This window comes from Neofelis nebulosa, chromosome 12, assembly GCF_028018385.1.
Source record: "Neofelis nebulosa isolate mNeoNeb1 chromosome 12, mNeoNeb1.pri, whole genome shotgun sequence".
In the NCBI taxonomy this organism is placed as follows: domain Eukaryota; kingdom Metazoa; phylum Chordata; class Mammalia; order Carnivora; family Felidae; genus Neofelis; species Neofelis nebulosa.
Genome location: NC_080793.1, coordinates 89,686,620 through 89,758,708, shown reverse-complemented (window position 1 = coordinate 89,758,708; position 72,089 = coordinate 89,686,620). Strand labels below are relative to the sequence as shown.

Below are 72,089 nucleotides of genomic sequence, written 5' to 3'. Positions count from 1 at the left end.
GAGCTATTATCAGGATGATCCCTCCAGTCATAAAATTGGCTCTGCAGTTTACAGATTCCATACCTGCCAAGTCTGACGATGAGTCTGGTACACAAAATAGATTACAATCGATGCGTATATATTTTCCTTCATTTATTTGTTCCTTCTCTAACAGTTCAAAGGCACGTTCACTGAACGCACTACCAAAATCATTTTCACCTTTCCCGATTGACCCCCCGTCCCGTGTGATGCGGTCATGGGAGGGTTTCCACGTGCTGCAGTCACACGAGCCTGAGCTGACTGGTGTCAGTGTCCTGTGGTAATTGATGTCGAGTCACCTCCTCCCCTTCCTGGCATATCTAAGTGGAGCCTCCCCCCACCTTTTTTCAATAAGATGTACAGTCAGTTTTTAATAGGTCACAGAAAAGTTTTTTTTTTTTTTCTTTTTAATTGGCTGATGTTCTGATCATTCCAGCTGGTCTCCTCCTCATACAATTTCCTCCTCGCCTTCATGTTGCACAGGGACAGCTGAATTGTCATTCTGGACCGCAGATCTGATTGCACTGCGCTCGGAAACCTCTGGAGACTCCCCGAGCCCCACTTCTTCCTGCCAAGGCCAGGCCTGCTTATCAATGGGGTCCCGTGTCTTCCCGCAGATCCCCGAATCTTGTTGTCTTTCCCTCTGTTCCCCAATTTTCCATCCCTTACCGAGGATCTACCCTCTACCCTTGCTCTTCTGAGATCAGTCTTCCTATAGTTTTGCGAAAACAGAGACTTCTTTCCCATCAGCTTCTCTTTTCACCTGCTTTGTACATGCTGGTTTTTTTTCTTCACTTTCAGCTCGCCCTTTGGTGTCTTTTCACCTTATTCTGCAGTCACGAAATTCAGGACCATTGCTTCCTCAGACCAGTGCCTTTACAGGCCCTCAGTTTCTCAAAGAACTACTGACATAAGGAAGAGTGATTGTAACTCACGTCCTTGATGGTGTGGGGCTAGATATCCAAGGGGACTTGTGATGTGGCCCAACAAAGCTTGAAACCGGATGTAAACTTGCCTGTGTCGAGATCTCAAGTGAAGAAACATGACCTTCCCATGGTCTCCAAAAGCCAATCTGGCTCTTCTTCCTGGAAATTCACCGATTTCCTGCCTCTGAGAGTCAAACTTACCTTTATGAAAACCCAAACCTCTTCCCATGGGCATTGCTCTAAGCCAAGAATATACATCTTGCTTCAACAATGACCGTCCACTTGACACATTAATTCTCCATCCTTGCCATCCTGCAGTCTGAGACTTTCACTCTCAAACTGTCCCAGGGCCACCAGCGAGGCTCAGTTGGTTAAGAATCCGAGTCTTGATTTCTGCTCAGGTCATGATCTCACCACTGGTGAGATCGAGCCCCACATGGGGTTCTACGCTGACAGTGCAGAGCCTGCTTGGGATTCTCTTTCTCCCTCTCTCACTGCCCCTCCCCAACTCACACACGCTCTCTCAAAATAAATAAATAAACATTTAAAAACTAAATTAAATAAATCAATGATGTTGTCCCAGAGCTGTGCTTTTGCAGGGCAACTGAGGGCTGAACTGCCCAGGCCTAGCAGGTAAGTCCAAGGAAGGCCCTGGCCTTTTGGGTCCCCTTTGAGTTCTTTCCTACAGAGATCGTGCCCTTCCATTCTTCCCTCAGTGTTATGGCTTTCTGTGGATCATTCTGGAAAGAATACCGACGCCCACACACACACACACACAGACATGCGCACTGCACACACATGCCCACAGAGCTGTGTGCAGAATGCACACACATACACAGGCATGCACATTACACACACTCGTTCTTTCAGCAAACAGTTGCTGAACCGGATGTGAAGAATACCATAATGAGCAAAAAAGCGGTCATTGCCCTGATGGAGCTTACGGTCAAGAGAGGGCGATGACAAGTCACTACAAAATAAAATCTCTCTCTATACTCTGTGACAATTGAAATGAAGGCTTCGAACTCAGAAAATGCCCAACAGAGGCACTTACAAGGGGATGACAGCAGCTTGAGAACTGCTCTTGTTAATGAAGGAGAGGAGGGAAGGGCATTTCAGGGAAAGGGAACAGCACATGTAAAGTCCCCATGGTACGAGGAAGCATTTATTAAGCTCTCAGAATTGGTTCTGAAGGAAAGACCTGGGAGACAAATCAAGACTCTATACCCTACGGACCAATAAATGAAAATATGCTTACCTGTGATGTAGAGTCAAAAAAAAATCCCCTTCATACACAAAATCCTGTTTATTTTTATCTTAACAGGACGAGATTTGAAAAAGTGCACACTTTTTTTTCCATTTGAAAAACTCTCGTTCAATGTTTGAGTGCCTGCAAGTCCCCGAGTTATCGCTCCGCTGTTTTTCTTTGATCACATGAACTTCAACTGCACTTGGCTTTCTGGCAAACACATAACAGATTGATGGCCTGCGTTAGCTTTAACCTTCTCAAATTCTGGGAAAGAGCACATCCTAAAATATACGTGTGGATGGCCGATGAACTGAAATGTCACTTGCAGACTCAGTTCAGTGAACAACCTTTAGAAACAAGTAAATGAAAAGTACAATTGCTCTAAGTTTTATGGCTTTCAAAGGCTCTCTGTTTTATCCAGTACGATTCTGAGTGGGTCCAACAGAAAAATGTGAGACATTTGCAGTATCTTCCCCCCACCCCCCGGAACAAACACTTCATAGTTATTTTTAAACTGTGGATTTAGTAATTCTTTAAAAAATTTTGTAAAAGTGATGAACATCGAAGGAAAATAATCCAAGGAAAAGAGGCAATGTGGGCTGGAAGCAGGGGTTTGATCTAGAAGGTCAAAGACACTGAGGGTTAATAGCACCGAGACTTGCCAATCAACAGAGATGGCTGTTCAGGGAGAAAGCAGAGGTTTTCTCTGATTTTCCCCAAACCCAAATCCAGTTCCTGGCTAAAAGAATTAGACTCTATGCCTGGTTATATATTTGTAGCCATGACTGTGGCCATAATTCAATAATCTAAGGATGCCCGTGCCCCCAGTCGGTCCCTCGGAATACCCTGTCCTCTCCCCTCCAGTGTGGTTCACCCCATGACCGGCCTGTGAACTTGTGCGGTAGCCCTAGGCTGGAGGAGACTCCCTGTCCCCCTCCCTGCCCTCTGGGCAGTCACACCAGGTCTGTCCCTGATTCTGACCTTGACCTTCAATTTCCTATGTTCTTTCTTGGTCCTCGATCCTTGTAACTTCATCTCCCAGATACCAACCCTCACTTCCTGCTTGGGCCACCCTGCCCTCTGCTTTTCTTCCGAGTCCGCAAGCCTCTTTGCCTTACTTTATCAGGTCTTTTGTCATACGGCAATGCTCATCACACCCTGCGGTTCACCTCTTCAGACCTGGCCTCTTGTCCACCCCCTTGGGTTCTGAGGACGTCCCAGAACCTGACAGTAGTCCCGTCTTCTAAATGGTGGTTTTTCCTCCCTCTGTAAGAAGTTCCCGATGGCTGAGACTGCTGCTGTCGCTTACTTGGGTCTCTCAGAGCTCCTAGACCCAACCCACTTTGGCAATGGACATATTTGACGGGTCTGTCCCATTGATGAGCAGTCTTGGAGAGCTGGCACTAACTACATTAGAATGCACACCTGTCTGCTCTCTTGCGCCATTTGTTGACGTGGGTACAACGGTCTCCAGCAACACGTTTCACTGCCAGTGACTATGCGATGCCTTATATGATTTTAAGCCTGTTCCCTCATCAAGTGCCTTCCTCATCAGATTTGAAGTGCAGGTGCCTGGGGCCCTGGGACACGGCAGACCGAGTTGTTTCCAGTCCCAGGCGAGTGGGGTTGGCCCACGTATTGATGTCTATGCTCCGGAAGATGGGAGACAACAGAGTCAGTGGCGGGAACCGGGTCCTGCAGACGAAAGTCCAGCCAGACTGCCCTCCTGAGACATCCCACAGGAGGCTGGCATGAGAGAAGGGGCAACGGAAGACAAACCAGGCAAATCAGAAGCCAGCAAGGAGGTTCTGAGGTGAGGCCAGGAGGCAAAGCCCTGAGACTAAGCTCCCCGACTGGCAGAAGTGGGACGTTGGGAGTCTCTGAGGCCCAGGACTTTCAGGGAGGGATAGAACTGTGTTAGGGTCTGGCACAACCTCCCCCAAATACCATCTACATAAGAGGCAACCACGGGAAGTTAGTAGTGACGGTGCCCGAGGGGGGACAAGTGCACCCCCACTTCGTGGCCTGAAGAACCCCTGTGGCCTGTGCAGGAGTGTCCCTTGTTCTGTTTTTATTATTTGTCCTCAACGTTCCCAGCCCCCCATTGTAATCACTCCGGTCCTAATTACCCTGCAAAGCATAGACACTTCTCATGCTCCTTCTGCCCACTTATATCTTTCCTTCCATGATTCCTAACATCGTGCGTGTGCTTCGTGTGCAAAATAGCATTGTGTTTTGCCATTGATTGCATTCTCTTTCATCCTTTTCCATCAACGTGGTGGTTTTTAACCTTATTTCTGGTACTGCATTACTTCTAACAGCTTTGTGACATTCTAGAGCATTCATGGATCCTTTGAAATTTCAAGTTTTCTAATAATGGATGCTTCGGCCCTTTGCTGTCACTAAGAACCACTGTGGTGATGAAGAACTTTTTAGCATGATGGAGACAGACTTTTAACCAACTTGGCGATACAGTATAGTGCAAGGAATCTATTCATTTTGAATCTATCATGTTGGATGTGACAAGTGGAACTGAGCTGTTCTGACAACATATTGCAATGTCTCATGCACAGTTAGCACTCGGTGAGTTGGAAAGTGCTTCGGTTTACATACATAACACCCTAAATCACAGCCTCAAAACTCATCTGATCGGGCACCCTTTATCCACGAGACATCATAAAGTGATCAAACATGCTCTCGCGAACCCCAACTGTCAACATCTTGCAGACCTCACAGCACAAAAGAGCATAAGGTGATTAGGCTTTAGAAGTTCGGATCCTAAGTGGATTTGTTTTGAACCTTAGAGGACACTTAACAGACACACTTCAGTTAGATAACATACGTGGTTTTGGAAAAAGAAAGGTACTTACTTCTCGAGGAATCATTAACGTCCAAGAACTTGGGAGTCTCCAGTTTAGGGATTCTAAGAATACAGACTCCTAAAAGGGGTGAGTATCAGGACCTCTGCGTTTTAGAAAGTGGAGTATCCTCAGGACTCAGAAGTAGCTCCGATCCTCCAGCATCACCTGCAGGGACTGACACAGGTCCCTGGGGGGTCCTCACATGGACAGACCCACCATGGTTCAGGGCTCTCCATTCTCTGCTGGAACCAAACGCTCTTAGGCCTGCATCACTCCCACGCTTGACGTTTGGTGGCCCAGAGACCGAATCCATTCCATGTTTTGTTTTGTTCTTGTTCTTCACAATGAACTTGCTGTCTGCATTTAAAACTAAAATTTTGGGGGCGCCTGGGTAGCTCAGTCAGTTGAGCGTCCGACTTCAGCTCAGGTCAGGATCTCGCAGTCTGTGAGTTCAAGCCCCACGTCAGGCTCTGTGCTGATGGCCGGGAGCCTGGAGCCTGCTTCAGATTCTCTGTCTCCTTCTCTCTCTGTCCCACCCCCACCCTCTCTCTCAAAAATAAACCTTAAAAAATAAATAAATAATAAAAATTAAATTTTTAATGAAAATGTAGATGGCTAACTTCCATAATTTGGCTATTGTAAATAATGCTGTTACAAACATTGGAGTGTGTTGTATCCCTTTGAATTAGTATTTTTTTATCCTTTGGGTAAATCCCTAGGAGTGCAATTGCTGAACCGTGGGGTAGCTCTCTTTTTAACATCTTGAGGAACCTCCATGCTGTTCTCTAGAGTGGCTGCACCAGTTTGCATTCCCACCAACGGTGCAGGAGGGTTCCCCTTTCTCCACATCCTCGCCAACACCTCTTCTTTCTTGTGTTGTTGATTTTAGCCATTCTGACAGGTCTGAGGTGGTATCTCATTGTGGTTCTGATTTGCATTTCCCTGACGATGAGTGATGTTGAGCGTCTTTTCATGTGTCTGTTTGCCATCTGGATGTCTTCTTTGGAAAAATGTCTATTCGTGTCTTTTGCCCATTTTTAATTGGATTATTCAATTCGGGGGTATTGAGTTTTATAAGTTCTTTATATTTTTTAGATACTGACCCCTTATGAGATACGTCATTTGCAAATATCTTCCCCTATTCCGCAAGGTGACTTTTAGTTTTGTTGATTGTTTCCTTCACGGTGCAGAAGCTTTTTATTTTGATGAGGTCCCAGTAGTTCATTTTTGTTTTTGTTTCCCTTGCCTCGGGAGACCTATCTAGAAAGATGTTGCTACAATCGGTGCTAAAGCAGTTACTGCCTATGTTCTCCTCTAGGGTTTTTATGGTTTGGGGTCTTTAATCCATTTTGAATTTATTTTTGTGTTTTGTGTAAGAAAGTGGTCCAGTTTCATTCTTTTGCATGTAACTGTCCAGTTCTCCCAACACCAGAGGGGAGGTGGGTGGGGGGATGGGTGAAGTAGGTGATGGGGATTAAGGAGTGCATTTGTTGTGATGAGCACCGGGTGTTGTACAGAAGTGTTGACTCACTATATTGCACCCCTGAAACCAATATCACACTGCATGTTAACTGATTGGAATTTAAATCAAAGCTTTTTTAAAATGTAGATTGGCAACTTCTTATTTAAAAAAGTTACAAACGGGGGCGCTTGGGTGGCTCAGTCGGTTAAGCGTCCGACTTTGGCTCAGTTCATGATCTTTCAGTTTGTGAGTTCAGGCCCCGCGTCAGGCTCTGTGCTGACAGCTCAGAGCCTGGAGCCTGCTTGGGATTCTGGGTCTCCCTCTCTCTCTCTGCCCCTCCCCCACTTGCTCTCTCTCTCTCTCTCTCTCTCTCTCTTTATCCAAAATAAATGGATGTTTAAAAAAAAATTTTTTAATACAAAATTAAAAATTAAGATCTGCCAAGCTTAGCAGCAAGCAGCTGGTTCAGAGTGGAAAACGGCTGCATCTGTAGGCCGAAGTATGAGATTCTCCACCCTGCCACATCCCTCCCCTCCCCCTCACTGTGCAGCCAATGCGGAGGTCGGGCACCTTGTGGTTGTTATATTTACCATCTGCATTCTCTCACTGCTGTTACCCGTCTCCCACCCGGGAGTAATATGAGTGTCTGACGTGGCGCCTATCTTAAATAAGAGGGTGTCCCATGAAGAAGGGGCCGTGGACAATGATTAAGTCAGGAGACTCAGGCTCGTGCATCAGGACCCACGGTAATGCACTCTGTGACCTCAGATGAGTTACTTCCCTCCTCCAGCATGGGTAATCCTTGGTAGAATAAAGGGATTGGGCTGTTCAGCATTTTCCAAACCAAACATTGCTGTTCCCAAGAAACTAATAGGTATCCCATAAATAAAAAAGACAAGAACAGTAAAATTTTTCTTCTAAAGTGCATTTTTAAATATATTGGCTTACGAAAACACAAAGTCTGCAAAATAAGCTTATTTTTCAGACTTTACTCTGCCAACTTTATCCTGCGACTTCCCGAATTTATAGCTGTAAGTTGGAACTCTGTAGGAATTAACACGTCTAAATCCACACCTTTGATCCCTCCGGTCCTGTGCCGACTCACATTTCCAGATGTTAAAACCATCAGTTCAGCCACTCAAGCAAAAACTTCTGTAACACATTTGGCTCATTATTTTCCCAGATGTATCCACCCTTTCAGCTAATCCTGTCTCAGTATCAGTTACCTAGCTGTGTAAAAAATGACCCAAAACTTAGTAGCTTAAAAAAAACAAACACTTTGTTATCTCGCAGTTCTGCTGGTCAGCGATTTGGGCTAGATACAAATGTACGGCTCTTCTCTTGGTCTTACTGAATGCACTCAAGTGGCAGCATTAGCTGGTGGGTTGGCCGGAGCCTGGTGGCCTGGAGGCCTCAGCTGTGACCACCTGTATCTGCTACAGAGGGTCTAATCGGCTGTGAAGCCGGCCAAGGCTTCTTCACGTGGTGGTCTAAGGGCAGCAAGAAAGGACAAATGCCATGGTGAAGGCACATTTCAAGTTCTTGTTTTGTACCACACTTTCTAGTGTCTTGTTGGTCAAAACATGTCAGCCAGCCAAGTCGAGTCATCGAGAGATCACGTAAGAGTGTAGACGAGAGGTGAGGCATCATTGGGGACCGTTGGGGTGACACTCTTTCTCCAAATCCAACGCAGATCCAAATCCTTCTGCACTTTCCACACCCATTGGCTCCCCCAGGACCCAAGTCACTCTTGTCTCTCACTAAGAAATCGCAGTAGACTCCTAACTTGTCTGTCTAGTTTTTCTTTCATAGGCTCCTCATAGGTTTCCCAAGGACTACAGATAGATTATTTAAAATGTAAACAAGGTGGTTTCATTCCTTGCCAAGAACCCTTCAGAGATTTATCGTTTAATCGAGAATGTGATACAGAGCCTTCCCTGGGCTAAAACACCCTTGTCGTATGGTTTCCATTTACCGTGTTATTTACATCTTCCTCTCCCTCTGTTGTTGTCACAGATGCCATTTTTCAATCTTGCAGAGAAATCAGACTCTTCCCGATGATGCATCTTTCCATGACCATTCACGCACACTATCCAGAATGTTCTTCCCTCAGCCTTTGCCTGACTTGGCTCCCTCTTGGATCTCATTAAAGTGGGATCCTTCATGGCACCTGGGTGGCTCAGTTGGTTGAGTATCCAACTCTTGATTTTGGGTCAAGTCATGATACCAGGGTGATGGGATTGAGCCCCATGTTGGGCTCTGCGCTGAGTGTGGAGCCTGCTTGAGATTCTCTCTCTCTTCCTCTGCCCCTCTCCCCCACTCATGCACTCTCTCTCTCTCTCTCAAATAAAAATAAATAAAGTGGGATCCTTTAATTATTCTCTTCCAAACCTTGTTTGTTCCTTTTGAAGCACTCTGAGGGTCATAATTTTTTGTTTGTGTATATGTATATTCCTTTTTCGCTTACTTGTTAGCTCTAGCTTATAGACACATGAGGTTGCTCACTGTTTTATTTGTCATGCTTAATACATAGTAGAAACTCAAGAAATCCCTATACATTGATCTCCCCAAATTCAAAACAGGATTATCCACATAGCTAAGAAGTGGAAATGACCCAAATGGCCATAAACTGATGAATGAATAAGTAAAATGTGGTATGCCTATACAGAGGAATATTAGTCTACAATAAAAAGGAATAAAGTGCTGATATAGGTTACAATATGGATGAACCTTGCAAACATTGTGCTCAATGAAAGATGTTAGACCAAAGGAAAACAAAACACCATGTATTGTATGATTCCATTTACTGAAATTTCCAGAACAAGCAAATTTCCAGAAACAGAAAGTAGATTAGTGTTTGCTGAATACTGGGTGATGCTAGTGGTGGGAGATACGGAATGATGGCTCTTTCATATGGAGCTTCTCTTTGGCGTGATGAAAATATTCCAAAATTATATAATTGTTATCAACGCACAACTCTGCTAATACACTAAAAACATTAAATGTGCACTTTATATGGGAGAATTTTATAATATGTGAATTATATCCCAACAAAATTGTTAAAAAATAATTCTCAGAGAGGGGCACCTGGGTGGCTCAGGCCATTAAGCGTCCACCTTCAGCTCAGGTCACGATCTCACAGTTCACGAGTTTGAGCCCCACAGCAGGGTCTGTGCTGACAGCTCAGAGCCTGGAGCCTGCTTGGGATTCTGTGTCTCCCGCTCTCTGTCCCTCCCCCACTCATTCTCTCTCTCTCTCTCTCTCTCTCTCTCTCTCTCTCTCAAAAATAAATACACATTAAAATTTTTTTTCTAAAAAATAATTCTTAGAGAATGAAATAAAACCAGGTGTAACCATATTCACATTGATCCTGATTGGAGGAGGGGGGTTGGTACAGCTGTTTCAAAATTTCTCTAATTTCTGTTTGTTATCTTTTTCATTTAAGAGGTGAAATGGTCTAGGGGCACCTGGGTGGCTCAGTCAGTTAAGTGTCCAACTCTTGATTTTGGGTCAGATTCGTGGGATCCAGCCCCGACTCCCAGTGCGGAGCCTGCTTGAGATTCTCTCTCTCCCTTCCTCTCTCTACCCCTCCCCTGCTCGTATGCTCTATACTTTCTCAAACTAAATAAGTAAACTTAAAAAATAAAGAAGTAAAACTGTAAAAACGATAAGCTTTATGAAGCCAGAAACAGGAGAAGTCAGCTTAAAACCTTCTCTGGTAAAGAAGCTTCAGTTAAAGAAAAGTTACAAAATCATGGAATTTTAAACTTTGAATTTACCCTAAAGAATATTTCATCATAAAATACTATGTCCTATCAGCTACACACACACACACACACACACACACACACGCACACTTCTAAATTCATTTTGGTTTTACAAGCACCAGGCAAGACCCAGTCAACTATTTCCAACTCCTGGCTTAGATGTGGAAATAAGCTTTCTCTATTATTGTGAAAATTTACCTTGGCTGTCAAAGAACTATCAATTATTTATTTTAACCTGCCTGAAACTTAAAATTATTTGAGCTTGCAAACTGAATGTACTTTAATTCCCTTATTAGTCAAATGAGAAAAATCAGCCAGTATGTTTAAAGAGACTTTCCTAAGATAATATAGCTGAAAACAAAACTCCAGTCTACAGATTTAATTTTCCTTACTCTTTCCCCTAAATTTTATCACCATAATTTGTCATTTCAGATTTATAATGTGTTGTTAACAATACCTTCCTTTGGAATGTGCTGTGCTGCCCCAGAAAACTTTTTGGGACAGCGGAAAAAGAATTATATATCATGGCAGTTCTCTCATTAATGTCACATTTTCGTTGAGGCCTGATATTGTTGAAGCTATTCTTAGACAACATCCAGAACCTTGCCGCTCAAGAAAGAGAGCCCCCAACCCACACGATTCCTCTTTCACCAGAAAATGCTTTTCCTAAGAGGTGTGGTAATTTTATTTCCCACCACCTATAGCCTTATATGCATTGTATCTTATGCTTAGGAATTTAAAAAACACATATATACCAAAAAAAAAAAAAACCCACTCTGAGATAAAAATCTGCTTCAGCCTATCACACTGTTTACCATGGGTTGTATGCTGAATAAATAGCCTTCGATTGAACAATCATGCTAAAAGTTTGTTATTATGCCTATGTGTCAGTTAAAGGTGCCGGTGAGATACCTTAGCCTTTCAAGTTGTGTTGGATCCCCGCAGTTCCCCAGTTTAACAAAGATCCTCTCTGCAGGACAACCTATCCCGGGGCATGAACCTTGCCTCCCTCCTTGGCACAGGGTCCCAACCACAAACGCCCACTGACATAGTAAGACCAACTTGAGTCCTTCCATTTCAAACAGCCCGCCTGAATCAGAGTTAGATGTATAGGGTACTACGTAACTCAGCAATGAGATCAGTTGTATAAGATACTATGTGACTTAGCAATGAGATCTATCAGTTAAATATTGAATTTGGAGTATGAATATGAAAATGCTTGGATGCAAAACTGAATTGAGGTTGACCTAAATAAGGAATTAATGAACTGGCTTTGGTTCACAGTTCTTACTGGAAGGAAGACAAGTGATGATTTATCAAATAATAATTGATATGCCAAGTGACTTACAAATAGCGTTCTATTTAATCTTCACATTAAATGTATGAGGTAAGAGTTGTTCCGTCTGTAAAACAGGCGAAAAAGAAGGTAGAAAAGTTGTAATAATTTATTGAGATCATGTCATTTGTGAGATATAGAATTACTTTTTTTAATGTTATTTACTTTTGAAAGAGAGAGAAAGACAGAGAGAGAGCGACAGAGAGAGAGAGAGAGAACAAGTGGGTGAGGGGCAGAGAGAGAGGGAGACACAGAATCCTAAGCAGGTTCCAGTCTCTGAGCCATCAGTACAGAGCCCGATGCGGGGCTTGAACTCACAAACCACAAGATCATGACCCGCTGAAGTCAGGCACTTAACCAACTAAGTCACTCAGGAGCCCCTAGAATTACTTTTTAAAATAAATCTGATCATGGGGCGCCTGGGTGGCGCAGTCGGTTAAGCGTCCGACTTCAGCCAGGTCACGATCTCACGGTCCGTGAGTTCGAGCCCCGCGTCGGGCTCCGGGCTGATGGCTCGGAGCCTGGAGCCTGTTTCCGATTCTGTGTCTCCCTCTCTCTCTGCCCCTCCCCCGTTCATGCTCTGTCTCTCTCTCTGTCCCAAAAATAAATAAAAAACGTTGAAAAAAAAAATAAATAAAATAAAATAAAATAAATCTGATCTTGTCATTTCTATAATACAAAATTATACTCTTAGAGTTCTTTAAACTTAGAGGAATACACAGAACTTTAGAAGTGGAGACCATTCCACAGTAATGTATTGAAGATAGAAGATAATATAGGTCTTTTTAGAATCAGAAAAGATTGGTAAGGGAAAGAAAATTGGTAAAGCGTATCTTTTTTCTGAAAGAAAATGTTTCTCCTGTCCTCAGTGCCAGGTATAGGGCTCAAAAGCAAGTAAGTGTATTATCCGCCCCTTTGCTTCTCAGAGAAGAATGAAAGCCTTTCAAAATTTAAGGCAAAGGACCAGAAATACTGATGTTACAAGATTTCTTGATTCCATAGTTTTGTTACTGACATTTTGATGCAGTTCGTGTGTTGACCTGACTGCTTCCACATTTATCAAAAGAATACAAAATTTTAATCAAAAGCATCTCAAAATTAAGGAAGTCTCATTAAAATATTCAATTAATTCACTTAATTCACTTCCTTGACACTATAGATAAAACCTATGTTCAACATAGTATATTCTATATCAATATCTACAGTTTTTTTTCACTAAATGTATTTTTAGTGGTTCCAATTCCTTAATAATACTGTAGGGAAAAAAAGTTGATCTACTGATCAAAGTTTACTAAGTCTATCTTATGTCAATGTGTATTTTGTTTTGTACACAGTTGTTAACTAAATGCGATTATTCAAGATCTTGAACATTTCAACTTTGTAAAAAATATTTTAATTATCTGTCCATATTTTACCAAATAAAACATCTTACCAAGTAAAGTTTTGCCTATTGTCAATATTTTTGTGCCGAGTATTTCTACCAATTGTATTTTTTTGTATTTTATTATTGCTGTTTTCAATATTTCCAAGCATATGATTCTTCAATAATATTTTTACTTATAACTACCAATTCGGGGTTTTGTTGATTACTTCAATCACAATATTTACTAAGAAATGGATAAAATTTTAGATATAATTATCGTGTATTCATGATAGACATCTCAAACTTTTTAAAAATGATTATCATTTGGTTTAATAAAAGAAAAAATACTCCTGGATTCATTTCAAGGAAAAAAAATTGTTACAGCTTTAATAATCACAAAATAGGAATGCTAATTTCCAGAAACATTACAAACACCAGCATTAGTTGGTCTATTGTGCAAGTTTAATCATTCAGTTAAATAAAATAAAATAGTAGATACCTAGGGCGCCCGGGTGGCTCAGTCGGTTAAGCGCCTGACTTTGGCTCAGGTCATGATCGCACGGTTCATAAGTTCATGGTTCATAAGTTCGTAAGTAACCCCAGATGGGGTTCTCTGCTGTCAGCATAGAGCCTGCTTGGGACCCTCTGCCCCCTTTTCTCTCTGCCCCTCCCTGCTGGTTCTCTCTCTTTCTCTCAAAATAAATGAATAAACTTAAAAGATAAAATAACAGATATCAATTTTGCTTGACTTAGTAGAAATATAAATCCCATATATTTTTTTCTAAATTATGTATGTATGTATTTATTTATTAAAAACATATTCTATTTTACCATTTACCATAACGGTTATCATTTTAACCATTTTTAATCGTACACTTTAGAAGCATCCAAATTTACAGTGCTAATGGCCACAACCCACTTCCAGGACTTTCTCATCACTGAAGACACTCTATACCCACTAAACAATAACTCATCATTTCCCCCTTCCCTCAGCCTCAGGCAACCTCTAGTCTACTTTCTGTCTCTATGCATCGGACTGTTCTGTGTACATCACAGAAGCAGATTCATATAATATTTGTTCTTTTGTGTTTGGCTCATTACACTTAGCGTAATAATATTTTTAGAGTTCATATCTATGGAGCATGTGCCAAACCCTATTCTTTTTTTAAGGCTGAATAATATTCCATTGAATGTATATACCACGTTTGTTGATCCATTCATCTGTTGATGGACATTTGTGTTGTTTTCACCTTTTGGCTGTTGCGAATAATGCTGCTGTGGATGTTGGTGTGCAAGCATCTGTTTAAGTCACTGCTTTCCAATGTGGACGTGGCGGATAGAAAATACCTCGACATGGAATTGCTAGATCATATCATCTAGCTTTTTGAGGAACCACCTAACTATTTTCCACAACAGCTATACCGTTTATAAATGTCCATGAATCTCCATTCTTCCATGCCTTTACCAACACTTGCTGTTTTCAGCTTTGTTGATAATAGCCATCCTACAGGGTGTGAAGTGCTATCTCACTGGAGTTTGCCTTACATTTCTCCAATGGTGAGTAATATTGAGCCTTTATCGTGTGCTTTTGGCTATTTGTGGATCTTCATTGGTGAAGTGTCTGTTCAAGTCCTTTGCCCATTTTTTTATTTGAGCTCTTTGTTTTTTTTTGTTTGTTTGTTTTGTTTTGTTCTTGAAATGTAGTATTTGGATATTCTGGATATTAACCCCATATCAAATACATAATTTGCAAATATTATCTCCCAATTTAGGGTTTTTTTTTTTGCTCTCTTGCTAATGTTTTTTAATACATGAAGTTTTCAATTTTGATAGTCTAATTTTTCTCTTGTTGCCCATCTTTTTGGTGCTATTACTTACAAGGTAACTACTAAAGCCAATGTCATGAAGATTTATAGTCTTAGCCTTTACATTTAGGTCTTTGATACATTTTTTAATGCTTATTTATTTTTGAGAGAGAGAGAGAGAGGGAGAGTGAGTGGTGGAGGGGCAAAGAGAGAAGGAAACACAGAATCTGAAGCAGGCTCCACTCTTGAGCTGTCAGCACAGAGCCAGACTTGGGGCTCGAACCCACGAATCCCAAGATCATGACCTGAGCTGAAGTCGGACGCTTAACCCACTGAGCCACCCAGGCACCCCTCTTTGATACTTTTTAAATTAATTTCTATATACAATATAAGGTAAGAGCCCAAACTCATTCTTTCTTCTGTGGATATCCAGTTTTCCCAGGATCATTTGTTTAAAAAGCTGTTTATTTTTCCCCATTAAAATGTTTTGGCACCTTGTTGAAAATGATTTGACCATATGTGTAAGAGTTTATTTCTGGGCTGTTTATCCTATCCCATTAATTTATATTTCCATCTTTATTCCAATACCATATTGTTTTGATTATTGGATTTATAGTAAATTTTAAAATCAGGAAGTTTGAGCCCTCCAGTTTTGCTCTTTTCAGGATGCTTTTGCTCTTCAGGTTTCCTTGATATTCCACATATTGGCTTTTATATTTGCTCATGTATTTACCTTTACCAGAGATCTTTATATCTTCATATGGGTTCTATTTACTATCAAGTCATTTCATTTCTTTTCTTTTAATTTTTTTAAGTTTGTTTATTTACTTTGACACACACACACACACACACACACACAGAGAGAGAGAGAGAGAGAGAGAGAGAGAGAGAGCATGCACAGAGTAGGGCAGAGAGAGAGGGAAAGAGAGCAAATCCCAAGCAGGCTCCACACTGTCAGTGCAGAGCCTGACCCAGGGCCTGAACCCATGAACCATGAGATCATGACCTGAGCCAAAATCAAGAGTCAGACACTTAACCAACTGAGCCACCCAGGTGCCCCTGAAGTCATTTCGTTTCAATCTGAAGGATTTCTTTGAGCATTTCTTATGGAAGTGGTCTATGGTAAGGAATTCTATCAGATTTTGTTTATCTGGAAATGTCTAAATTCTTTCATTTTTCCCTCAAAAAGGAAGGACAGTTTTGCTTATTATAAAATTCTCAGTTGGTAACATTTTTCTTTCAGCTATCTGAATATATCAACCCCCTGCCTTCAAATCTCCAAGGTTTCTGGTACGAAATTGACTGATAATCTTAAGGAATGTCCCCTGTATGTGATAATTCATTTTTTCTTCCTGCTTTCCAGATTCTCTCTTTGTCTTTGTTTTTCGATAATTTCATTACAGTGTGTTTCAAATTCTACTTGGAATTTGTTGAACTTGGATTTGCATTATTTATGTCTTTAATCCTATTTGGAAATTTTTTTATGTCATCTCCTCAAATATCTTTTCCATCCATTTCTCTCTCTTGTCTTTTTCTGGGACTCCCATAATTCTTATGCTGGTCTGCTTGAGAGTGTTACACATCATTAATTCTTTTTTTTTTTTTCTAATTTTTTTTCTCTCCTCAGACTCCATGATTTTAGTTGCCTTATCTTCAAGTTCACAGATTCTTTCTTCTGCATGCTCATACCTGATGCTGAATCTCTCTGAATTTTTCACTTGAGTTATTGTACATTTTTAGCTTCAGAATTTTTGTTTGGTTCCTTTCTACAGTTTCTATCTCTTTGCTGAAATTCTCATTTTGCTCTTATGCTCCTTTTCTTGGTTTCCTTAGTTACTTGTCCATGTTTTCCCTTAGTTTGAGTATATTTAGAACAGTTTTTTTAAGTCTTTCTCTAATAAGTCTGCTATCTGGATTCAGGAATGATTTGGAGGTTGCTTTATTTTAATTATTAAAGGTTATAGTACTCCATTTGTTTCAGATTAGTCTCAACTAATTTTCAAAAACTTTTCCTTGCCATTGTGATTGCTGAAGTCTGTTCCCTTATCTCATGTTTAGCTATACAATCACAGACTTTCTTGAATGCCTTAAGCTTGAAACAAAGAAAATACAAAATAAATAAATAAACCCCAAAAGTGAACAACCTCCTTCCCCTGCTATTCCGGGTCGACTTTGTGCTGGAGCATTCCTTCAACACTTATCTAGGTTTGCTGTGAACCCTCTTGGTTCAGCCATCAGCCAGGGAGAAAGCTTAATGTACTCTCAGATATTTTCCAAGCGTACATCTTGTCTGGGCATGCACCTGGCTTTCTAAATTCTCCCCATATATGCAGCTGCTTCTGAATATCCTAATTTCCAAGAGTCTAACCCCAGCTTCTCTGGGCCTTAGATGGTCCATTCTATATTTCTACCTGTAATCTCTTGCATCAAGCATCTGTATGTACAGACTTTCCACTACTTTTCCTGCTATGTTCCAAGTTATGCAAGACAGAAATGAATGCCTTCCATCAGACTTTCAGGTATCCTCAGATCCCAGCAGGTGTACACAATAACTTAAAAAAAAATTTTTTTTAATGTGTTGCACTTTCTCTAATTTGAGGGGAGAGCTGGCAACCAGGTCACTACTTGGTTAAGACCAAGACTCTCACCAGGTAAAGTCATGCAGGAGATGGGGTTAGGATGACTCTTGCTTGGTTTCTATAAGCCTTTTACTGTTTTCAGAACTCTTAGAAATTGACTCATATACAGCTTCTGGCGTGTGTGTGTGTGTGTGTGTGTGTGTTATGTGGAGAAATCAGTCCTTAGAACTTTCTAGCTTGTCATTTTGCTGATATCATTGCTATGATATGTTTATAGATAAAATATCTCTTGGAACATTTTTTCTTTTCCATTTGAATTCCCTCCTATTTGGACTCCAACTGCATGCATACTGGGAACTTTGGACAAGTCCAACAAGTCTCTTCTACGTTTTGCTATTCTTTACTTTCTTTGTGTCATACTTTGGACATTTTCTATTGGCCAGTTCAGTAATCTTATTCCGTCCAATCTGCTCTTAAGCCTATCCATTCTGTTCTTAATTCTACATACATATTTTTTCAGTTATAAGCTATTTTAGTATGATGTCTAATTCTTTGGAAAAAGTTATCCATATGTTCATTTTTAGGTCTTTCTCTATTTTCTTCAGCATATTAATCACAATGATTATAATGTATGGTTTGCAGAGGTTATTTTCTGGATCATCTGTCAGACTTTCTTTAGAGCTTTATTATTTTGCGCTTTTGTTCTTGTTGATTTTAGCCGTACCATATTACCTCTTTGCATGTCTTGTAATTTTTAATTGCATGTAGCATATTTTGGACAAAAGAAACTCTGAGGGTCCAGGTAGTATCTTCCATCACTTATCTCTCTCTTATCTCAGGCAGAAACAATAAGTGGTTGGTAACTGTCATCTAATTACAATTTCAGGTTGCTTAAGATTTAGTTTAGCTCTCCCTCATCCTTCCTCTAGGGTGGGGCCCTCAATAGCTGTTAACTGAAAAATTGGTAGGTCTTCCAAATACCATACACCTAAGTGGATATTCTGGAATTAAAAAGTACAGTATCTAAAATTAAAACACAGAAGAGGGGTTTAAGAGATCCACTTTTGTCCGCTGAGGATTTTAAAGCTTAGTTCTTTAGTCTTCCAGCCAACAGCTTCAGAATTTGACAACTAGAATTCTGATTTTTAGATTGGTTATATAGAGAGTTAGAAAGAGCATGACTCCCATCCTTAAAGTGAGAAAAAAGCTATGAAGCTGGAAGTTGACTCATTTTTATGAGACCACAAAAGAACTGAAGTCATAGCTACAGAGACGGGTGCCTGTGTGTAGAACAGCACCAGAACATTTGCTTACCTGAGACAGAAATGCCTAAAGGTTGGGAGCACCTGGGTGGCTTAGTCAGTGGAGTGACTTCAGCTCAGGTCACGATCTCGCTGTTCGTGAGTTCAAGCCCCGTGTCAGGCTCTGTGCTGACAGCTCAGAGCCTGGGGACTGCTTCAGATTCTGTGTCTCCCTCTCTCCTTGCCCCTCTCCTGCTCGTGTTCTCTCTCTCTCTCTCTCTCTCTAAAAAATAAATGAACACTAAAAAAATTTTAATAAAAAAAAAGAAGTGGTCAAAATCATATGAACAGGTAGAAAAGTCAAACAAGAAATTTTTAACAGGATTTTTAAGCATGGACTTTATTGAGAGCGTGAAACCCTTGGAAACCACTGACATAAAGGAGGGATTTCACCCTCTTGCAGGTTTTTCCTGTAGGAACCCCACCAGACAACCACAAGGAAGATGGGGAGAATCCCAAGAAAGGTAATGGCTGGCAGAGGGAACAGCAGCCATTGCCAAAACTCCACCCAGACCCATTCCCCCTTATATTCCCTAAAAACCAAAAGTCTTAATCTACAGAGGGAAGATCAGTTAAACCATAGTCTGGGGCCCTGGGGAAAGGGAATGGAGACCACCACTGAAATCTACCCAGATCCTTCTCCCCTATCTTTCAAGTGAATAAAAGCCTCAGTCTGCAGTGGGAACAGTGACGAAACTGCAGGCTGGGGCAGTAATGGAAACCCACTCAACATGAAGGAGGGGAAAATGAAGTTCTATTTCTGGAGGAGGGGTAGGAACACTACCTCGGTCTTAAGACCAATGTTTAGAGTGATTGCCCAAAACTGAGGTTCAATTAGAAAATCAGAAAATTCTTGGGGCGCCTGGGTGGCGCAGTCGGTTAAGCGTCCGACTTCAGCCAGGTCACGATCTCGCGGTCCGTGAGTTCGAGCCCCGCGTCAGGCTCTGGGCTGATGGCTCGGAGCCTGGAGCCTGTTTCCGATTCTGTGTCTCCCTCTCTCTGCCCCTCCCCCGTTCATGCTCTGTCTCTCTCTGTCCCAAAAATAAATTAAAAATGTTAAAAAAAAAAAAAAAAAAAAAAAAAAAAAGAAAATCAGAAAATTCTGCCATCACCCAAACTTCATCCCTGGCACCACGCTAACTAGCTTGGAATAAAAATATCAATGGAAAAAAAAAAACATATATCAATGGAGTATAGCAGAGAACTCCACAGTATTGGTCTTTAGGGAAATTCAAGTTAAAAACACAATGAGATACCACAATTAGAATTGCTAAAATGAGAACAATAAATGTTTAACATGAGTATAATTGCCATTCACAGTTGGCAAAGACTGTAAACAGCCAAGATGTCCTTGAGCAGATGGAAAGATAAACACCCTTTACACCTGTACAATGGAATTCTACGCAGAAATAAGAGACAGTGGGTTGTTGATTCACAAAATAGCATGGCTGAATCTTAAATGCATTTTTCTAAGTGTTAAAATCTCTCCCAATTTCTCTGTCCCCCAGCAGATGCTCTCTGATAAACGCACGAATTATATCCAAGTAAAACGTAGCTGTGTTCCTCAGTGCCGACTCACCGCTCTCTCTAGAACTTTCTTCTCATGTCTGTCTTATTGTCTGGCCCTCTTCACCTTCACCAGACTAGGGGGGGGGCTTGGGGCGGGGGGATGCTTGCTTCCTAAAGATTGTGAGGTTAGTGGAGATTTTGCTGCCTTTCAGAAGATTCTGGAATATGCCTTTTACTCTGTCACGTAGAAATCGGAAAGTGCTTTCTGGGGTCTCGTCAGAGTCTCCAATTTTGTGATTCTAGCTCCATGTGACTACCAACATTTTTGTTAGTTTTCTTTTTTCCCATTTGCAGCCCGGTGCTCTGCTTGGTCAAACTCTGCCAATAGGAAGAATAACAACTGCTTATCATCAGTTCACTGTGAAAGGTTTGCCCTCTTGGAAATTTTCATTCATTCAATCCTGCTGTTTCCCCATATACCAGATGCCTTCAAACACATAATGTTGTATAATTTATTCCAGTTTTCTTCATTGTTGTTAGTGAGGGCACTAGTCTGCCATGAATAAGTCTCTCACCCAGGGACATACATTTCTATCCTAATTATTGTCAAGAAGGGCTAAATTTTATATCAAAACACAGAATCTGTCTTTTGATTCCAATATTAAGATTCCACGTTTTTCCAGTGATCTGTAGCGACTGATCTCCTTGAAACACACTAAGGAAACTCTCCCTCGTTCTCAAATATTTTTGAGGTTATTCTTAACTTTGATCGGTCTTCATTGCAATGGGTCCCTAACGCTTTACCTCCTCGGCCTCCCGTGTTTCTCTCCCATTGCAGAACTTCTGTCCTGGCCACAGGCAAGGAGAGGGGTTTGAGAGCGTCATAAGCAACTCCTTCCGGACATGGTTTCAAAGCCACTGTCAAACCACACTCCTCGCCACCGTTTCATCCTCAGATTCCGGTTTTATAAGTATATTATTGCTACCTTTCTTATGACTTGTGAACAACAAAAGCATAGTTGCTTTCATTTTACAAGAAACGGGGGCGCCCGGGTGGCTCAGTCGTTTGAGCGTCCAACTCTTGATTTTGGCTCAGGTCATGGTCTCACAGTTAGTGGGTTTGAGCCCCCCATCGGGCTCTATACTGACAGCGGGGAGCCTGCTTGAGAGTCTCTGTCTCCCTCTCTCTCTGACACTCTTCCACTTACACTTTTTCTCTCTCTCTCCCTCTCTCAAAATAAACAAATAAACTTAAAAAAAAAAAAAAGAAATACATAGAAATTTTAAAATGTGAAAATTGCTCCCAAATGTATTGACTTTTCTGTTTATATTCTTTTACTCGCGTGAGTAGATTCAATGCATAGTGGATAACAGTGTGGAAAAAATTAAATGTCTACTTTAGCAAGTTATAGGCATATATACAGCTATATATACATGGAAAACAGAATGCACAACATGCACACTGAAATGTAAAGAAAATTTTTTAAAAAAATTAACAGTGAGAAAATTTTTGAAAAGTTGACTATTCAGCACTATAGTGCCTCAGGATCATTAACCAGCTTATTTATTCATACAACAAATATTTATCGAATGTTTTTTTTCAGAATCTCAGCTGACACTATACGATTCAGAAGCCCCAATTAATAGAGTTTACAGTTGATGGAAAAAGTGATTAGCAGTCCTTTATTAATGCATTTTGAAAATAACATAAACAGGGGCGCCTGGGTGGCTCAGTCGGTTGGGCGTCCGACTTCGGCTCAGGTCACAATCTCGCGGTCCGTGGGTTCGAGCCCCGCGTCAGACTCTGGGGTGATGGCTCAGAGCCTGGAGCCTGTTTCCGATTCTGTGTCTCCCTCTCTCTCTGCCCCTCCCCCGTTCATGCTCTGTCTCTCTCTGTCTCAAAAATAAATAAACGTTAAAAAAAAAAAAGAAAAGAACATAAACAAATTCTCTAAATTAGTTAAAGAATCATAAATTGGATTATCCGAGTCAGAAAAAAATAGGATAGTAGAAGTATGATGTGAGGTACTCACAACTCCAATGATCTCTATTAAAGCACTAGAGAATATAAGCCAAAAACAGTTTATCTATTTTGTGTATCCTATACATCGATTCATGGACAACTGCTTAGTGAAAAGCAAATATCATAAATAACAGAAAGCGGGATCAATAATGCCAATATCTAGTTGTCTACTCGACACTAACCTATTTTTTATGCAATGAAGTATAGAAAAAATATGTCTTTATATGTACTGTAAGAAACACCAAAAAATCTTTAGCAAGTGGGAAAATGAAATCTTTTGTGTGTTCATTATTTAACACTGCAGCAGGTGGGAGCCCTGCGGGTGAGGTGCTCGAATGTTTCCCCGGTCGGAAGAAATCGAGGCAGCGGCAGGGCGCTAATGAAGGAGTCGTGTTTCAGCCGCAGCAAACGTGAAGCAGATTTCAAACTGCGAGGGGGGCTGTGTGTCCCCGCAGGGCAATCAATGCGGAGTAATTCCCGTCCACCCTCACAGTCTTCGTATAACACCGGCACCACCTGACTGTCACCTGCTCCTGGCCCAGAAATGCCTGTGGTCACAAGTACCTGCGTGTGGTGGGTGACGGGAAAGCCCCACCTGCACTTTGTTTTTGTTTCTTTTTTTTAATGTTTATTTTTGAGAGAGAGAGAGAGAGAGAGAGAGAGAGAGAGAGAGATTAGAGCAGGGAAGAAGCAGACACAGGGGGGTACAGAGTGTCCAAAGCGTGCTCTGTGTTGACAGCAGACAGCCCGATGTGGGGCTTGAACTTACCAACTGTACATCATGACCTGAGCCAAAGTTGAAAGATGGGTTCAAGTTTCAGTTCTGCCGGAGACTAACGCTAGCATCTTGGACACTGTAGAGTCTGGGACCACTAAGTGGAACGTTGCAAACGTTGGAACAGGCACCTAGTTCAGCATCTGGGTGGGAACTTGATCTCAGCAGTCTAATTTGGCACTCTCTCTCTCTCTCTTTTTTAGAGAGAGGGACAACAGGAGATGAGAGAATCTTAAGCAGGCGGGGCTCGATCCCACAACCCTGGGATCATGACCTGAGCCGAAATCAAGAGTTAGAGGCTCAACCGACAGAGCTACCCAGGCACTCCTTGGCAGTCTCTCTTTTGCTAAAAAAAAAAAATCAAGAAATCTGAAATAATATAGAATGTCCTTGTCTACTTATTTAAAAAAATTTTTTTTCTAATTATAAAAGGAATTCATGGTTATTAGAAAATATTTGGGAAATAGAAAATGATTTAGGCAGATATACACATCCTTCAAAACCCCAACTCCGGTAAGTGAGGAGTTAATGTTTTAGTATGCTTACTTCCAAAGGGCTTCAAGTTCATTTCTTTACCATTTTAGCACAGCTTTCTACCTTGGATAGATTTGTAATCAACACCCCCTAAGTCTGAATGTGACAGCATTTGGAAAGTGGGAACGGTGATTTGATTTTGTTCAGGCGGGCCTCTCTGTTAGCTGGAGGAACTAAGGGGGCTACGGGGACCACCTGCCCCCACCTTGCCTTGCTGAGCGGCCTGGTCAAGGTCAGGCTCCCGGAGCACAGCGAGGATGCCTGCCGGTGGGCAGAGTCCACAGTGAGCACCGACGTGGGAGGGGCCACGGCACCCCTGCCCTCCTGGTTCTCCCGCTCACCACTGCTCCTGCCCCTGAGGGGGCTTTCCTCTCCAGCGTCTCGCGTCTCCACCGTCAACTTACATCCAAGGACTGTGCGGTGGGTCTTAGATGCAGTAGCACACATTCAGTGCAGCGTCTTTATCTTAGAGGATAACATAAAAATATATCGTCATGATTGGGGAAGGCAATGACTTCTTAGAGAAGGCGCACAAAAAATTGAAAAAAAATGGATCATTTGGACTTCATCAAAATTAAAAACCTTTGTGCTCTATCTACCAAATAATTAGTACTATGAAAAATAAAGACAAAGCACAGGATGGGAGAAAACATTTTCAAAGCATATATATCTCATAAGAGATTTATATCCAGAATATGTAAAGGTCTCATACAACTCAATAATAAGATAACTAACCCAATGGGGAAAATGGGTAAAGGATTTATATAGAAATTTCTCCAAAGAAAATATACAAGTGGTAACTAGCCCCCCCCACACACACACACAATGGTTAAAATCATTAGTCGTTAGGGAAATGCAAACCAAAATCATAATAAGATACACTTTAGACACACTAGGATAGCCAAAATAAAAAAGCCGCCAACAGCAGGTGTTGGTGAGGATGTGAAGAAATGGAGACTCTCATACATAGCAGATGGGAATACAAAATGATGCATCTGTTTTAGAAAACTGTTTGGCAGGGGCACCTGGGTGACTCAGTCAGTTAAGCACCCCAACTTGGGCTCAGGTCAGCAACTCCACTCGTAAACATAACCCCAAGAGAAGTGAGAACAGAGGTCTGACGAAAAACTTGCGGGTGAATGCTCAGCATTGTTCGTAAGAGCCAAAAAGTGGAAACAATCAAATGTCCACCAACTGTTGAAGGGATACAGAAAATACGGTATACCAAACAATGAAATACTCAGTGTAAGAAGTACTGATATATCCTCAACATGGATGAACCTACACTAAGTAGAAGATTCCAGTCACAAGAGACCACATAGGCTCTATGATCCCGTTACATTACGATTCCAGAAGAGGCAAATGTCTAGAGGCAGAAAGTGTTTTAGTAACATTGCTAATTAGTTACAGTAAGCACAGGTGGGTTGGAGCATAGAAGATACAGAGTATCTGCTAGTGAGTGTCAGTTTCCTTAGGAGAGTAATGAAAATGTCCTAAAATTAATTGTCATGATGGTTTTGTGCCCTGTTACTCTGCTTGAAGAACACTGTACACTTTAAATGGGTGAATTTTATGGTACGTGACTCTCATCTCAATAAAGCTGTTAAAAAGCCCCTACCCTTCACACACAATGGATATTACAGTTTTAATCTTGCTTTTCCCATCAGCAACTAATATTTAAAGGAGATGCTCTTTCCATCTGTCACTTTAGCAAATCAAGTCTCAAGAATTTTGTGATTCTTAGGAACAATTTATTATAGGGTTACTACACCACCCCGACACTATCAGCAATAACTTATCTTTTGGAGAACCATGGATTTATGGTTAAATCCATAAAAATTTAAGGAGATAAAACAAGATGAATGAAGGGAGATCAATAGTTTTACAATTATCAACAGAGATGCAGTATAATTATATTCTAGACATCCACACCCTTAATGAACTTCTGATAAAAAGGTATGGATTAATAGTACACATTAACTTAGGCTGGGTTGCAGAAGAAAATCTGCATTTATAACTGTGTCACTTTTGCGTGTTTTGCAGAATTCTATTCTAGACTGAATTGCACTATAAAAAGATACATCTGTAATCAACGACCATTGAGAGGAAACAGAAAGAAACCACCTCATCTACATAACAAGATCAATTACAAAAAAAAATCAGAAGATATCGCAAGAATGTTTTAAAGTAATGTACAAAACCTCCATGAGGAAAACTTGTTTGATACAAGGTAAGTCTTTTTTGTTCTATTTGATTTATTTTTAGTAATGATACCTATGGCTTTGAAATTTCAAGTGATATTTACTAACTTTAAAGAAGGATATGCAATTTCCATCTGTAACGAACATGACAGAAGTTAAGACCTACAGCTCTCAGGGCGCCTGCATGGCTCAGTCCGTTAAGCATCCCACTCTTGATTTCAGCTCAGGCCACGATCTCACAGTTCACAGGTTCATGAGACGAAACCCCAGAACCAGCTCTGTGCTGACAGTACAGAGCCTGCTTGGGATTCTCTGTCTCCCTCTCTCTCTGCCCCTCCCCTGTTCACACGCCCTCTTTCTCTCTTCCTCTCTACCTCTAAATAAACATTCTTTTAAAAAAGACATACAGTTCTCAAAGTACATTTTAATAAATATATTCCCTTCGTGGGCTGTGTCCACTGTGAGGGACTCACTGAACTTTAGACCCAAAGTGTATCAGAAGAGGCAGTACAACTTAAAGGGCATGCCTTATTTAATAGATGTTTTATGAAGAATATTTCTTTTCATCTCCATAGGAACTCTAAAAAGAAGATATGAACATTTCCACTAGGCAAGCAAGAAAGCTGGTTCCAAAATTTGACACGAGTTCCCTTACCAGAGCCCTGCTCCCAGGCAATGAATCCAGGTTTGCCTGTTGCAAAGTCCAAATCCTTCCCACTTGCCACGGCCCACTGATACATTAATCTAATAAATAGTCCAGTAAATAACAAAGGGGAATGGAGACCTTTAGCCTTTGCTTCTAGGCTCTTGAGATCCTGAAGAAGGTTTTCTGGTTTTGTTGGATTCTTACTCGTTTATCTCTCAGATTTGAATTATAAATGCATTCTTCTTATCTTCATTGGGAAACCATAGACAGCTTGTGAGCAGAATCACTAATTCTACACTGTATCTTTTTTTTTTTTTTAATTTTTTTTTTCAACGTTTTTTATTTAGTTTTTGGGACAGAGAGAGACAGAGCATGAACGGGGGAGGGGCAGAGAGAGAGGGAGACACAGAATCGGAAACAGGCTCCAGGCTCCGAGCCATCAGCCCAGAGCCCGACGCGGGGCTCGAACTCACGGACCGCGAGATCGTGACCTGGCTGAAGTCGGACGCTTAACCGACTGCGCCACCCAGGCGCCCCTCTACACTGTATCTTTTAAAATACCTAGAACTGAGATGACAAAGAAATAGACTCGATATATACACAGAGAGGCATTTCAAGGAATATGGGCAGAGGGAACAGGAATCCAGGTAAATCTGTCTTGAACATGAGTTTTGAGTAGATAGACTTAGTGTAATTAAAATATTAGCTATTCCTAAGTTCATTTATACATTTAATGAGACCCCGATTAAAACACCAACAGTTTTTGGTTTTCTTTTTTTTGTTTTAGTGAGTGGTACGGTCCTTTAGTCAAGCCAGTTCTGAAGTTTGCATGGGAAAATTTAAAACTTTAGTAAAACTCTGAATAACGGAGTAGTAGCGAATGACATCACCTGCCAGGTAGCCAACGTTGACCTCCCTCCCATGTGCCAAATAATTTCATCCCGGCCCAACATCCCCCAAGGTCTTAACTCGTCCCAGCATCACCTGTAAGTCCCAAATCTCAACCTCTGAATGATCGACATCAGGCATGGGTGTGACAATGGGTGGGGGCCATGCTCAGGAAGACTTTCTTTCCATCCATGGACACGTGAAGCTAGAAAACAGCTATCTCCTTCCAGAACAGAATGGTGGGACAGGTATAGGATAGATATTCCCATTTCCACAGAGGGAACAGGAAGGAAGAGAGGGGTCACCAGGCAAGTCCAAACCCAGCAGAGCAAATCCCATTAGGTTTCCAGGCTGGGAACATCCTGTTAGACTTGATGCCCCGTCCCTGGGGCTCTAAGGGGCTGTCCTATTGGTCCCTGGCCCTGACCCTGCTTCTCTGGCCTCTGCCTTCACATTCACATTTGTGTTTTTGGAGTCGTTCTTCCTTGTTCCTGAAGGACAGCCCGTGTTTGTCACCAAGTAGCTCTGCAAAGCCATTTCCTGCTTACAGAATCTGACAGCCTCCCCTTCGTGCCTTCCTGTCTCTGTTCCTTCAGGTGAAGCCGAGAGTGTTTCTTCTGATGCAACATTCTCAAGAACCTTGCTGGTCCGTGGTATATGTCATGGGGACCCATGACACTAGATCTCTCCTTCAAAACCCCATCTCTCTTCCTGCCTCCACTGAGATGGTTGACTGGGTCCAGGAGACCCCCACCTAATCTCTTCAGCAAAAGCTTGTCTAGCCCCTCCTGGGCCTCCTCTCTGGAGCACAATTCCCCATAGCAAATGGCCTCATCTTCCCATCTGTTGTCATCGGGATTGGCCTGGAACATTCCAAACAATCGAGTGCTAATTCCTTTTATTGAGCACTCCCCTCCTCAAATTATCTCTTCCCTCACACATTGTGCTAAAGGCAGAAGGAGTTTAGCTTGGAAATCTCCTCAGCTACACATCTAAGTCTATCACTTGTAAATTCTGTTCTGCGCAGAACAAAAGAACACAGTTCAGGCAAGTTTTCTACCACTTTATAACAAAGATGACCTTTTCTCCAATTCCTGATAACATGTTCCTCATTTCTTTCCAAGATCTCACCCGAAGCACCTTTAACATTTGTATTTCTGCCAAGATTCTGTTCAGGAACAACCGAATGTTCACAATGAGAAACTTTCTCGGCAGGGACCTCTGGCTTCTTTCCGAGTTGTCACCAGAATCGCCCTTAGCATCCATGCTTTTCGCTTCTCATCAAGACCATCAGGCCTTGGGGCGCCTGGGTGGCTCAGTGGGTGGAGCGTCCAACTAACTCTTGATTTCAGCTCAGGTCATCATCTCACAGTTCGTGGGGGTCGAGCCCTGAGTCCTCTGCTTGGGATTCTCTCCCTCTCTCTCTGCCCTTCCCCTGTTGGTGCTCTCTAAATAAATAAATAAATAAATAAATAAATAAATATTTAAAAAAAATCAGGCCTTTCCTGTCATGGGCCTCAAAACTCTTTGTCTTTACCCAGTTTTGAAGCCACTCGCCTCATGTGTTGCCATAACGAATTGTTGCAAACTTGGTGGCTTAAAACAACACCCGGCCTGAGGTCCAGAATCCAGGCTTTGGTGGGGCAAGGGCAGGGCGTTCCTTCTGGGGGCTCTGAGAAGGCCACCTCCTCCACCCCTCCCTCCCGGCTCCCGGAGGCAGCCAGCTGTCACTGGCACTTCTCCAACTATAGATGCATCACTCCAGTCTCTGCCTCTGTCCTCACATGTCATTCTCCTTTGGGCCTCTGTGTCTTTTTCTGCCTCTTATTGGGACAATCTCACCCGATTTAGCACCTGTGCTAATCTCATGGGATCTCGTCTTGATCTTTACCTTCAATCTATCTGCGAGGACCTTATTGCCAATAAGGTCACATTCTGAGCCTCTGGGAGGACAGGAATTTGGGGCACACTATTCGACCCACTACACATTTCATTGTACTTCAAGCAAACTGTTAGTAAAAAACAAACAAACAAACAAACAAACAAACAAACAGAAACCTTGTCCAGAGCTTGCCCATATAAAATGGTATTAGGGTTTTTTCCTCCTGCTGGAATTTCTGAGCGAGTTCATTTAGCCTGATTTGGCTCAACTTAAAGTCGTGTTATCCACACAATGATTTAAACTGACCCTTCTTAGGGGGCCTGGGTGGCTCAGTGGGTTAAGCGTCCGACTTCAGCTCAGGTCATGATCTCGCAGTTCGTGAGTTCAAGCCCCACATCGGGCTCTGGGCTGACAGCTCAGAGCCTGGAGCGTGTTTCAGATTCTGTGTCTCCCTCTCTCTCTGCCCCTCCCCTGCTCATGCTCTCTCTCTCTCTCTCAAAAATAAATAAACATTAAAACAATTTTTTTAAATAACTAATTTCTCAGCATTTCATGACATAATCAGCTAATTTTTTTAATGTTTCCAATATCGTTGGTTACATCTTATTTTGTTGTGCTACCTGTTGCTAATGTCAATGTGGTGGTGCTGGTTGTTTTCTAATACAAAGTCGGGTTTGGTTTTTTTTTAAGTGTATTTATTTATTCTGAGAGAGAGAGAGTGAGCATGAGAGTGGGGAAGGGGCAGAGAGAAAGGGAGAGAAAAAATCCCAAGCAGGCCCTGTCCTGTCAGCACAGAGCCAGACATGGGGCTCAAACTCACGAACCACGAGATGGTGACCTGAGCCGAAGTCAGACGCTTAACCGACTGAGCCACCCCGGCGCCCCCAAAGTCAGTTTTAAGAAACTTTTTACGGTCAAGGGTATAGAAGCAACTTTGGGGACCACGTTCTCTACATTCTGTCTTTCCTTGATTCCCTGGCCGTGTGCATACACATATCAAAATGCAGCCGGAAACGTCATATACTGCTCTGATCTGCTTCCAAATGCAGAGTTCTGTTCTTTTATCCCAAACAGGGCTGGGACCATCTTGTCAGCGCCAAGTGAGACTTGATTATATGCATTACTACTGGTGGAAATCCCTGAAGTCGAAGATTGCTGCAAACCTTATTTCCGTGAGAGCAGTATCCATGGTGTTTCATGCATGAACCAAGTGTGTGTGCGTTCGATATATTTTTTTTTTTATTTTAACATTTATTCAGTTTTTGAGAGACAGAGAGAGAGCATGAGCGGAAGAGTGGCAGAGAAAGGCGTTCGATTTTGATGGAAGTTGGGAGAAGATGTGAAATGGCGTGCATTTGGAAGAGCACTAAACAAAATAAGATACGGCAGTTTAATTTAACTGTTAGTAGGATCCTGCTGTACAGTAGTTGTAGGTCAACGATATATATGAGAATTACAGCAAATGTGAGGGGGTTTTGGTATGTTTTCATTTTCAGCTTGTAGAGCAGTTGTTAGAAAGAGCCCTGTAATCATATCACGGAGGTGATATGTGCCGCCCCACTGTGTCCTTTTATGTGAAAGAAAAAATAAGCATCTAATAGTAATAATAAAAAAAAAAACACCTTAATTGTTTGGGGACAGTATTTCTTGCAGTCAAACACAGATTCTAATTAATTCGCTGCCATACTTTCTTCCCTTTCAAGAATAATTCCTAAGCTTGTATAGTAGTTACTGAAAATGTCAATACAATTTCGCTATAACTCTTCCTGAGATGTATATAGAAAACAGCCAATAAACATTAAATTGTATAATTGCACACAGTTTAATTTGAAATGGTCATGTGAAGTCCTATATCCTATAATCTCATATAAAACATCAATGAAATGAGTTCCATGTAATTAAAAGTCAAAAATATATGTTAAAAGCTACATAACTATTCATCAGGGGGCGAGAGGTGGAAGAAATTGGTAAACTGTTCTCATTTTTCAGTTTAAATAAATGGAATTTAAAAAAAGAGGGGGGCGCCTGGGTGGCGCAGTCGGTCAAGCGTCCGACTTCAGCTCAGGTCACGATCTTGCGGTCCGTGAGTTCGAGCCCCGCGTCGGGCTCTGGGCTGATGGCTCGGAGCCTGGAGCCTGTTTCCGATTCTGTGTCTCCCTCTCTCTCTCTGCCCCTCCCCCGTTCATGCTCCGTCTCTCTCTGTCCCAAAATAAATTTTAAAAAAATGTTGGAAAAAAAAATTTTTTTTAAATAAAAAATAAAAAATAAAAAAAATAAATAAAAAATAAAAAAAAAGAACAGAGGTTATTTCTTACTCATATGTGAAATGCAGTTTGGCAGAGGAAGGGGGCAAGACTTCATTCAACTGATAAGAAAATATTTAATGTCCAGTGATTTTTTTCTATGTTGTCTGTCATTGAGAAGGGTGGCATTGGTCCATCATTGTCTGAGAGCTTTGTCCTTCAATGTATGAAGGCGTGTACTATCTCAATAGCAGTCAAGTGTGTGCTTCAACATGAAATTGGTTTGAATATTTAGATAACGACCCAGAGTTTTTTGTGTTGTTTTGGTTGTTTGTTTGTTTGTTTTTGCCTCTAATAATTTTTTTTTTATTTTAAATTCAAGTCAGTTAACACACAATGCCAATACTGGTTTCAGGAGTAGAATTCATCGATTCATCACATGCATCCAACACCCAGTGCCCCTCCCAACAAGTGCCCTCCTTAGTCCCCATCTCCCATCTAGCCCATCCCCCACACACCTCCCTCCATCAACCCTCAGTTTGTTCTCTATCATTAAGAGCCTCTTGTGGTTTGTTTCTCTCTCTTCCCTCCCCTTCCCATATGTTCATCTGTTTTGTTCCTTAAATTCCACATATAAGTGAAATCATATGGTAATTGTCTTTCTCTGATTGACTTATTTCACTTAGGGTAATACATTCTCGGTCCAACCATGTCATTGCAAATGGCAAGATTTCATTCTTTTTGATGGTTGAGTATACATCTTCTTTATCCATTCAGCAGTCGATGGACACTTGGGCTCTCTCCATAGTTTGGCTATTGTTAGAGGTGCTGTTATAAACATCAGGGTGCATGTGCCCCTTTGAATCTGTATTTTTGTATCCTTTGGGTAAATACCTAATAGTGCAATTGCTAGATCATAGGGTAATCCTATTTTTAGTTTTTTGAAGATTCCACAGTTGGTTTTTAAACTTGAAGTGAACACATCCTATCTACAAAAAGAGGGGTGGGGGACCCAATGGACATTTATTACAACTATAGTCTTGGTGTTAGAAATATGTCAGGTAATAATTTGTTTTAAAAGTTCTAGAAATCCAACTTTAATGTCCTAAATCAAAGAAAACAATAGTGTTTCTCTTTTCTCGGCTTTCTTCGGCAAGTGTGCGTAATTATTATGCCTCTGGGTGAAATGGTGTTTTCGTGCCTTCAATGAATGTGGCCAGCTAAGTTTATGGTTTTTGTTCAGGAGACGAATCAGATGGGAGTGGGGAAGTGAAACATTTTAGCCCCACTTCAGATTCCTTAGGAAGAAACCTGGTCGTCCCACCTTGAGTCACGGGTCAACAAAGACCCTGGCGTCTCCCATGAAGATCATGGGGTTGGAAGGGGTTGCAGAGAGTTAACAGAAAATTCACAGAGGAAGGGGGTGGACCGTTTCTCTCAGAAAGAGAACACGTGACAGAACAATAAATATCCGGGGGTGGGGAGACAGCACCACCACCCAGAAGAGAGGGTGAGTTACATGTTACAGCAATTAGGTCCTTGGAAAGTTCCTTGCAATAGACTTAGGGGTGCAGAGCAGGGATCACAGATCACTGTTAGACCCAGGGGCTCCTCTTTCTCTCTTAGGGGAGCTGGAGACCTAATTTCCTGAGCGCTTCTTGTATCCACAGGACATGGACACCGCTTCCCCGCATTTACTCTCCTCTCCCTCCTGCTCCAAAAGGGCTACGTTGACCTGAATTTTGCCCGTTGCTTCCCACTGTGCAGTGTAACTTCCTGTTGCTTTAACTTTCTTGATTTTTTATATTCAGAATGTATTTTCTTACCTCTTAAAATCACAGATGATCCCAGGATTTATCTAAATAAATCAGAAAGAAGATTTTCATCAACTGGGGAATTCTGTTGGCATCTAGCACCCTCGTGGCTTATTCTGAAATCTGAAGAACGTGACCACATCTAGCCTCTGTCTAACAGGGAGCTGAGAACTCTGCAATGAAACAAAATTCCAGGTATTTGTCATTACTGTTCTTGTTAAAATTGTTTTCAGAACTTTGGTTTTACTGGTATTTTCTGACTGCTTTACCCCCATTCTAGTAGAGGATTATTCGTTAATGATGAAAAGAAGGAGGCGTGAGGCTTGGAGGAGAAGCTTAAGAATACATAAAGCAAGCAAAATATTTGCATTCTTGGTTTGTTTTCCCATTTTGTTTTTTCCATTCACTATTTAAAATATGCTCCTTACGGAGAGAAGGACAGCAAAATGCAACCATTTCTACAGCTAATTTGCAAATGGAAAGTGTTAATTAAAATTTGAGGCTCTCAAAGTTTCTAATTAGCCTGTAAAATCCATTCTGCTATTGGGATTTCAGTTTTTATTTCTTTTCCTGGTTGTATCTCTAATTATAGACTATAAGCTAAAAGGATATTTTTTTATATTTCACAAGAGCATCATAAAAGAAAACTACCAAAGTTTTAAAAATATAAATGGCTTCCTAAGATTCAGTTGATGCAAATACTATTAAATAATTTGGTTTCACTGCAAAGTGAAAATTTCTAACAGAAATGATTGAGCTTTTACTTTATGGATTAGAATTTAGGGGAAATAATCTCAAATATTGATAAGATTTGGCTAAATCATGGGCATAATTTCATCTATTGGTGATATCATACAATTTTCACATTCTTTCTTTTTTATCTAAATGACACAAGACAATGGCAAAAAGCATGGATTAGCACTCCATTTTTTAATACATATGCAGGATTGGTCTTTTAGGATAATAATCTTGCATAATAGTTGTGAAGTTGAAATAATGGCAGAGTCAGACATTAAGACAACAGCAATTTATTGACTAGTCCCTAGTCAATAGGGAGCACTTCAACTCTACTTATAACAGCAATCCTGAAGGTCACTATTTTATTTTTACCACATACACATATACATAGCTAATATATGATACAAAGTCTATACGTAGCTAATATAGTATTATATATATACTATATACTATATATTACATATAACGTATAGTATTATATATACTATAATATATATACATAGCTAATATATGATACAAAGTATATGCATAGCTAGTATAGTATTATATAGATACTATATGTATAAGTAATATATAGTATATAGTATAATATATATACTGTAATATATATACTTAACGAATATAGTATGCAAAGTATGTATATATCATAAAGTCACCCGATTTTAGTGCACAATTCAGTAATTTCTAGTAAATTTGTAGTGTTGTGCAACTGTTCCCACAATCCAATTTTAGAACATTTCCATCACCACATAAAGATGCCTCATACTCACGTACCAGAGCTCTGTATTCCCACTCCAAGCCAAAGTGATCACTAATGTACTTTCTGCCTCTGTAGGTTTGTCTTTAATGGACATTTCATATAAATGGGATTTCAAAATCTGTGCTTTTTAAAAATGTACTTAGCATAATATATTGGAGGTTTGTTTTTGTTGTAGCATAGAAGGGCATTTGCATTATTTCTACATTTTGGCTGTTACAAATCATGCTGCCATGAACAGTCATGCATGAGTCTCTTCACAGACACGTATTTGCATTTGTCTTGGATGGATATTCAGGGAAGTAATTGCTGGGTTATATGGTAAATTTATGTCTTTGTTTTTAAATAAGTGACAGGTTGCTTTCCGCAGTGGCTGCACCTTTGTATCTTCCCATGAGCAATGGATAAGCGTTCCAATTTCTCCATGGCCTCCCTGACTCTTGTAGTTGACCATGGTTTTTACTATAGACCTCCTAGCGTTCGTGAATGGCATCTTACCGTGGCTTTAGTCTGTATTTCTCTGATGGCTAATAATACTGAGAAACATGCCATGTGCTTATTGATGAAATGTCTATTCAAAATTTTAGCTTCAATTTTATTGCATTTTTGTGTTCCCATAATTGAGCTGTAAGCATTTAAAATAGACTTTGGATACAAGTAATTTATCATACATATGTTTTGAAAAATTTGGGTCCTGATCTGGGGCTTGTTTTTCCATTTGTTAATGGTGTTCTTGAAGTTCAGGATGTTTGCATTTTGACGAACACAAATTTATCTTTAATCACAGGTGTTTTTGGTATTGGATTAAGACTGTCTAACGTAAGGTCCCTACTTTACCAAAAGAGGAAACTGAGGCCTCATAAGGCCAAGGACACACTCGAATGCAAGAGTGTGTTCAAGTGCACTGCCTTTGCCCTGCACTCACTGCTATCAGGGTGGAATTCAAGTGAGCTCAGGTGAGTGACGTCTGACCCCAGACCTGCGATTTCCCAGGCAGTGTAGCTATTGAGTTCACAGAAGGAACAGACGTGTCTTTCCAGACAACCCTCCCCTAGCTTCTTCTGTATAACGGGAAAGAAAGTTTCTGTAAGCAAATACATACTCTAAGGAAGTTTCTAATGATCATTTAATCACCCCAAAGTAAAATGGACAATGCTCTTCTCTGATTTTAAGATCTAAAAAGTATACACGTAAGTACATAACTGGCCTTTCATCTTTTTTTTTTTTTTATAGAACAAGTTGTATAGGAAAACCAGGGAACAAATTATCAAATTTAAAGTGATAAAATATTGCAGTGGCATTACCCAAATTAGAAGCAATAACTATTATAATGTGCCAATAATTAAGGCTAGTCACAATGTATGTTGGTTTAATGTTAAAAACTGAGTAGCGAAATTTTATGAAGATTAAGTTGAGGAGACTAGCTCATGTTATGAACTTAGAGAACATTTCAAAAATGCGCTTGTGGGAAGCAGGCTCTAAGGTGACCCCAATGACCCCCTATCTGCTTGGATTCCCACCGTGCGTAATCCCCCTACCTCTTAAATATGGACTCGAATTATTGACCTGCCTCTAACAAATACCACACAGTAGAAGCGAATACAGAACTGTAACTTTCAAAGTTAGGCGACAAAATGACTGTGGCATCCACCTTACCCTTCCTCTCTTGATCACCTGCTCTGGAAGAAGCCGGCTGCCATGTTGTATGCTGCTGTATGAACAAGCCCACAAGGTAAGGCACCGGTATCTCTTGTCAACAGCCAGAAAGGACCCAGGGTTAGGGAGTGCCAGTCACCAGCTCTGGGGAGTGATCAGGGCTCTCAAGGGACCCTCGCCTATGAACCTACGAAAAAAACCCAATAATATTCTTTGAATCAATATAACTTTTGGATAAACCAAATATTCAAATTGAGTGGAGATGGGCCAAACCAGGAGAAGGTGAGACGATTTTAAGTATCCCTCCATTATCCAAGCACCTTACACGTAAGGTCTAATGAGAAAATGCCATCAGCAGCAACTGTCACTGTGCTAATAACCTCGGTGGGGGTGAGTGAGCTCTGAGTCTGCCGTCATGACATCATACTCAAGACAGCACCTGGAATCTTCTTTGTTTGAGGGCTGTACTGAGATACCAAGGGTGTCTTGTTCATTCAAACTGCACATTCTCAATTCTTGATGTACTACCTTAGAGTTTAAAGGGTTCATTTATATTCTTATGACCAGTCTTAGTTTAGCAAAGGGCATGACTTAAAACCAAGCAATTAAACAGAGTGAAGTTTCTTATAACTTATCTCTCTTTAGTTACGTTATCATGAGGGATTCTAATGACTGAGTGTGCCGAGCATCACAATAATGAGGGGGAAATAAACAAGGAATCTTGTAAAGTAGAGCGTCTCAAAGTGTGCTGCCATCTTTTATAAGACAAGTAAATTCTCTGGGGTGCCTGCCTGGGAGGCTCAGTCTGTTGAGCTTCTGACTTGGGCTCAGGTCGTGATTTCATTGTTCTGGATTTCAAGCCCTGCATTGGGCTCACTGCTGTCAGTGCAGAGCCTGCTTCGGATCCTCTGTCTCCCTCTCTCTCTGCCCCTCTCCCGCTCACTCTCTGTCTCTCAAAAACAAACATTGAAAAAAAGTTAAAAGTAATAAAAAGAAGAAAGAAATATGGTAGGTTTAAGTCCCACACTGGTTATAGAGATTACTTAAATATAAAACCTTAAGAAAAGAAATTTGGTTGTAAAACTCCTGCACTGGAAAATAGGAAGAAACTCCACGTTTTTTTTTTCAAGAATGACACTTGGTTATCAGTGCATCAGCAGGATGCATCCTGGTGTTGACTGGGAGGCCAGATTCAAAAGGAAGAATTCTGCCTTCCTAGGTAGTTAAACAAGGGGCTCCTGCATCTAGCAAAAACAAACAAACCAAAAAACAAAAAACACTAAATAGGGTTTGTAAGATAGTTTCCTTTTACATCATTGTGAAAGATTTTCTGAAAGAAGAGGTTGAAGGAGTCTGGATGGGATGTTTACAACTCATATACTTTTCTTTGTTTTCTTTCCTTATAGTGGGTCCAATACCACTTACAACACACATTGTTCTCTAGGATCGGTGTGTCCAAAAATAACCTTCCCTTGCTCCTGCCCAAAGACGGGTTCTGTTGGGAGTTTTGCCAGCGCCAGCTTTTAAAGAATTAAAGGATTTGAGGAAAAGGGAATGTGTTCCGGGTCAGAGGCAGCCCCTTTCCCCTGGGTTTCTAGGACAGAGACATCTAGCTGTTTCCTCTTACTCATCCCTTTTATTTGACGGCCCTAAGTTTATCCTTCACTCCTATGCCCTGTCCACCAGAGAAGCAGAGTCTGTGGAGGAAGATGTCAGGAGGAACTCGGTGAGGACCAGCCCTGGGAAACACCACCGGATTGAAGGAGGAGGCTGTGGGTAACGCTTGAGAGAAGGACCCCTGGAAAGGGCCATTCAAGGGTCGGCTTCCCGTCTCCTCCTTCAGACCCTTCGACTCAAACCAACCCTGCTCCTGACCTTAATCTCAGCATCTAGCAATTTAAATTTTTTTAAGTTTATTTATTTATTTTGAGCGAGAGAGCAGGGGAGGGACAGAGAGCAGGGGAGAGGCAGAGAGAGCAGGGGAAGAGCAGAGAGAGAGAGGGAGAGAGAGAATCCCAAGCAGGCTCCGCACTGTCAGTGCAGAACCCGATGTGGGCTCGAACCCTCAAACCATGAGATCGTGACCTGAGCCGAAACCAAGAGTCCAATGCCTAACCGGCTGAGCCACCCAGGCACCCCAGCACCTACCGATTTTATAATCTCTAGACTCACTTTTATTGTCAATAACCACTGTCTTGACTTTTTCTCATTTCCAATAGTTAGAACAGTTTTCTTTACCTTTGGAATCCCTTTGAAATGCTGGTTGATATCTGGCTCCTGAAGCCTGCCATGTTCTTGCCTAGCTCTGCTTGTGCAGATGTCTGTCTACTGCTCACAGGTGTCGTGCTTCCGCTGGGGACAAGGAGGCCCCGTGCTCACCCGTGCTAGCTCGCCTCCTCCATGCCACTGCTGTGTTATTCTCCAACAGGGAATGTGGCACATTTCAAATAAATAAAGGGATACCATTTACTTGCAGCAGGAACACTCACGAAGTAGGAAATGGAAACGAACAAAAGCACTGGGGATCTTGCTAACCTGTCTTAATTTACTAAAACCTTTTCTTTCTTTTTAAAATAATCTTCTATTATTTAATATGAGTACACAGAAATATGTTACATTATTTTTATAATTCATGTCTAAAATATTTTCTAACAAGCCATGTTTCCGTGAGATTTATACAGCACATTCTGGATTTTGATTCATTTGGTTAGAAGTTTTCTTTTTTTCTTAATATAATTTGTTGTCAAATTGGCTTCCATAAAACACCCGGTGCTCATCCCAACAAGTGCCCTCCTCAATGCCCATCACCCACTTTCCCCTCTCCCCCGCCCCCCATCAACCCTCAGTTTGTTCTCTGTATTTTTCTAAACTGTTTTTGCAGAGTCTTGCATTAAGAATATGAAGTTTGGGGCACGTGGGTGGCTCAGATTCTCCCTCTCTCTCCCTCTGCCCCTCCCCTACTCTCACACATGAGTGCATCCTCGTGTGTACTCTCTCTCTCTCTCTCTCAAAAAATTTAAATTTAAATTTAAAAAAGGATATACAATTTAAGGTTGTAGAGAATCCAACAGGGTTACTATATTCTGACAGAGATCGTAAGAATTTATTCCAGCACATGCCATCCTGCCTGAGATGTGTTCTACTGCGGCCCAGGGTCTGGGAAAGGTCCTTGGTTTACCACCTTGTGGATCGGGTAAATGATGTAAAGACACTCAAAGATGTTGGGAAGTTGTGTCCTGGACCACTGAGTAAGCTTCATAAGTAAGTGCATTAATCACAGAGGACAAGGTGATATGACTCATGATAAGATGCTATTGTCATGGTCCCAAACCTTTTCAGAGAGGGCCGTCCTGTGAAGAGGAGGGACCAAGCACCAAGCCAGGAAGATCTGAGCTCTGATCAGCTCAGTCTGATGGCTGGTGGGAAAAACAAACAAACAAACAAACAAACAAACAAACAAAAAATTACCTAATCTCTCTTATCATCAGTTCCTTCATCCAGAGTGTGAGGTTTGGGATGTCAAAGCCAGCCAATCATAAAATGCTCACTCTGACTATTTCATATGAATACCTACAATCCTCACAGCTCTTACAAAAGGGAGAATGTTTTACATATACATATTCAGAAGTGTTTTATATTTCTGTTGTATGTATAAAAATTGTATTTAAATTTTGATGAAGATAATTATGTATTTTAATTTTCTTTTCAGTAATATGTATTTTCTCTCCTTAAAAGTACCCTTTCTGGCTACTGTACATATGCCCCAAGGCTGTTAATGTAGAGGGCCCCTGGCCGGAAGTCATACACATTTGATCTGAGGCACCCCTGCCTTCCAGCTAGTGTGGGTTTACTTTTCCCATCTAAGAGGCTTTGCCATGGCATCCCAGGGACCAGGTGTGGCCACATCATGGCGTGAGACCCACATATATAAAAATAACCATAGTCCGACCCCAGAAAAAGACGCAAGGGGCATGTATCAAAGAAGAAATAGAATTTTACATTGCCTTTTAGCGATGTACTTTAGCAGAAGTCCTTTTATTTGAACCTGGTTTGTTGAAAACAGGGTGGCGGCGAGGCGGCAGAGAACCACCGTTTCAAAAGCTGGACATGTCACTAAGTCCTTAAGATGTTATGAAACCAAGCTTTGGCTCTGGTGCAGAAATCGGACGGTGCTCTCTGTCCCCTGGGTAACAGTCTCTAGCAGATAGGGCTCCCCTTTCGGTGTTGTTATTGTTATGTTTCTTTTCCCCAGGTTTTTTGTTGACATCGCTATTTTGCTTTATCTCTTAAAACTTGCAAAATGATGCGTGTGTAAGTTATGCAGAAGACATAAGGAATAAAAATAAATGAACGCCCAGTGTAACCACTCCACCTAGGAAAGAAAACCCACTTGTGTCTTTGTGGGCCTGGATCGGTCCCCATTCTGCTGTTAACTCCATTGTTCTTCTTTATAGTTTATTTGATATGAATATACAGCTAAATAAGACAGTGCTTTGATTTGCATATTTTTGAACTTCAAATAAGTGGAATCGTACTGTGTATATTCTTCAACTTGATTTTCGGTTCGATATTACGTTTATTTTTTTTTTAAGTTTATTTCTTTCTTTAAGGGGGTGAGGGGCAGAGAGAGAGAGAGGGAGAGAGAGAGAATCGCAAGCAGGATCTGGGGTGTCAGCACAAAGCCTGATGCAGGGCTCAATCCCATAAACCCTGAGATCATGACTGAGCAGAAATCAAGAGTGGGACGCTTAACCACCTGAGCCCCCCAGGCACCTCTCAATATCATGTTTATAATACTAACTCCTACAAAGTTTCATCGTGGCCTACGGTCATTGCTTTATCGTATCCCATCATAAAACTATGTCAAGCAAATGTATCCCTTCTAGTTGATCGGATTGGGTTTTTTCCTCCCATTTTTGATATCACAGTGAAAACCGCTATGAATATTCTTAGGCTTTGGGATCCCGGGGCTGGAATTTCTCTAGGTTGTATTCAGTACAACTGCGGTGTCCAAAGGTTTCCACGTGTTCACATATACTAAGTCACAACAAACTGTTTTCCAAAGTGGTTACATCCCCACCATCAGTTACAAGACTAGAGGCACCTGGGTGGCTCAGTCAGCTAAGTGTCTGACTTCCGCTCAGGTCAGGATCTCACAGTTCGTGGGTTCGAGCCCTGCATCTGGCTGGCTGCTGTCAGCATGGACCCGGCTTCACATCCTGTGTCCCCCTCTCTCTCTACCTATGTCTCTCTCTCTCTCTCTCTCAAAAATAAATAAGTAAAACATGTGACTCAGGGGCTCTATGCCACCACGTACAGTTGATGGTGTCAGTTTTTTTAATTGTGTCCAATTTGTGGTTGAGAAATGGTATCTGTGTTTTAATCTGCATTTCCTTAACTCCTAAGGCAGCAAAGAAAGAAAAATAATTTTAGTTAGACAAACCAAGGGGGAAAAGGTGGGAAGGGCTACCTCACGTGGAAGGATCGGAAGAAAATGGGGGTGTCTCCTGTGGCGGGTCATCTGTGTAGACAGGAGTGACAACACGGGCTGTGCCAGGTACAGGGGGCTGCAGACAGCAGCAGTGGTTTCTAGCAAAACCTCCCTTTTAAGTGCCGTAACTAAGGATTCTTAGCTAATGAGTTAGAGACCTGGCCAGAAGGTGCTCAGCTAGACCAAACAGATGGTGTTGGAGAGGAAACAACGCTTAGGGTATAAAAGGGGGTGGGTCGGAAGACGTACACGGTGTCTATTCTCTCAATTAGGATCTGATTTACTTTGCATCTTAAGAAAAGGAAAATCACACGTAAAAGCAAAGTTTAAAAATCCTTGAGAAGAATTAACCTGGCGTGAGTCATGCAAATATTTTAAGCTTAAGAGAATCATTAAGGTCTTTCTAGATTTGGAAAATTAAAAAAAAAAAATACACACACACACACACACACACACACACACACACATATATATATATATATATATATATAGGTCTGTCGAATTTAAGATCTGCACGGTTTTGGGAGGCAATGCCTTGTCTGCATCAAATCTCAATGAAGCATTTCCAGCCCTTTGGAGATGCCTCCTATCGTTCCCCAAGTTTTATTATATGTCGCTACAATGAACCACTCACTATCTGGGGTGGAAACCAATCCCGGCCTTCCTGCCTTGAATGTTACGCTGAGTTGAGTATCACCATTCACTAAAAGGACCCACGATGGAGTCTAGAAGAGCCCAAGGGAAAACTTTGTGGGTCACTTTGGACTCTTTTGGAAACAGATACCAAGATGGAATCAGAATCACAAGTGATTTGCCCGGGAAATGCTCGTGGTGAATAAAGAAGCAGCAGTAGAAGGGGAGAGCATTCCAACTGCGATGCAGGACACTTGAGAGACCAGACAGGGGAAGAGGCAGGATCAAGCAAGAAGAGCCTCGGACTTCGGTGCAGCTCTGAGAAAGCCTTGGCCAGGCTGGGGAGCTCCAGAGCAAAGGTTGCCCACTGGGGGAATCCCACACCAGGTAGGGAGGGCCCCACTCTGCCATCCAGTCACTGGCTGGGAGAAGTCTGCGGGAGAGCATGGCCCCAGTTCGAAGGCCTGGGGGGGATCCCAACAGTCCCAGAGATGCAGCAGCTGGGGGCTGTCCCTGCTGTCCCTACTGCCCCTACTGCCCCTTACAATATGTCACAATACGTTCTTTTGAAAGGGAGAGCTGAAAAGCGTACCTCCACGGGTGCCTCACTAAGAAATATAAATCTAGTAAACTCACCATACCAAGATGCCTACAGTCTTCGGTGTCTGCGTGACAATGAAATATCATGAACACATCTGGACTTCTATGTGCTTGCCTGTCAATTAGGATGTTTAAGAGTATCGCACTGCTGTTCCTAATGATATTGAAATCAAGTAAGAATTATGTGTCTGGCTCAAGGGATTTTTTTTCCGAAACTTTGCTTTGTTTACAAACAAGTAAAAATTTCACATTGGGAAGCCTGGATGGCTCAGCTGATTGAGCGTCCAAATCTTGATTTTGGCTCAGGTCACGATCTCACAGTCGTGGGATCAAACTCCAAGTCGAGCTCCTCACCGAGCGTGGAGACTGCCTGAGATTCTCTCTCTCCCTCTGCCCCTCTCTCCCGCTTGCACTCTCTCTCTCTCTTTCTAAAAATAAAAATGTAAAGAACACTTTAAACTTCACATTTGTTTAATTTACAAATTAAACTGATATAGAGACATATGTCACTATTCTGTAGTCTCCATTATCTATAAGTACAGTGATTCTCTTTTGTGTTCCCATCCTAGGGCATCCTTAATTAGCTTACTGTAAACAGGATTTCTTCTGCATGAACACATACTCATTATTTATTTGGACTTCACATAAAATGATCGCTACCCTGACCCAGCGGTCCCTAATCACTCATGTGTATCTAGAACATTCTGTGCCTAGTGATGCTGACATAAGATTGTGGAAATCAGCCCTCCTTCAGTGTTTATTATGTGATGCTCAGACCTCTCAGACTCATTTGCCTTGTTACTTTATTCCTATTAACAGCATATCCCATTAAAGCAGAAAGACACAACTGGCTTCCGATAAGAGGCCAAGCTTAAGCAAGAGACTGATCCTTTATCCCTCCCTTTGCAATGTTCAGTTTACATAATTTATAATAGGAAAGAAGTGGAATGTCTCACTCATTGTTGTACTAGAAGGGTACAACATCTATATTGGGTTGGCCTTCTGTGTAGGAAAATAGAAATACAAATCCCTATAGGTTTCTCTAACAGAGGCCACTCAGTCCAAGGAGGTGCAGAGAATTCTAGAAATGACATGCATCGGTGATGTCTACCATGTTACATGCCTTTATCCAAACCTCTTCCTATCCCACTGGAAATCTCTTACTACCCAGCATGGTTTTCTGTTTAGTCTCATGGCCACAGTAAACCTTCTGGAAGGAGAACAGCTTTCCAATTGGAACATCGGTATTCCTTCCTCTCCTGATGGCCTCACCCTCCAGTCCCGACTCAATGCCTATGCACTTTGGCCCTTGAATGACTCTTATTGACAATTTGACCTCCCTTTATTCCTGTCACTACCCCTCTGCCCCCTTTAACAGAAAACACTGTTCAATGACAGTGTAAGAAGACCCATCAAAAATAGAACCCAAGTCACTGTTAGAAGACTCACTATAAAATATCAAAACCAAATTTGCAAAATCAAAGCTCACATTAGAAGCCAGACCTCCCAAAGCCAAAGAAACTCCTTGACTGACAAATATACTAATATAGCCCCTTTCCAAGGAAATTCTTCCTCTACTACGACACTCTGTCCCCTGCTCAACCTTCTGTAGAAACAGAAACTTAACTAATCTAAAACACAACAGCTGCCAACATCTGGGGCTGAAAAGCCCATTGGAAGGATGAGGCGGGAAGTTTTGCCACTCGGATGGGTTTTGGAGACATCCAGATTGTCCACTGGGTCTCTTCGGGGCCCTTCGCCCAAAATTTAGTCCACAGCCTTCATAAGACTATGCATCAGGGCAAAGGAAATCTCAAAGATCTCCTCCACAAATATTTACGGCAATGATGACAACCAGATCTTTTGCACAACCAGAAATGGGGATCTTGTGCTCTTATTTCTGTGCTTTTGTGTGATGCATGGCTGAAGTTTTAGAATTCAAGCTCTCTGTTTGTGTCTGTCTGTATGTTTTCATGTCTGTGAATACACGATAGTTACCTACCTTTGGATGGTATTACAAAATTAGAACATAAATTTCTTAAAAGGACTTCTTCTCTGATTTCTCTAAAGATGAACACTTCACACTAGAGTTCTGAGAAATTCAGGGAACTGAGCTTCTGATATTTTCATATACTTTAAAAAGAAGTACTCTAATGAAACTAACTCAAAGAGTGTTTAAAATTCAAGTTCACCTAATTTATGTAAATCTTTGGCAAACAGGACTAGTTTGATATTGTTGGTTGAATAAAAATGGCTACGTTTTCAGTGTCATGCGTTTTTATTCTATTCGGACGTATTTCCCCTAAACTTACAAAGGTTTCCTGATTAGGGGCACCTGGGTGGCTCGGTCAGTTGAGTTTCCAACTCTTGATTTCAGCTCAGGTCATCAGGCTTTGCAGAGAGCAATAAAATAACAATAACAATAATAATAATAAATCTTTTCAAACAACAAAAAATAAAGTTTTCTGGGTTAAATAAACCAGCATTGTAGCTACCAGATGCTTCAGATTATTAAAAATGTGCGTTTGTGTTTAACCAAATTGAACCATTCTTCCGACCAAACTTATTTCAACAGTACTTACGATTCGTAGTATGAAAATAGTTTCCAATCTCTTTAGATAACTTAAAACCTTAAACTTATGCTAAACTGAGCTGATAGTATCCTGTGGAAGGGTGCCTGGGTGGCTCAGGTGGTTAAGAGTCTGACTCTTGGTTTAGGCTCAGGTCATGATCTCACGGTTCATGAGATAGAACCCCACATCGGGTTCTATCCCCACATCTGCACTGACAGTGCGGAGCCTGGGATTCTCTCTCTCCCTCTCTCTCAGCCCCTCCCCTGTTCCCCTCTCTCTCTTGAAAGAAATAAATAAAACTTTTTAAAAAATAGTATTCTTTGGGTACCCAAGTCACTTATAAACAAGATAAAATACTGAAAATTAATTACTAAGCATAATTTTAATTTTATGTGCTTTTTGTCTCTTCAGTTTTACATGGTACAGAGAGGCTACAGTCTCTTTACTTAGCGTAACATTTTATATTAGTATTTCTCTTTTTCATCTATGGCACCCCTCTTTTCAGATGCCTGATCTCCAGGTCTCTAAAACAACCGATCTTAGAACTGAGGTCAAGAGATGCACCATCAGAGGCGCGCCTGGGGGGTGCTCAGTCAGTTGAGCGTCCGACTTCGGCTCAGGTCATGATCTCGTGGTCCGTGAGTTCGAGCCCCATGTCGGGCTCTGTGCTGACAGCTCAGAGCCAGGAGCCTGCTTCGGATTCTGTGTCCCTCTCTTGCTCTGCCCCTCCCTCACTCATGCTCTGTCTCTCTCTCTCTCTCAAGAATAAATAAAACATTTAAAAAATTTTTTAAAGATAGAGAGAGAGAGATGCACCATCAATTTATTTAAGAAACAATTTCATAATTAAGCAGTTATACTTCAGGAACATTTTGAACTCCTACTATCTGGGGGGATAACTTTAGGACACTAGCAAAGATGCAGAAAAATGCACACAATTCCCTGTACAAAGTTCCCAATTTCTCCTAATATTTCTATTTTAGTTCCTAACTTATGGTATAATTTATAATTCCTTCCTTATAGTTTTTGAGGTTGGCCTTGAGTTTACAACACATATTTTTAAGTAATCTAAAGCCACCTTGAAATAACATTACACCATTTCATGTGTAGCGCAGGGACCTTATAACAGAGTGTTGCCAGTTCTTTCCCCTCCTCCCTGGGACATCCTTGTCATTCGTTTCACTGATCCAGATTCTGTAACTACATAACACATTGTTAGTATTGTCACTTTAAACAGTTATCTTTTAGAAATCAATTAATCAGAAAACTCAAGGATTCCATTTTACCTTCATTCCTTCCTTCCCGGAAGCTCCTCCTTTATGTAGATCCAACTTTCTAATCTTTATCAGTTTGGTCATGTTTAATGTTTGCGATAATGTTGGTGCCAGAGGTTTCAAATGCCTCTAGTGTTCTTGTTCTTGTCTCCCCTCTTGACTTTGGGCTTCCCTAAGTACTCTTCTTCAGAGAGAATCTTTGTCTTCCTGTTCTTTTGGCTATAATTCACTCTTACTAGATTGGTGTCATGGTAGACTGTTGGTGTCATGGTAGGCTTTGGTGTCATGGCAGGTTGTTGGTGTCATGGCAGACTTTCAGGGAGAGAAAGCATTCTAGAACTTGCCAGGGAGTCCCAGTCTATAGTGGGCCTCTGTCTGGGGCTGTGACCTTCACAGATTTTTGTGACTCTGCTGCAGGGACATATCTCTCTGCCTGTGCCCCCGCTCCTTTCCGTAACTGCAGCATTCCCTATCTATTTCTTGAAGCTCTATCACCTGTCGATGTCTTTTACCCACCCACCCCCCTACATGAGAAAGGAAGGACGCAGAGGGCTGAAGTGGGGGATTATTTAGTCCCTAACTGGGATAAGATTTCAGAAATGCACTCTGGCCAAGTTCTTTCTCCTGGAGAGTATCCTTCTGCTCTATAGAAAGCTCTGCTCACGTTTCCAAACAATTCCTGTCTCCCACCACCTCCTCCTTGCATTCAGCCCCCTCCAGAGCCACCAGGGCATCTCACTCTTCACCATGAGAGCCTATAAGAGTCCTGACGGAGAAGCCCCAAGACTGTGGCCTCCAGGATTTTCTCATTCTCAATGAGTCGCACAGCCTCCAGCGATTTGTCAGAATTATCATTTAAGTCTTCCTAGCAGTACAGGGCTACAGTGGTGCCTGCCACAGAGCTCAGGAAGCAGCAAGCAGGTCTCAGTTCCTAGCTTTCTGCCTGTGCCTGTCTCTCCAGCCTTGCGGGTAGCAATTAGCCTTGAAGCCTTGGTTCTCTGATGAGTCCGAGAAAAGCTATTGATTTCCAACCTGTCCAGAATTTTCTTATTGTAAGGATAAAAGCGATGACTTCTAGAAGTTGCTTCCCTTAATATTAACATCTCATATAACCATGGAACATCGGTAATACTAAGAAATCAACATTGGTACTATACTGTTAACTAAACTACAGATTTTATTCAGATTTCACCAGTTTTTCCACTAATGTCCTTTTTCTCTCCCAGAATCCAAATAAGGATAACGCATAGAATTTCGTTATGTATCAGCTTAGTCATCCTTAATCAGTGATACTCTCACAGCCTTTCCTTGTTTTTCATGACTTTTTCCGTTTGAAGTTCTCTCCCTTAGATTTTTCTGATACTTTCCATTGATTAGACTGAGGCTATGGTTTCGACCAAGTGTGGCACGAAGGTGAGAACCCCCAAGGGGTACATGACGTCAACATGACTAACCACCGGGGGTGTTAGCTTGATCGTGGGTCTTGGTGGTGCCCGCCAGACTTCTCCTCTATAAAGCTACATTTTCTTTTCTCAAAAGTATCTATCAATTAGAAGCCAATCACTAAATCCAGTGCACACTCAAGAGGAAGGGAGTTAAGCTCTACTTCTTTGAGTCAGGAATATTTGCATCTGTATTATTAATAATTTTTCTGTTATTTATTTATTTATTTTTTTTCAACGTTTTTTATTTATTTTTTTTGGGACAGAGAGAGACAGAGCATGAACGGGGAGGGGCAGAGAGAGAGGGAGACACAGAAGCGGAAACAGGCTCCAGGCTCCAAGCCATCAGCCCAGAGCCCGATGCGGGGCTCGAACTCACGGACCGCGAGATCGTGACCTGGCTGAAGTCGGACGCTTAACCGACTGCGCCACCCAGGCGCCCTCTGTTATTTATTTTTATGGTCAATAATTTATATTTATATGGATGCATGGACATTTATTTTATTCTTTGAGATATGACCCAGGATTTGTGTTTTATTTTAACAAATAAAAATTTGTTAAGAATTTTCTAGTTTAACCTTTGTTTGAGCTTATAGCTTATTCAGTCTGCGTCTGTCCTAAGTGATGCTGAGCTCTTATTTCTTCCCGTGGATGCCCGTCACTTTTTAGATTTCATGTTGCTTGTTTTTCTGTAATCTCAGTTCTCTGATGAGCTTGCAAAAAGTAATTAATTTCCAGCAATGCTCTTGCCAGCTCTCTATGTCTCTGAAGTCATTTGCTAGACTGATATCTGTCAAAAACACCTTTCCATTTATCCATAAAAATGTCCAGAAAAATCTCTGATAAATCATGATCCAAGAGCTCATATGAGAATAATGGGTGTATAATTACAATATAATTTCTGACTCATTGGTTCTGTGTGCTTTGAAATGTTTTGATCCAGGCTGGTGCCATTAAAGAAGATAAAAATAGAGAGATTACTTCTTAGCATCACTTCAGTTCTCTCCCTCTGCCTCCATCCCATTTCTGCCTCACTCACAAAACCTATTACACACACGGACCATGGCTCTTGGCTTGTTTTACATCCGCACTATCAATCATGCTCTTTGGCCTTACAGCAATATGCTCACTCCCTACTTTGTCCTCAGTGGAGAATATAGTAAATTACCAAAAGCAGAAAGCTCACATTACTCCCATAAAGTGTAGTTAACAAGCAGGGGGAATGTTCATGCAACACCCTCATCAATCAGCCCCATGCCAAGGCATAACAGTAAATATCAATGGCAAAAAAATAAAGGCTTTTAAACTGGGCACACTCCCAGGATCTTAGGAATAAAGGCAACATGCATTTAGGACTCAAGAGAGGTGGAAAGGTTGAAACAGGTCAGGAAGAGTAAAACTAACACTATCTCATAGATATGAACAACAACCTTAGGAAAAATCCATTACACAATACACCTCATAGATGCTGATGAACTAGCATGGAAATGTACTGTCTTGTACGATAGAAAAATACTATAAAAATGTTGGGGCGCCTGGGTGGCTCAGTTGGCTAAGCATCCAACTCTTGATTCCGGCTTAGGTCATGATCTCAGAGGTCGTGGGTTTGAGTCCCTTGTCAGACTCTACACTGACAGCATGGAGTCTGCTTGGAATTCTCAGTCTCTCTCTCTCTCTCTCTCTCTCTCTCTCTCTCTCTCTTTCAAAAATAAACTTTTCATTTTATTTTATCTTATTATATTTTATTTATTTTTTAAATTTACATCCAACTTAGCATATAGTGCAACAATGATTTCAGGAGTAGATTCCTTCATGCCCCTTAACCATTTAGCCCACCCCCCTCCCACAAACCCCTCCAGTAATGCTCTGTTTGTTCTCCACATTTAAGAGTCTCTTACGTTTTGTCCCCCTCCCTGTTTTTATATTATTTTTGCTTCCCTTCCCTTATGTTCAGCTGTTTTGTATCTTAAAGTCCTCAGATGAGTGAAGTCAACAAACTTTTTTTTTTTTAAAGACACTATAAAAATGTATTCTGGGAAGGGATCCAATATGGCAGCAAAGAAAGACCCTAAACTGATCTCCTCCTACAGACACACCAAATCTACAGCTATGTATGGGTAATTTCTCTGTGAAAAAGATGTGAAATCTAGATGAACTGCTTCCCCACAACAAAGGATAAAAGAATCTCGAGACATGTAGGAGAGGCAGAGACATAGGTCTTCACACCAAAAAAAACCTCAACCCCCAGTGTCCCAACACACGATAGGGAGGGATCTCACCAGTCTAGTGCTTCTTCTGGAAGAGTGAGGGGTTGGTGCCTGACATCAGGCACCCCAACCCTTGTGATCTGCAGCAGAGAGATGAACTCCCAAAGATGCCTGGCTTAGAAAACCATGGAGGCTGCCATCCCAGGAACCCAAGTGCTACAAGAAACAGAGATTCTCCTTTTAAATGGCTCCTGTTCGGTCTCACTCACCGGGGGAGCCTGTAAAAAAGCACCAATTTTAAAAGCGCCTAGACTGTACATCAAAGTCTCTGAGACCCTTGCTCACCTGAGGGTATCTGCCGGAGGGGCAGCGGAGAGTCAGAGGCCTCTCTGGAGGCTCTGGCAAACACCTTTTGCGGGCTTTCCACCTACTCTGCTGGCACAGGTGGGCACACCTGTGCATGACTAGGGCTAGTTCACTCCCTGACTAAGGCAGGTTAGCAGGATGAGTCGTGGCATTTTCCTGCCCCCAGCCTGGGACCTGGAACAGGGCAATCTTTTGCAGCATTGCTGAAAGCCATGAGTGCATACATTCAAGGCATTTTCCTGTTCTCTTTCTGAAGCCAGAGAGCGTGCTTTGCCCCCTACACATACCAGCTGCCTTGCTAAAGCCAGTAGGCATGTGCAAACCACACAAGAGATGCCCCTTGTTTGCATGGCCCTGGTGGCCAAGGGAGTCAGCACTGCTAGGCTCCAGGGGACTATAACAATTGGAAAGACACTCCTTGGCAGGTCAACTGCCCCAGGGCACTGCACAGACGACAGAAACACACCCCCGGTCTTCCTGTGAAAAAGACCGATTTACTTACCCTTCAACCTGAGGGACAAGCTTCAGGTTTCTCAGACTCCCAGGGAATAGAAGCGGGTAGACACCATCCCTGGGCACCCCATGGCCTCACTATAGCTCTGCCAAACATCCCAGAAAGGACCTTATACATTTATCTAGGGCCCTGATGTTTTAAACTGTCACCCAGGGACACCTCCAGGTTCCCCAATCTGGAGTCCAGCTGGGTTTATGATTGTGGCCCTACAGGACTATAAATATATTCACACTTTAAAAGCTTCTGCCTGAGGGTCTGGCTTCCAATCAGCCTGAAACTAAGGGTTAAATTAGATTCCTCTCCTTGGAACATTGCCAGATCTTGGCACCCCCTCAACAGTGGCAGCATATCAAAATAAATCTGCCTGTTTAGACAATGACAAAAGGTAGGAAACAACCAAGAACTAGGACAAGGGTGAGCGAGAAAATTCATCTTTACACGTGGCAACTCCTTCAAGACTGAAAAGTTGTTGTTTTGCCAAATATAGGGAAACACAGAAAGTCCAGTAAAACGAGGAAATGGAGAAATATGTTCCAAATAACAGAATAAGATAAAACTTCAGAAAAACCTTAATGATATGGAGATAAGTAATCTACATGTAATGACTCCAATTTACTGGTCATAAAGATGCTCATCAAACCTAGGAGAAGAATGCATGAACACAGTGGGTACTTCAACAGAAATAGGAAGTGTGAGAAGGTACCAAGTAGAAGTCACAGAGTTGAAGAATACAATAATTAAACTGAAAAGTACACTACAGAGGTTCAACAGTAGACTGGATGAAACAGAAAATAGGGTCTGAGAGCTGGAAGACAAAGCATTAAAATTCACCCAGCTAGCGTGGCAAAATGAGAAACGAATTTAAAATATTAAAGATAACTGGGCACCTGGGTGGCTCAGTTGGTTAAGCATCTGACTTTGGCTCGGGCCATGATCTTGCAGTTCATGAGTTTGAGCCCTGCATGGGGCTCTGTGCTGACATCTCAGAGTCTGGAGCCTGCTTTGGATTCTGTGTCTCCCTCTCTCTCTGCCTCTCCCCTGCTCATGTTCTGTTTCTCTCTCTCTCTCTCTCTCTCTCTCTCTCTCTCTCTCTCTCTCAAAAATAAACAAACATTAAAAATATATACATTAAAGATAACTTAAGAAACCTGTGGGACAACATCAAGCAAAATAATGTTCAAATTAAAGGGGTCCCAAAAGGAGGAGAGAGAGAGAAAGGTGCCAAAAACTCATTTGAAGAAATCACGGCTGAAAACTTTCCTGACCTGGAGAAGAACACACACATCCAGGTCCAGGAACCACAGGGAGTTTCAAATATAAAAAAAGAGCCCAACGGCAAGACACATTATAAGTAGAATGTCAAAAGTTAGAAAGAATATAAAAAGCAGCAAAAAAAAAAAAAAAATTGTGCACCAGGGAAACCCCATTACACTATCAGCAGATTATTCAGCACAAATTCTGTAGGCCAGAAGAGAGAGTAGCATGACATATTCAAAGTGCAGAAAGAAAAAAAATCTTCCAACCAAGAATACTCTACCCAACAAGGTTATTATTCAGAATTAATAGGGAGATTTAGAGTTTTCCAAATAAGCAACAATAAAGGAGTTCATTACCGCTAAACTGGCCTAACAAGAGATGTTTAAGGGACTTTTATTTAAACTGAAAAGTAATGGCATAGTTAATAACAAGAAAATATGTTAAATTCTTAACAGAAAGATAATATATAGTATATACACAGCAAAGATAGTGAATAAATTACTTATAAAGCTAGTATGAATGTTAAAAGATGAAAATAGTAAGATTAACAAGGACTACAATACTTATTTAAGAGATCCATAAAATAAAAAGAGGTAAATGTGACATCAAAAGCATTAAACGTGTGGGGAAAGAAGTAAAAATGCAGATCCTTAAAATATGTTCACATTTAAGTTAGTGGCAACATAAAACAGATGATTATATGCGTAAGGTGTTATAGGTGACACTCATAGTAACCACAGGAAAGTAACTGTAGTAAATATATAAAAGAAAATGAGAAGGGAATCTAAGTGTAGCACTAAAGAAAGACATCATATCACAAGGGAAGAGAGAAAAAGAAAAAGAGAGAAAGAACAGAGAGGAAGTACAGAAAGAGCCAGGAAAAACCAAAATGGCAATAGTATATACCTATCAACAATTACTTTGATGTAAACGCACTAAATTCTCCAATCAAAAGCCATAGACTGGCAGAATAAATTTAAAAAAAAACAAACAACAAACAGGACTCAGCTCCACGCTGCCTATAGAAGAGTCACTTCAAAAGAGGTTAGAGTGGGAAAGAGCCAAAGCATAAGAGACTCTTAAAAACTGAGAACAAACTGAGGGTTGATGGAGGGCGGGAGGGAGGGGAGGGTGGGTGATGGGCATTGAGGAGGGCACCTGTTGGGATGAGCACTGGGTGTTGTATGGAAACCAATTTGACAATAAATTTTACATATTGGGGGAAAAAGAGAGTCACTTCAGAAACAAGGACACGCAGAGACTAAATGTGAAATGGAAAGAATAGAAAAAGATGTTCCACACAAATGGAAGTGAAAAGAAAACCAGTGTGTCTGTTCTGTTATCAGACAAAATAGACTTTGAAAGAAAGACTATATTTTAAAAGAAAACAAGGAAAGGCATTACGTAATGATAAAAGGCACAAGCCAACCAGAAGACATAACACAAATATGAGGGCACCTGGGTGGATCAGTCAGTTAAACATCAGACTCGGTTTCAGCTCAGGTCCTGATCTCACAGGTTGTGAGATCGAGCCCCACATCGGGCTCTGTGCTGACAGCGTGGAGCCTGCTTGGGATTCTTTCTCTCCCTCTCTTTGCCCCTCCCTGCTTTCTCTCTCAAAGTAGATAAATAAAATTGAGAAAAAACATTGTTTAAAAACACAAATACGTATCGACATACCTCAGGAGCACCAAAATGTATAAAACACATATTTACAGACCTAAAGAGGGAAAGGGACAGTGATACAATAATTACACTATACAATACAGGACTGATACAATACAGGACTTTAATACGTCATTTACATCAATGGATAGGTCATCCACACAGAAAATCAGTAAGAAAACATCGACCTTAAATGACCCATATGTATTGGGATGAACAGATAAAGATGTCATGCACACACACACATGCACACTTGCATACACACACACACTAGAATACTACTCAGCCATAAAAAATAATGAAATCTTGCCATTTGCGACAACATGGATAGACCTAGGGCGTATTCTGCTCAATGAAATAAGCCAGACAAGTACCACATGATTTCACTTATATGTGGAATCAAAAACCAAGACAAACAAACAAACAAAACAAAACAAAACTCAGACTCATGGATGCAAAGAAGAGATTGGTGCCTATCAAGGGGAGGAGTGTGGAAGCTGGGGGGAGAGGAGGAGCTACAGGGTTGGGGGGGGGAGGGGCTGTGGTCCAGCCTGCTCTTCTTCTGTCCCCTCCCCCTCCCTCAGGGGCCCTTTGTGACCAGGCCACGGCTCTGTGACGTGAGCCTGGGGCTCTTGTCCCCAAGTACAAGCTCAGCGCTCACTTGCGCGAGGACAGTAGTGGGATCAGGAACTAACGCTTCGAGTAAGGAGATGGAGAATATTCTCTTCGCTCTGAGAAGCATTAGCGCTGGTTGGCTGAGCTCCAGCCTCCCCTCCTGGACAACCCAGACCATCTTCTGCTTCCTGTGTGGACTGTCGTTCTTCCTCCTGTTCATCTTTGGCTTCCAGACTGATCCAACATCCTCAGCACCACGAAGGAAACGCAGAAGCAGCAGAAAGGCAAGGAACCTTGGCCCGGACCCAGCAGAGAGGAGGATTCCGTCTTCTTTTCTATTATCGTTTCCACTTTTCCGAGTCACTGGGGAGACTCCCGAGCTGGGAAAGAGCAGAAAGGGTGTTCTCGGGGAAGAAGAGAGCACCATCGTCCCAGGCCAGGCCAGGCCAGGCCAGGCCAGGCCAGGCAGGGGTTAGAGGGGCAGGAGGGCTTCTCCCGGGAGGTCTCGGGCCAGGAGGCCGGGTGTGGCAGAGGGCTCCTGGGCCGCGGCCCCAACACAGTGACCGGAGGACTGGAGGCCCAGAGCTCCACCCCCGGGGGAGGACAGGCTGCTGGGCACCGGGCCGGCAGCCACCTTCCCGGGGCAGGTGTCTCAGGAGAGCTGGCCTCGGTTGGGGTCGATCGAGGGCGGCGCCGAGCCCGGGAGGCCTCGAGCAGGGGCGGCAGCGGGGCTCGGGGCTCGGGAAGCGAGGTGCTTCCTCAAGGCGCTGAGACGCACCCGCAGGTCTGGGAACGTTTCTCGAGCAGAGGAACAGGGACGGAGAGATTTCTCGCATCGAAAATCCGCGCGTCCATTCTTCAAAGTAGAAAAACGGAGAGCAGTTTTGTCCACTTTGCAAATGAGGAACAGGAAAGAAAGCCACACCCCCGCCCCATGAGTTGAATGTAGGAAGTCGCGCTGTTCACGAACACAGAGCACCTGCAGCCAGAGAGGCGAGACAGACTGGGGGTCCCGTCCCCCCAACCCCGTGTTCTCTCGTCTCTGCAGCAGGTGGCGCCACGGCGAAGGAGCACCAGAGGCAAGAAAAGCGAGCTCCTGAAAGGTAAGGGGCCGCCGCTGAGCCCTGCGCCCCTGGCGAGTGTCCCTCCTGCTCCGAGCGCCCAGCCCCGCCGTCTCCGGGACACCCGCGTCCGTCCCTCAGGAAACAGAGCCCCGGGAGGCTCCCGGGACGGAGGGCGGAACCCCGAGGCCTCCCAGATTCTGGGCCAGAACCAGCCCGAGGGGCAGGGGCCTGGGACCTCCAGCTCCAGCTGTGGCCAAGTTGTGGAACTTTGCTCAGCTTCCTCGGGGAGGCGGCCCGGCCCTTTCTCCCCCCACAAGGTCACGAGTGGGGAAGCTCTCCGTAAAGGACACAGCGACCCCCACCGTGGGTCTTGTTGTCACCGTGAGACCACGTGGCCTCGGACACCGATGTTCGGGGCTCCCGAGTCTAATCCCCCAAAGGTGTCCCCTAAAGGGACATCGCGCCCGCCTCCCGTAAGACCCCCGGACCCCGCCTTCGGCTCTGTGACCGGGTCTCCCGTCTCCAGCTTACAGAAACTGCCTGCAGGAGCTGGAAGGCGTTCGGGACCTGGTTTCCCTTCTGCAGAGGTAAAGAATCTTGCCCTTTCTCTCCCAGGTGGGCCTCTCAGAGCCTCTGGTGGGACCCCAGGGCTGCAGGGGGCGGGGGGAGCCCTGGGGACGGAGATCGGATAGGGCCCCGGGGGGAGGGACGGCGGGAGCACTGGGAAGCGGGTGCGGGGGCCCGGAGGGCGGGGATGGTCACGCCCGGCCCTGTCTGCTCCGGGCTGCAGCGCGTGCCTCGTGTCTCCCGCAGCCACTTGGGGCGGCTCTCTGACCAGGGAGGCCTTCATCAGCTCTGGGGGCAAGAAGCCCCTGGGGCCGCGGGCAAAGCAGCACCTGCCGGAGCCCATCAGCCCCGCGGGGAGCCCGTGAGAGATGCCGCGCCCCCCACGGCCCCGCAGGCGTCCCCCACTCTCAACCAACACCCTCCACGCCTGGCCTCCATCCTACCAGTAGGACCTCAAGAAGACCAATCTAACTTAAAGAGAACCCCAGCCGACACAGTCACAGAGAACTCACCTCCAGGCAATTCCCATTTGGCACCTCTCGTTCCAGCCGTCTCAGGCTTTGGCCATGCAAGCTACCCCATCTTGTCCTTGTCCTGGTGGTGGGAAAGCACCAAGTCCTGGTTCTTCCCCATCTGGGCACAGCGTGAGTGCCACCAACAACACCTGACCTGCCACCCAAAAGAGGCTTTGTCCTGGGGTGGCCCCTCCAGAAGGCAGATAGAGACTCGTAACCCCTCATTTGTCAACCCGGATGTCCAGAAGCTGCTGGAGATACTCATCACCAAAAGGGCGGAACAGAAGATTTGGAAGGAGAAAGAAAGGGATGGGTCACTTGTGAAACAGTTGGACTCAGACAACCCCTTGAACTTTGGGGGGACGTTGTGGAAGTTGCTGGGTGCTGAGCAGGACACCACAACCCCACGATCCTTCTGGCACCGGAAAAACAAACTCGAGAAGCTGCCCAGTCCTCGGCGGCCGTCATTCCCCAAGGTCTTGGAGGGCAACTCACAGCAGAAATGCAGCCAGCTCTTCTGGGGTCTCCCCTCTCTGCACAGTGAGTCCCTCAAGGCCCCTGCCTTGGCCTCTAGTTCTCAGCTACACGTTCCCTCTGTTTTGTTCAATGTTATCTCTAATTGCTTGCCAATTCTAATTCAGCAGCAAATATCTTCACAGTTTCCCCCTGCCCCACCCTTGCCCTGCCGTGGGATCCAGCCCCAACCCTCCACGCCAACCGTGTCCCAGCCCCAGGCCCACCTTGCACCCTCTGTCCCAATCAGACCTCCTTCTCCTCCACCCCAGATGAGGACCTATGGGGTATCTGGCCCTCCATCCCAGAAGAAGACACCACCTTTTATTCCAACTGAAATTCAACCTCGGGAACAGCCTTTGTTGCAAAAGCAACCAGAAGGGGAAAGGACGTTACCCTTAGTGCTGAAAATACCTCCCAAAGTCTTAAGCAGTATCCCTCCTAAGCTTCTCCAGGACAGCCAGGCCTCTGAGGCCCACGAGTCAGTTTCCATCTTTCACAGGGATTTTGTCATCTGTGATATCCAGAAGCAAAACCTTCAAAGGAGGCTTAGCAAGGATAAACACCAGGGCAGTCTGGCCCACAGGGTCCAAGTGTCTCTGGACCGGATGTGGCCTCAGGGTGAATTCCCGGGGGTGAGTCAGGCACAGGACAAGCAGGGGCTCTCAAGGTCCTTTGCATCTAAATCCAAAAGCAGCCAGGCCACACAGAGGACCGGGTCCAGACACCCTAGAAGTTCCCGTAGGAAGGGCCAAGCAAGGTTTCAACTAGAGGACAACTTTGGTATGGGTCTACAGCGATGTCTGAGAAGGATCCCAACAGATCTCTCCAGGTTCTCGGCCAACTTCCCAGTGAAGGTTCCAGGAACTAGCTCTGAGAAGGATTTAGAAAGATACTTGATGAGGACCTTGAAGAGGGACTCAGGAAAATACTTGGCTAGGAGCCCAGATAAGAAACGTGTAGAAAAAACCTTGAAAGTTCATTTGCGCAAGAAATTGGGACAGATCAGCGAGGGTTTGATCCCCGTGAGTGTACGTCGATCCTGGCTTGTGGCCAACCATATTTTGCCCAAGTGCCACACTCACACGGAAATCAGAAATTTAGCACCCTTGAAGGGTCGGAAACCCTGCGTAAACACATCCCATGAGCTGTCTTTCCTTAATTCACTCACTCAACAGATGCTGGAAGCACACATCATAAGGTTTCGGGTGAAGCATAAGTGGGGCCCACCCCTCCGAGCCTTTGAGTCCATAAATCTCAAGCCATATGAAGCTCAACCCTTGCCCTTTCCCCGGTCCCCATCTCCCTGCTTGGCCACCTGTGTATCTGGGGCCCACTCAAAAGCCAAGTTCTACAAGTTCCTGGGAAAACCTCCTCAGCCCTATCCGGGAGAAAAGGGGATAGCAGAAGAGTCTGTTCCCACCTCAGGGAGTTCCCTGCCTGCCCCCTCACCCCCATCTGAGGAAATCCAGAAATCCCTGGAAGGGACCTCACCAGGTGACAGCCATGAGCCCTCAGAGGCCGCTTTACCTGGACAGGAGGGCAGCTCACCTTCTCCGACCTTCACACTCAGCCTCATAAACAGAACCCCTCAGAGTGAGACAGTTATGGGGGCCAAGAAAGGCAATCTGGAGCCAAGTCTAAGTTCAGAAATAGCCAGGAATGAGCTAAGGGCGAAAGGGGGGGCTCAGGCTTCACAAGACAAGGTAGCAATATTGGAGATGAAGTCCTGGTCCCAATCTTCAGGAGCTGAAGAGGCCAGGGAGACGATGGAGGCTGAGAAGGCCCCTGCTTGGAGAGTCATCTTAGGACCCAGGGTGCTGGCCAACAGTCAAACCAGTTATGTGGATCGGAGCAGATTGGGGTCTCCAGGGACTAGTAAAAGCCCCTCACCACCTACAGAGTTGGTTGCCCAAGAGCCAAAGGAACCAATCCTTAAAACAAAGGTGGCTATTAAGTTTGGGCTCCAAGAGAAGGCAGAGTCAGAGGGTCAGCCTCAAGGCTGTGCCACTGGTGTACTTCTTCAAGGTTGTCCCCGTAACATTGCCCTTCAAGACTTTGCCACCGGCATTCTTGTCCAAGACTTGGACACTGGTGTGCTCCTGCAAGACTCTCACACTGATGTTTTCCTTGCTGAAGACATCTTGAAGTCACCCTCCGGTTCCCAGGATCAATATTCCAGCAGGGAAACACCAGCTTCCCTGGTGCCAGAAACTGACCTGATATCCAGCCGACCAAGCAGCCAGGGGCAGCAGGAGCCCAGTATACCAAAAGCTGATGAGCCACGTAAGAGCCAGAGCAAGATGACTGCCTCCACTGGTGACAGAAAAGACCAGAAGAGTCCCAAACTAGAAGGGAATGAAAAAGCGTTTGTAGAACTGAGGGCTTCCCAAGCCAGTAGGCTGAGCCACCCTCCCCAGGTTAGAGGAACAGGAGACAGCCTTGGGAGCAAATGCCTCCAGCCCGTGCCAGAAAAGGGACAGATTTTTCCAGAAAGCCACTTTAGAAAAAAGATGAGGTACTTTCTGCATTGTCTTCATCTCAATAAAAAAGGCAAAGGACTGGAAGATCCCCTTCAAAAAGGCAATCCTGCATCAGCCACTGTCCAGGGCCTGGGACCAGTAAGAAGCAGATCGGTTGTGGGCGGCAAAGCTGTTGAAACTCAGACGATTGTGACAACTGTGGGACAGATCCTGGTGGAGAAACTGGGACTCCACCAAGGACTTCATGCCTCAGAGGTAAATCAGCACAAAGAATTCCAGGGCCCAGTGGGTTCCCCTACCCAGACCAGAGGAGGGAGATGAGATAGACAGCCTCCAATCACCAGGCCACCCCCAAGTCCCACAGCTGTCCTAACAAGAGCCAACGAACCAGAGACAGGGATGGCAGGCCAACCTTCCCACCCAGGGAGCCAGGGTCCCCAAGCGGGCCCTGCCACCATAAGCCAATGGTGGCAGGAGCCTCAGATCACATCCACCGTCACCCAGTATGCAGTCTTCAAAAATGTGGCTCATCCCATCAAGCAGCGGGTGCTTCTCACGCCTTTCCTGGTAGGAAAGCTTTTCTTCCAGAAAAAATTGAGTATATGCAGAGAAACCTGTTTTTTCTCAGGTTAGCACATCCTCTATGTGCTAATGGCTTCTTCCCACCACAATTTTTATTTTCCCAAAATATATGTTTTTTTTTAAATTTTTCTCATGAGAGGAGCTGGCCTCTGTCTGTGCCCCGCGGGGCGGGGGGGGGGGGGGGGGGGGGGCGGCGGGGGGAGGAAGGGGAGGATCCCGGCATGTTCTCCCCCAGTGCCTGCTTTGGCTCCCAGAAGGAATGGAGCCCTGGGAGGAGGGTGGCCACGTGGTATACTCCAGACCCCCTTCCTCACACACCTTCGGTTTGCATAACAAAGGAAAGAGGAACACAACCCAGAAGACCCCACCCCGGATCTGGCTCCGCCCATCCCGTCCTGCTCTCTCTCTACCTTGACCTTGGGCGGCTGTAGGGGAGGGTCTGCAGGGGCAGAAACCCCTCGGCTCCGGGGCGCCTGGAAGACAGCGTCAGGCGTCAGAGCCGGGGGCCGAGTTTGGAGGCCAGGTTGGCCCTGACGGCAGCGGTGGGAGGAATCTTGCCCCCCGCCCCCGACCCGTCGCCTGCCCCGGGACCCCGGATGGGGCTGGGGTGCAGATCGGCCGGGAGCCGCCCTTGGCTCAGCGTCACTCCCCTGCTTTCTCACACTCTGAACCAGCGCGGGATGAGGATGTGCTCCCGGCCCGGGGAGCGAGCGGGTGGGGGGCGCAGAGGCCGCGAGGGACCGGCGCGCCCTGCCTCGGGGTGCGGTGACCCAGGAGCCCGCGGTGCCCACTGTCACCTGCAGGCCCCGAGGAGAGGAGCCTTTCCTGCGGTTCACCCCCAAGGTCCCCGCCCTGCCCCCCGCTGCGGCCGCGGAGCCCGGGGGGGGGGGGGGGGGGGGGGAGGGGAGGGGAGGGGAGGGGAGGCCGCCGGGGCCCCTCCGCAGACGGCCAGGCTGGCACAGGAGGCCCGGCCGGGCAGGTGCCCTTCTGAGCAGTCTGGGGGCCCCGGGCGGATTGGGACTTAAGGAATGGCCCAAGGCCCCGGGACAGGTGGGGGTCAGGGTGGGGGTACTCACTGGCGTGGTGCGGAGTCCCACCCCAGGAGGGACCCTGAAGACCGCCGCAGGGGTGGCCCTACCCCCACGCGGGTCAGGACCCCGCAGGTGGGCCTGGAACCCGGTGCAGGGGCAGCGGGCACAGGCCTGCTCGAGCACAGCTTCTCTCCGGGGAAGCAGTGGGGGGCCAGCAGTAACAGTGCGGCCAGGACCTGGGGGGAGGGGACCCAGCAGTGACAGTGCAGCCAGGACCTGGAGGGGTTGTGGGGGAGAGGAGACCAGGACAGAGAGCGCCCGGGTCCTCTGGAGTTCAGGACAGGGTGACCTGGAGCAGGGTCCCTGAGTCTGGCTGCCCCCGGGTCCTCTCGGCGGCATCGAGAGTTGGACGCGGACCCCACAGGCCCCTCCAGAGAAGGGCCACGGGCAGGATGCGAGGGAGCAGCAGGAGACAGGAAGGAGCAAGTCCCCTGTGCCCTCCTCCTGCAGGTGGTGCAGTTAGGCGGGAAAGGGACGCCCGGCACTGTGAGACCCCCACAGAGATCTCTGACAGAGACCCCACACACAGATCTCCACAGAGACCTCCCACAGAGACCTACACCAAGAGCTCACACAGAGACCTCTGACGGAGACCCACGCAGATCTCTCAGAGAGCTCTGACCGAGGCCAGTATCCAGGGACTACCCACAAAGACCTCCCGCCCAGATCTTACACAGAGACCTCTCAAAGAGACCTCCTACAGAAACACCTCAGAGATCACAGATCTTACCACAGAGACCACACAGTCCACACAAAGGCCCCCCCCAGTGCCCCACAGACAGACCTTGAACAGAGGCTTCACCCCCATCCTTACAAGGCCGAGGGGCCACTCAGTGACAGGCCCTCTGAGTGGATCCGAAGCCACTTAGCAAGTTGGGTGTAGGGAAGAGTATCAGCAGCCTCCCCAGAGAAAATGCTGGCGTATTTTCTTATCCTAAGAAAAAGCCTTGGATTCCCCACGTAGACCCACCAACTCCTTTCCTTCACCGATTTTCATTAGCCTGAGCTCTGACCCACAGTTTAAAGAATCACAAACTGAAGACCAGCAAATGTCTGCCAGCGCCTAACGAGGGAAGGTATCTTATTTGTCCGTTTTTAGTCACTGTTTAGTCAAACAGCATCAGGGGTCACATTTTTTGTTTTGTTAGGGACAAGTCCCCGGACTGCAAATGACTTCTTCACCCTGGAAACCCCCTAGGGAGGCCTAAGGCAACTGGGATACAGGACGGTGTAAGAGAGCAAAGAGACGTCTGACTCCTGCCGTACAGATAGCGAGTGCACTGTTTGTGTTAGGTTTGTGAGGTTGGCTTTATTTTAAAACTAAACAATCCACAATCTCAAACACATAAAGCTGTTTGACAAATGAGACAGAGTTTTGGCAATATTTCTATCCTGTCCTCTGGCTTGTTTATATTTATTGTTAATGATACGAGCTATGTCTACTTTTTTCTTTGTGTTCTTTTTATGGGGCGCCTGGGTGGCTCAGCCAGTTAAGCGTCTGACTTCAGGTCAGGCCATGATCTCAGGGTTTGTGGGTTCGAGCCCCGCGTCGGGCTCTGTGCTGACAGCTCGGAGCCCGGAGCCTGCTTGGAATTCTGTGTCTCCCTCCCTCTCTGCCCCTCCCCTGCTCACGCTCTGTCTTTCTCTTTCAAAAATAAACATTTAAAATAAAATAAGGCAGGGGCGCCTGGGTGGCGCAGTCGGTTAAGCGTCCGACTTCAGCCAGGTCACGATCTCGCGGCCCGTGAGTTTGAGCCCCGCGTCAGGCTCTGGGCTGATGGCTCGGAGCCTGGAGCCTGTTTCCGATTCTGTGTCTCCCTCTCTCTCTGCCCCTCCCCTGTTCATGCTCTGTCTCTCTCTGTCCCAAAAATAAAAAAAAAAAAAAAAAAAAAAACGTTGAAAAAAAAATAAAATAAAATAAGGCATACTAATATCCTTAGATGATGTCATGTGTATCTCCAGAATATGAAAAAAGAAAAAAAGTCCTAATGCTCAGCTAAGATACCTTAAACTTCTGGACTATTTTAGAAGGACTCATTTTATATATTCTAAGGAATGCACATTTTCCAAGACTCGGGAGGTCAGGCTCTGTTTTACATTATCGGGTTCCAACAAAGACACGTTGCTTAAAATAATTTTGAAATCTTAGAAAATATTTCACTTAACTGGTGCTTTAAATATACATTATGTCAATTAAATTACTGATGAATTGGCGTTTTAAAATCTGTTCAAAAAAGTATTCGTTTAATCAGCATTTCTATTATAATAGTAAAGGTCTCACCATCTACCTAATATTTTATAAATCGAAAGACTCCATATTTCTAACTGGTCATAAGAATCCTGTTGCCCTTGACATGGTAAGATCTAGATAAACAAATGTCAAGTATATGGTTGTGTCTCAGGTCCCCCATCGGGGTGACAATGTCACAATCCTTTCTCAGAAGAGAGGGATGAGCTGGTGTGAGCTCGGTGGCTGTCTGTATTTTTTAATTAAGAAAAAAAATCCTCAGGCAATAAAATATTTTATAAAATCACAGCTATGGGATGCCCTCTAATGTCCAATCAACAGTATTTAATAACTAGAATGTCCCACCATTTCCCTATAGATGCCCACACCCACAATATTCCACAATCATAAAAATGAGACTTTCTCTTTGGAAGTTGAAGCTATTTCTAACCCACATTTTTAATTAGAATAAAACGAAATTGTGGTAAGAGGCATAAAATAACATAACTTCCCACAAAACAGATGAGGATTTAGGAAATGTTACCATCTTTCATAGGAAAACACAATTGCCTCACCCCATCCCGATAACAAGAAATGTGGGTGACATGGCTTTTTGCTCTGAGCATTTTTATGCATGTGCTTTAGTTGGCCTGTGGGTTGGATGCATTGCTTTTTTTTTTTTTAAGATTCGTGGGACAGACTATTTTTGCAGAAGTGACAAATAGTATATGTGTCCTGTACATTACCTCCTATGGCCATTCCTCGCCCCCTAGGAGCAGAATGGAGCATAAGGAAGCACAAGCAGAACTACGGATATAAATATTTTCTGGAATATGATTCCATTACTCCAACCTTTCTCAGTGGAAGAAAAGATGGAGGTCTGAGGTAGGAAGCTGAGATACCCTTCCCTCACAAATAAGTACATACTTACAGGCTATTAAAACTGGAAGGGTCACCACTAGGCTGTTTGCCCAGTCACATAATTAACAAACAGGGACCCCAAGGCACGGAGAGACTCCCCAAACCACATGCACATTCGGTTTCCACATGTGACTCTGGGACAGCATCGGTGTGGAAGGATCCCTTTCCTAAGTCAGCCAGATGATATCCCTACACGAAATCATTTCCACCCCCACCAGGTTAGGGTACGTATCAGTCTTTCAGAAAGAAAAAGAAGATTCACTTTGCCATTTAGATCACAAAATATCTCAGAGAGAAGAAACCTCTCTTGCCATCGGTCAGTTGTTTTGGGTTTTTTGTTTTTTTTTTTTAAGTTTATTTATTTTTTTGAGAGAGAGAACATACATGAGCGAGGGAGGGGCGGAGAGAGAGGGAGAGAGACAATCCCGAATGGGCCCCACTTGCTATCAAGGGTCGGATGCTTAACCGCTGAGCCACCGAGGCACCTCTTGACGGTAGATTTTTTTCCTCACACCTCCTACCGAGACATTTGGTGGTTTCCATGGTGTGTGTCCTCTCTCACCGCAATGAGTAATAAACCCAACTTGACCTCGATAAAACTTGCTCACACAGGTGTTCCTGGACACGGATGTTGGAATGATCTCATCTTAACCAACTGACTCGACCTCCCTAGAACACCCCCATTCTTCAGTCCTCTCTCCAAACACACTCACTCCAGAACTTTCCTCTGCTTCCTCAGCTAAGTCAATCGGCACATGTAGTGTTCTCCAGACCCCCTGGCACTGCCTTCTGTGACAGCCACCTGCGTATCTTCGCAGGTTTCTGACAAGTGCACCGAAACTCCTTGCAGGCCGAGTGAGGAGTGATGAGTCTGACCGCGTTCCCAGTACTTAATCTAGTGCCTAATTAATTAAAGTTTGCTAATTAATAAGAACGTGAATTAAAGCTTTCTCATCTACCTTATGTACAAATCACAACAGTGTAATCACATCTTTAAAACGGTTTCCAACTCAAGTAGGCAAAATGTTTCGAGAAGAATCTGTAAGATAAAATAGCATCAACGATTGAAATATAATGATGCAAAGAAAATTCAAAATTAGTGAAGCTAAGTCTTTCATTTTTTAATATCTATCTGTTTATTTTGAAAGAGAGTGCATGAGCGAGGGAAGGGCAGAGAGAGAGGGAGAGAGAAAGTTCCAAGAAGGCTTTGTCCTGTCAGTGCAGAGCCCGTCACGGGGCTCGATCCCACGAACAGTGAGATCATGACCTGAGCCAAACTCCAGAGTTGGATGGTCACTCACTGAGCCTCCCAGGTGCCCCTAAGTCCTTTGTTTTAAATGTCAAATATGGATATCCTTGTAGCTTTTGAAATTAATCACAAATTTAAGTGTTTGCAGAATATAATTTAAAAAAGCAATTTTACCTCGAGGTATTGTTTCTATTATGACAAAAAAAATTCATTTAAAAAGCTATTACCAAAGAACATATTTAAAATCATTTAAATATGCAACTTGCAACAGCTACATATATTGTAAACCTACTATTCTAAAAATAAGAAAGAATTATCTCTTGTTTACTTTAACATTTAATGTGATGAAAAGTCTGGAGAACCATTGGTTTCTTAACAAACACATGTAAAAGGTGGTAGTGAAAAATAACCCCACATGCATTCTTTTTCTTTGTTGAAATTAGTTTTGAATTATTGAAAATGTTTCAAGACATTATTTGAAAGATGTATAAGAGAAAAAGTGGGAAAAATATGTCTTCTTATTCCCTAACAATTTCACTTTAAATTACAAATATACAGAGAGTACAGACTTTCAGTTATTAGATGAAAAGTTCTAGAGATTTAATGTGCCATAGGGTGATTATAGTTAATAAGAATGTATTACAGGGGTGCCTGAGTGGCTTTAAGCGTCCGACTTTGGCTCAGGTCATGATCTCACAGTTCATGGGTTCAAGCCCCACATTGGGCTCTGTGCTGACAGCTCAGAGCCTGGAGCCTGCTTCAGATTCTGTGTCTCCCTCTCTTTCTGCCCCTCCCCCACTCATGTGCAGGCTCTCTCTCTCTCTTTCTCTCTCTCTCTCTCAAAAATAAATAAACATTAAAAAAAAATAAGAATGTATTGTATATTGAAATTTGCTAGGAGAGTAGATCTCAAGTGTTCTCACCGCAAAGAAAAGCTAATGATGTCAGGTGATGGATATATTAATTAGCTTAAACTGTGGTATGATTTTCTGGTTTCATTTCACAAAATGATTGCAAAATCATTTACGTTACATGGGTAAATGAAAACATCGCATTGTACAACCTAATATATACAATTTTTATTTGTCTATCATACCTCAATAAAGCTGTAAGAAAAAAATACATATATATATATATATATATATATACACATACGCACACACACATATACCTATATATATATATACACCTATATATATACGTGTGTGTTTCAGCACCCTTAAATTTGTATTACCTATTCCAGTTTTTGCTGCCAAACACTGTTTTCATTATTCTATATAAAATGGCGCACTAGCGGGGCGCCTGGGTGGCTCGGTCGGTTAAGCGTCCGACTTCAGCTCAGGTCACGATCTCACGGTCCGTGAGTTCGAGCCCCGCGTCGGGCTCTGGGCTGACAGCTCAGAGCCTGGAGGCTGTTTCAGATTCTGTGTCTCCCTCTCTCTCTGCCCCTCCCCTGTTCATGCTCTCTCTCTCTGTCTCAAAAATAAATAAATGTTAAAAAAAAATTTTTTTTTAAAAATTAAAAAAAATAAAATAAAATGGCGCACTAGGGTTGATCAGCAGATTCAGAACCCAAATAACTATTCTCTCTTTCTCTAGAAGTTTCTGCTAGGTCAACCTGTCTGTCCTTGGGTTTGGAGAATTCCCTCCCAGCTCCCACACCAACACTAACACTGTCCCCAGCTCACTCCTGGCCCTCTGGTTCTACCTCCAATGCTCAAAAAGTATTGGGGCGCCTGGGTGGCGCAGTCGGTTAAGCGTCCGACTTCAGCCAGGTCACAGTCTCGCGGTCCGTGAGTTCGAGCCCCGCGTCAGGCTCTGGGCTGATGGCTCGGAGCCTGGAGCCTGTTTCCGATTCTGTGTCTCCCTCTCTCTCTGCCCCTCCCCCGTTCATGCTCTGTCTCTCTCTGTCCCAAAAATAAATAAAAAACGTTGAAAAAAAAATTAAAAAAAAAAAAAGTATCATGAGTATTAAGAGGTTTTTTCCTCGGGGAGATACTGGATGGCTCTACTATCGACCAAATATGGGTTTATAATGAATGATCAATCTGTGTGATTCATCTATAAACCTAGAAGGACAAAACAAGTACTTTTCCCTTTTTCTCAGAATAACTAAAGGTACACACAAAGCTATTATTGAAAGTAAAACTTCAGGGGCACCTGGGGGCTCAGTCGGTTAAGCCTCCAACTCTTGGTCTCAGCTCAGGTCATGATCTCACGGTTTGTGAATTTGAGCCCCATGTCAGGCTCCACACTGACAGTGCAGTGCCTGCTTGGGATTCTCTCTCTCCCTCTCTCTCTGCCCCTCCCCCACTCATGCTTCTTCTCTCTCTCTCTCTGTCTCAAAATAAATACACTTAAAAAAAAATAAAATTTCATTAAAAGGTACTCATAAAAAAAGAAATGAGAGCTCTTTGCCTGTCCTTGCATCCAAAAGGCTTTCTCCTAAGATAAGTTTGAATAGTTTTATAATATTACATTTTATATCTAAGCTTGTGATCCATTTTGAGTTAATTAGTGTGAATGGTGTGAAGTCTGGGTTGAGATTTTTTTTGGCCTCTGGATGTCCATTTTCTCCAGTATCATTTGTTTAAAAGACGAGCTTTCTTCTTTCACAAAAAAATTATCAGAGACTATATTTAGTGAGTGGGGAAAAAAATGTAAAACTGAAGTGAAGATTTTTATTGTCTTTGTGTAAAAAAATGCTTTGAAATATCCCCATGTATAGGGGCGCCTGCGTGGCTCAGTTAAGCATCCGACTTTGGCTCAGGTCATGATGTCACAGTTCGTGGGTTCGAGCCCCGAGACAGGCTCTGTGCTGACAGCTCAGCTCGCTTGTTCTCTCTCTCCTCTCAGAAATAAGCATTAAAGGGGTGCCTGGGTGGCTCAGTTCGGTTAAGCGTCCAACTTCAGCTCGGGGTTATGACCTCGTGGTTCGTGGGTTTGAGCCCCACGTCGGGCTCTGTGCTGACGGCACAGAGCCTGGAGCCTGCTTTGGATTCTGTGTCTCCCTCTCTCTCTATCCCTCCTCACTCACAGTCTCTCTCTCTCTCTCTCAAAAATAAACATTAAAAAAAATTTTTTAATAAACATTAAAAAAAATTTTAAGATATTCCCACTTATAAACAATTTATGAAGAGAGTTACATGAAGCAATAAACGAATGTGGAATTGAATCATGTTCAAAATTAACCCAGCAAGTTTGAGAGAAAAGACTTCACTAATCGCATCCGTTGCTATGAGACCGTCACAACTTCCCTGGTTTATTGGTCAGTCTGAGAGACAACCTGATCTCACACGGCCCCAGCTTACCTGGCTGAACGCCACCTGCATAGCCTCAAATGACCTAGTTCTGAAACTCATCTAGATCTCCAGCAAAGGAAATATAAAGGCCTATGTATTCATTTTCTGGTACATAACAAATCCCCACAAACTTGCTGGCCTCAAACAATACCCACTTATTAATACAGTTTCCAATATGGCTGGATTTTCTGTTCTGAGTATCACAAGGCTGAAAGGAAGGTGTTATTAGCCAGCAGATTCCTTGCCTGGAGGCCCTAAGGAGAAATCCGTGTCTAGGCTCGTTCAGGTTATCCGAGTTGCGTTCCTTACAGTTGTAGGACTGAGGTCCCTTCTTCGCTGTCTGTCATTCTGGGTCCTCACTCAGCATCCGAAGGTCACCCACACTCCTTCTCACGTGTCTTCCTCTATCTTCAAATCAACAATGATGTGTCAAATCCTCAGTGCTTTAAATCTATCTGACCCTTTCATCTATTACCAGCCAGACAAACCCTGTGTGTAAAGAGCTCACCTGATTTGGTCAGGCCCACCCGGATTATTTCTATGTTTTAGGGTCAACTGACTCAGAGTTCTAGTTACATCTGCAAAAGACTCTTCACAGTAGTAGCTAGATTAGTGTTTCATTGGATAATCGGAGGACAGGAATCTTAGACGACTGTGTTTAGAGTCACTTCACCCACAACCTACATCCATCAGTCTGGGATGTAGGTACACATGCGGGCACTTCTGGGAATTCCCAGGAAGGTCTCGTACTTGGTGATAAAATATTTTAGTCAGTTATGCATATTAAGATGTCAATCTTTTATATTTTCCTGGGGTCTGCAGCGACCCCCAGGTCATCCACAGTCAACAAGTTCCATAAACTTCCGTGGCGGGGGGGGGGGGATGGGGGGGTACTACTGCCCTCACCTGGCATGCCTGAAAATTACATCAGTGGCAAAGCAGGAGACTCTCTGAGGGGTCCCTCAAGGACAGGTGGGGTAGAGGACACGGTCTTCTTTCCCTCTTTTGTACACAAGCTTCAGTTAACCATCTGACTCTTGGTTTTGGCTCAGGTCATGATCTCACAGTTCATCAGTTTGTGAGTTCAAGCGGCCCGTGTCGGGCTCCATGCTGACCATGCAGAACCTGCTTGGGATTCTCTCTCGTTCTCTTTCTGCCCCTCCCCTGCTTTCACTCTCATCTCAAAATAAATCAACTTTAAACAAATTTAAAGAAGTGTCAAAATTTCAGGGCTTTTGAAATTTTTTATTTTACTTGTAACACTCTGTCCCTTCCTCCATGGGGCTCAGGCATCAGTTAATGGAATTGGTCCAGGTAGTGGATCTAGTTAGCAGAAACTACAGAGGACTAGATTGGGACCAGACCTCCCCTAGGATGTCACAGCTTGGTCTCACTTTAACCCACGATCAGTAACTTCACGAGTGTCCTCATTGTTGCCCAACAATCCTAATATATTTCTTCTGTTTACTCTTCCTCGCTCCTAAATTATTTTATATTTCATACTTTCTCTTTCTGAAAACCTCCAAAATGTCTTTCCCGGTGCCCACTCTTAGCTGAGGACTTGCTTCCCATGGGATTGAAAAAATAGAAGCAATCAAAAGACGCTTTCCCTATATCCCCCACATCTGCATTTTGCCTTCCTTCCAGACACAGTGGGCTCGCTATCTTGCCCCTTTCAGAGACCAAACCCTCCACTTGGCACCAGAATCTAACTACCCCCCACCCAGATTCAAGGACACAAGACAGTGGATTGCCCCAGACATTGACTAACTTCCTCTCATGAATCAACAATGAGAATTTTATTTAATCATTATAATCAGCATGCAATCCCACCATAATTTTTGCGTATTAGGAAATAAATACATAATACCTCTTTTTTGACCTCATACATACCTTTAACTACTCATTCACATTTCCAACGTATGGCTGTATTTGAATTTTTAAGTTGACATACAACATTGTATTAGTTTCAGGTGTACAACCTAACGATTCGCTATTTGTAAATATTGCAAAATGCTCATCACCACAGTAAGTCTGGTTAACATCCATCCCCATACATAGCTATAGATTTTTTTTCCTGTGATGAGAATTTTTAAGGTCTACTATTTGGCAAGTTTCAAGTATGCAACACAGTATCATTAACTACAGTCACTATGCTGTACGTTACATTCTCATGACATCCTATTTTTCTGTTTCAGTTTTTATTGATCATTAAATTCTCTTCTTATTTCTATTTTTTTCATTATGAGTGTCCTCCTTAATTCCCATCATTTATTTCTCCCATCCCCCACCCACCTCCCCTCTGGTGACCATCAGTTTGTTCTCTATAGTTAAGAGTCTGTTTCTTGGTTTGCGTCTCTCTCTCTCTCTCTCTCTCTCTCTCTCTTTTTTCCTTTGTTCATTTGTTTTGTTTCATAAATTCCACAAATAAGTGAGGTCACATGGTAGTCATCTTTCTCTGACAGACTGATTTCACTTAGCATTATACCCTCTAGCTCCATCCATGTCATTGCAAATGACAAAATGACTTATCTGTTTCATAACTGGAAGTTTGTGCCTTTTGAATCCCTGCACCCGTCCGGACCACTTCCCCGTCCCCACCTCT

The 72,089-nt window shown here is 43.4% G+C and overlaps 1 protein-coding gene across 1 annotated transcript; it reads left to right on the top strand.

Moving 5' to 3' along the window:
* Nucleotides 1–27,394: 27,394 nt before the first annotated feature.
* On the top strand, nt 27,395–60,822 carry LOC131490785 (spermatogenesis-associated protein 31E1-like). Its single transcript, XM_058693238.1, has 7 exons — nt 27,395–27,491; nt 35,465–35,633; nt 38,020–38,109; nt 55,223–55,754; nt 55,920–56,073; nt 56,561–56,621; nt 56,848–60,822. Exons 1-7 carry the CDS (start codon nt 27,395–27,397, stop codon nt 60,431–60,433), a joined length of 4,689 nt encoding a protein of 1,562 aa, XP_058549221.1. The 3' UTR covers nt 60,434–60,822.
* The last annotated feature ends 11,267 nt before the right edge of the window (nt 60,823–72,089 follow it).

Bases quoted from the DNA above. Each gene is read 5' to 3' on its own strand.
- LOC131490785 (XM_058693238.1), top strand. From the start codon at position 27,395: ATGGGTGGGGGCCATGCTCAGGAAGACTTTCTTTCCATCCATGGACAC. The intron at 55,755-55,919 runs GTCTGGGAACGT...AGTTGAATGTAG, and splicing joins GCGCTGAGACGCACCCGCAG to GAAGTCGCGCTGTTCACGAA. The intron at 56,074-56,560 runs GTAAGGGGCCGC...TCCCGTCTCCAG, and splicing joins GAAAAGCGAGCTCCTGAAAG to CTTACAGAAACTGCCTGCAG.